At 39.7% G+C, this 63,654-nt stretch overlaps 1 protein-coding gene across 1 annotated transcript; it reads right to left on the bottom strand.

Moving 5' to 3' along the window:
• Positions 1 to 4,102: 4,102 nt before the first annotated feature.
• Positions 4,103 to 56,250, bottom strand: SCML2 (Scm polycomb group protein like 2; the record flags this gene model as incomplete). Its single annotated transcript, XM_082716533.1, has 7 exons — positions 56,159 to 56,250; positions 29,734 to 29,781; positions 23,639 to 23,709; positions 22,544 to 22,778; positions 17,898 to 17,986; positions 6,210 to 6,453; positions 4,103 to 4,125 (listed from the first exon to the last, which is right to left on the bottom strand). The coding sequence occupies exons 2-7, from the start codon at positions 29,774 to 29,776 to the stop codon at positions 4,103 to 4,105; spliced, it is 705 nt and encodes a 234-aa protein (XP_082572659.1). The 5' UTR covers positions 29,777 to 29,781; positions 56,159 to 56,250.
• Between the last annotated feature and the right edge of the window lie 7,404 nt (positions 56,251 to 63,654).

Here is a 63,654-nt window from a genome sequence, read left to right as displayed (position 1 = left end):
CATGACTGGAGCCGAAGGCAGAGGCTTAACCCACTGAGCCACCCAGGCGCCCCAGCATGTTAAAATTTTTAGAGTATTATAAGAACAGAAAATATAACGTATAACTTCCAAATAAAAAGAAGAGAAAATGGAATAGGAAAAAATAACTCAAAAAGGAAAATAAAACATAGAAAAGGCAGGACAAATAAAATCCTCAAAATAAGGTAGCATACTGAAAACCAAATATGTCTGTAATCACAATAAATATAAGTAGTTTAAAAGTTCCAGTTAAAAAACCAGACTGGCTGATTAGCCAAAATATCAAAATCCAAATATTTACAAGAAATGAATCTTTTTAGATAAGACTAGATAAATGTTGAACATTAGAAACAGAGAGACCAAGAACACCAACCAAACAAAAGCTGGTATAGCTACATTAATATAAGATAAAGCAGATTCTAAGGTTAAAAAAAAAAAGTCACCATAAAGAGGGTTACTACAGCAGGTTCAACTGACCAGGACACTACAGCAGTTCAAAATTTGTACATACCAGATAATGTAGACACAAAAATAGATAAAGCATAAAGTAAACACTAGAAGAACTAGTGCAAAAACAAACTTAAAATCATAATGGAATCTACAGAGGAAAAACAATTCGAGTAACACCAAACCTCTCAGCAGAAACCACGGAAACCAAAAGGAAGATACAGTACATTTTTCAAGGGCTTAAAGAAAAGAACTTTCAGCTTTTCCACTAAGGTCAGGAACACGGCAGGGATGTCCATTATCACCACTGATACTCAACATAGTACTAGAAGTCCTAGCCTCAGCAGTCAGACAACAAAAGGAAACTAAAGGCATCCAAATTGGCAAAGAAGTCAAACTATCACTTTTCGCAGATGATATGATACTATATGTGGAAAACCCAAAAGACTCCACTCCAAAACTGCTAGAACTTGTACAGGAATTCAGTAAAGTGTCAGGATATAAAATCAATGCACAGAAATCAGTTGCATTTGTATACACCAACAACAAGACAGAAGAAAGAGAAATTAAGGAGTCAATCCCATTTACAACTGCACCCAAAACTATAAGATACCTAGGAATAAACCTAACCAAAGAGGCTAAGAATCTATACTCAGAAAACTATAAAGTACTCATGAAAGAAATTGAGGAAGACACAAAGAAATGGAAAAATGTTCCATGCTCCTGGATTGGAAGAACAAATATTGTGAAAATGTCTATGCTACCTAAAGCAATCTACACATTTAATGCAATTCCTATCAAAATACCATCCATTTTTTTTTCAAAGAAATGGAACAAATAATCCTAAAATTTATATGGAACCAAAAAAGACCTTGAATAGCCAAAGGAATATTGAAAAAGAAAGCCAAAGTTCGTGGCATCACAATTCCGGACTTCAAGCTCTATTACAAAGCTGTCATCATCAAGACAGCATGGTACTGGCACAAAAACAGACACACAGATCAATGGAACAGAATAGAGAGCCCAGAAATAGACCCTCAACTCTATGGTCAACTAATCTTCGACAAAGCAGGAAAGAATGTCCAATGGAAAAAAGACAGCCTCTTCAATAAATGGTGTTGGGAAAACTGAACAGCCACATACAGAAAAATGAAACTGGACCATTTCCTTACACCACATATGAAAATAGATTCAAAATGGATGAAGGACCTCAATGTGAGAAAGGAATCCATCAAAATCCTTGAGGAAAACACAGGCAGCAACCTCTTCAACCTCAACTGCAGCAATGTCTTCCTAGGAACATCGCCAAAGGTAAGGGAAGCAAGGCAAAAATGAACTATTGGGATTTCATCAAGACCAAAAGCTTTTGCACAGCAAAGGAAACAGTTAATAAAACCAAAAGACAACTGACAGAATGGGAGAAGAGTTTTGCAAACAACATACCAGATAAAGGGCTAGTGTCCAAAATCTATAAAGAACTTAGCAAACTCAACACCCAAAGAACAAATAATCCAATCAAGAAATGGACAGAAGACATGAACAGACATTTCTGCAAAGAAGACATCCAGATGGCCAACAGACACATGAAAAAGTGCTCCACATCACTCGGCATCAGGGAAATACAAATCAAAACCACAATGAGATATCACCTCACACCAGTCAGAATGGCTAAAATTAACAAGTCAGGAAATGACAGATGCCAGCGAGGATATGGAGAAAGGGGAACCCTCCTACACTGTTGGTGAGAATGCAAGCTGGTGTAACCACTCTGGAAAACAGCATGGAGGTTCCTCAAAATGTTGAAAATAGAACAACCCTAGAACCCAGCAATTGCACTACAGGGTATTTACCCTAAAGATACAAACAGTGATCCGAAGGGGCACATGCACCCGAATGTTTATAGCAGCAATGTTTACAACAGCCAAACTATGGAAAGAACCTAGATGTCCATCAACAGATGAATGGATAAGGAAGAAGTGGTATATATACACAATGGAATACTATGCAGCCATCAAAAGAAATGAAATCTTGCCATTTGCGACGACGTGGATGGAACTAAAGGGTATCATGCTTAGCGAAATAAGTCAATCAGAGAAAGACAACTGTCATATGATCTCCCTGATATGAGGAAGTGGAGATGCAACATGGGGGGGTTAAGGGGACAGGAGAAGAATAAATGAAACAAAATGGGATTGGGAGGGAGACAAACCATAAGTGACTCTTAATCTCACAAAACAAACTGAGGGTTGCTGGGGGGAGGGGGTTTGGGAGAAGGGGAGTGGGGTTATGGACATTGGGGAGGGTATGTGCTTTGGTGAGTGCTGTGAAGTGTGTAAACCTGGTGATTCACAGACCTGTACCCCTGGGGATAAAAATACATTATATGTTTATAAAAAATAAATGGAAAAGAAAAGAACTTTCAACACAGAATTCTTCTATATCCAGCAACTATCCTTCAAGAATGAAGGGGAAATAAAGACATTCTTGGATGATGGAAAACTAAGAATTTGTTGCCAGATGACCTACCATAGAAGAATGACTAAAAGTTCTCTGAAACAGAAAGGAAATGATTTAAAAAAAAAAAAAAAAAAAAGGAATCTGAAAATCAGGAAGAAAGAACTGAAATGGCAAAAATGTGGGTAAATATACTACTTTACTTCTCCTGAATTTTCTAATTATGTTTAACAGTTGAACAAAAATTGTAACACTGTCTAATTAATTCATTCTCAATGAATGTAAATAAGAAAATTTTATTATGAATGAGGGAGGGTAAAGAGATATAAACGGAAGTAAAGTTTCTAAATTTCACTTTAACTAGTGAAATGCCTAGTGGGATAAAGGACAGAGGAGGCAGATCTCAGAAAGTATCCACGAAACCACATTTTTTAAAAAGTGCTCTGCATCTATTTACTCAGCTCTCTAAATCTGGCTTTTCAAAAGTAGTCTAGTAACCATGCTATTTTTTTTTTAACCATGCTATTATTTAAGGACACTAATGAGCTCTCCTCTCCTCTTGACGTTTATGCTGTACTTGACAGTGTTGAATACCTCTTAAAATCTCTCATCACCTGTTGTTAGGGAAACCAACCTATTAATCTCCTACATTTATGTATACTTTTTCTCAGTGTCCTGAATTGATTTCTATCTTCCTGTCATTCCTTATTTTTGTGTTTCTCAAAGTCTGGGCCTCAAACCATGTACAGAGGAAACACCCGAGCCCCACTCCAGACCCACTGATTCCTGGGTATGAGTTCCAGGGCATCAGCCTTTGAATAAGTTCCCTCTCCCACCCCACCAAAGTGATTCAAGTGTGAAAATTGTTTTAAATATTTACCCACAGGGTTCTGTCCTTGGTCCTTTTCTACTTCTGTTACACATGCACAATTAAAGCCACACCCAAAACCTCCCCCACTTACTGCTATCAGTTGAATGTGTAAGCTGTCTACCATGGGCCTCTGCCCCAGACAGCACCTATAATCCTACCTGACACAAAGCATATTTATTTGAATGAGCATGATGGCTCTCAAACCTGCTTTGTCAATTAAGACCTATCTCTTCTGGACTCCATACCTGTATGTGCAGCTATCCAACAGACATGTTCACCTGGTGTCCGACCCTGAATTTGTTAGGATTAAGTTCAGCCAACAGTAACAGAAAAACCTAAAAGAACAGTGGTTTACTCATAGAACACAGAAGTGTATTTCTCTCAATAACAGTCTGGAACAGGCCAGTATGAAAATTGTGCTCCACAAAAAGTCTCAGGGATTTTGGCTCCTTTCTGCTTTCCACTCCACTATGCCTAGAAGATGGTCCCCATTTCATGGTTCAGGATGGAACTCCACCCAAAACAAGCACATAACTAGCAGCAGGACAGATGCAGAAAGAAGGAAGACAGAAGGGTACATTCATCTCTAATATACTTCCTATAAGTAGAACATACTAGCTCTACTTTTATCCCATTGGCCAGGACTTGGTCTCGTGGCTATATATATATAACTGCTAGGGAGGCTGTAAAAGTAGTCTGCATGTTAGGCAGCTAAACTGTGTTATAAGAAAAAAGGGAGACCAGATAGTAGAAGACAACAGAATTCTCGGCCATGCATTCCAAAGTCACCATGTTCGAAACTGAACCACCTCATTTTCAGAGTAAACTGTGTGATTTTATACATTTGTGATGTGTCTGCCCTACCTGTATCTCTATTCTGCCTGGCAAACTCCTCCTTTCTTAATACTCATATCATGTGTCTTTCTGTTAAGAATTCCTTTACCCAACCACTTTTCCCTCCAGCCTAAAAAAACTGGATGTCTTTGGGCCCCTTTCGTATCTAGCACACATCTGTATTTTTGCATTGCTAGGTCTGCATATATACATATTTTTTAACGCCTATTCTTCCATTTATCCTTCTTTGACTAGAAGGTAAACTCCTTGAGGGCAGAGACTGCCTTAGTATCATACATACATAAGATCTGGAACACATTAAATTTTACAAAAATCATCCATTAATATCTACTTCCTAGAATTATGGCAGCAGGGAACTGGTAAAATAGGTCCCTGAAAAGGACAACATCGTATGTAGCATTGTAATATAATGGGATGTATTAAAGTCCCAAATCCAAAAAGATTCTAACCGCAGTTACAAGAATATGACTATATGCTTTTATCTAGCCATTGCTCTCGTGCTACGCACATTACTTACACATTTTCTACACTCACCTTTTTTTCTGGTGTAAATAAATTTTAGTTGGATAAATTTTAAGTATGTTTACATTTGATTCTACTAATAAGTTTATCTTTAACTTAAGCCAATGATTAGGTTCTATGCTTAGATCCCACTTAAATCTCAGCACTTATTCCATCTCAGAAGACCAGGTTAGGCATGTCTAAGCTTTTGGAAGAGTCCCTAAGGAACCTCAGTATTTGATGATTTTTTTTCGTAAAGAAAATACCTAGGTGATCATAGAATTCAATTTAGGAAGAAGCACAGCATTACAACTGATAAACAACTGACTATAACAACATGTTTATCTTCCATAGTCTAAAATTTTCAGTGACATAGGCACCTGGGTGGCTCAGTCGGTTAAATGTCCGACTCTTTACTTCAGCTCAGGTCATAATCTCAGGGTCATGAGCCGGAGTCTCATGCTGGGCTCGGTGCTCAGCGGAGAGCCTGCTTGAGAGTCTCTCCCTCTGCCCCTCCCCCAACTCACTCACACATTTTCTCTCTCTCTCTCTCAAATAATCTTTTTAAAAAATAAATAAATAAATAAAATTTTCATGTGCAGACAGGTAGATTTTACTTAAGACTATCAAAGTATCAGTTTAACGTGAAAAAACTGACCAAAATTGTGCAAAATATGTATATAACAGTTGTTATGCCTTACCCTTTAAAAACTACCATTGAGATATACACAATGGAATACGATATGTAATTTTAAACTGAATATCAACTATAAAGATAGCTAAGCACCCCAAAATGCTTACAGTAGCAAGGTTTCAATGGTCCATGTGTGACTTGTAGCTTGCCCATATTCTCCAATGTGGACTATTAATTCAGATTATGATGCTGAGGTGGCTCTCAAAAATTCTAATCATTTCCCATCTTCTACCTCCACTTCTCTAGCCTAAAGTGCCCTTCCTGTTCTGTCTGCTGCTCCAGCTGAGCAAAAGTCCTAACCTCAATGCCAAAAGCAGTTAGAACTAAATTTAATAAAATAAAAGAGTATATAGTCACTTATTATCTTACCATGAGTTCCTGGTGGTTGTAATACATCTCCTGTCAGGCGACACCACCCAACTGGGAAAATATCTCGACAATCGTACTTGCACCAATAATCAAAAGCTCCACTCCAGCCATCAAATGTGATATAAACTTCATCTCCTCTAACATCTCCAATAGTTGCAGGGCAGATCAGATAAGGATTCTTTTTGTCTATAGCTTCCAGTTTCATTCCCACTTTAAAATTATTTAGAGGTGGCTTTGGTGGTTCCTACCAAAACATTTAAAAAAAAGTTTTTTGTTAAGATGTTATAAGAAGCATTTGCTCAACTGTTATCTCACAACTTTTAGCAATCAAAAATTAAACTCCATGTTTATCAATTAAATACAGGAAGACAACTTTTCTCAGAGATCTCTCTGAAACTCTGCTCTACATGTCACTTACTCTGGAGCAGAGCCAAGAACCTGGAAGGAAACAAAACCAGACTGATAGTAATTTATTCAGTCATCTAAGAAATATGTGTTATATAGTTTATACCAGAAATTGAGGATTCATTAGTGAACAAAAAAATAACAAAGATCCCTGCTCTGGTGGAGCTTACCTTCTAGTGGTGGTGGTGGTAGTGGTTGGGGTGCGGATAGGGGAAAAAGAGACAAGCAATCAACAAGAAATGTAGAAAAAGGGACTCATACATACCTAATAAATGTATAAATTATAGTGTATGTTGAAAGCTGCTAAGTCCAAGGAGAATAAACAGCAAAAAAAAAAATCTTAAAAAAAAAAAAAAAAGAAAGAAAGAAACCACCTCCAAGTATAAAATGCAGACACAAGATCATGAAAATCATATAATCTGGGGTCACTTATGATATCCAATCCAGAAACCAATATTTAAAAAGCATACTTTAGTTATAAAAATTTAAAGCATGCAAATGCTAACCCAATTCTTAGAAAACCTAAGTGCTATGTTAAAAGCAACACCTTTTCTTTCAATTTGCTTTTTATTCTAGTAAATAGCACCATCATCGACCCAGTCATCCAAGCCAAAAGACTGGAAATAGTCCTAGACCAGGGGTTGTCAGTCCAACTAAACATCAAAATCACTTGGGGCCACACCCCCAGGATATTGACTGAATTGGTCTGGTGTGGGGCCCAGACATCAGCACATTTTAATTACCCAGGTAATCCTAATGTGCATCCAAGGCTGAGAACCACTGTGCTAGACACATCCTATTCCCTTAACACTCACATTCAAAGACCAAGACCTGCCAATTCTATCCCTTAGATCGCTAGGATAACGACATTAAAAGTCAACTTTCGATCATTTAGTATATGCCAGGCACTGTTCTAAATGCTTTTCATATATTTAATTCTCACAACAACCCTATAAAGTCAATGCAATTATTATCCCCATTTTATAGATGATAAAACTGATGCACAATTGCCTACGAATATACCAGAAGTATCAGAGCTAGATTTTAAACGAAGGCAGACAACTCTTTGGAACATCCTACCACATCAACTGCTTGGACAACTCCACTGATCCACTTCAAAGCCCAGGTCCTCTGGTCTCTTTAAGGCTTCCCTGGCCAGTTCCTGCCTACTTTTACAGCCCCTCAGTGGAGATGCTCTTGCCTTCAATTGCAAAACTACTCTTGAAATGTGTTTACTCCGCTGAGACTAAGGGATTCTCAAAAGAAGATATACCTTATTCATATTATTTCCAACAGAGTACTCAACAGCAAGATCTTTTCTCTAAGAAAAAATGAATTAACCAAGTAATCACCTGAAGAACAAGCTTTAAACTAATTCTTTCACTAAGATAAAATTTAATAATATATCTGGTAGGCTGATTCCCTTTTTAAATGTCCCCTTTAAACCCACTCATTGTCCTGTACTTTTCCAGTGATACCCCTTATACCCTTGAAGTCTTAAAGTTCCTTAATTATAAGTCTTCAAAGTCCTTTTAATTACATAATCTTGATTTGATTCTTAAAAAACACCCAAAAGTCAGCAGGGCAAAAGTCAGCTTGATCAAAGATCAAAGTTATTTGATAAATAAGTAGCTGGTAAGTAAGAAGCAGAATCACTGCCACTTCATGAAGGGTCTAAAGGTTAACTAACGGTTACTACATAAGGAAGGAAAAAAGGGAGGTGGATTTAACAAAAGATAACTTTGGCAGTTGATAAAATCGTGCTGCATGTGCACAGAATGGAAGAAATATCCAAGGCACACATAAGGTTCCTAGGGCCTTACACTATCATATAACCAAATAAGAATAAGACTTTCTGTGGCAAAATGAACTAAATTCAAATGGCAATATACATTTTCTGCTACAAGACAGAATTAAGACAGGAATGAGCAGGAAAGAGAATTTTAAGATTCAAGCTATAATCTAAAAAGAGAACCCAAATGCAACAGTAGGTCATCAATGCCACTATTAGCTAACAGGTTAAAAAAAAAAAAAAGATTATGGACAAAATGCAATTTATTCTCTAAGATTTTCATATTGTTTATTAATTCTTCTACATTTCATGAATATGCTATCAAAGCTACTTACATCAGTATAGCCATACAAACAAATATTAACAGAGCTCTGGAAGAAAACCAATATTGATTTTTAAAAAATCAAAGGAACTGCTCCTTTTTCATAAATAAATGAAAGGGTTTTATCTCAAAACAAGCTACCTCCAGATTTAGATAACTGGCAAAATGGTTCCCTCTGCTGTCCACGAAAGGTAATGATATAAAGTTGCTTTTAAACACGTTTTTCAAGAATATGGTTTGTCATCATCAGTTCTTGAATGACTTCCTAAACACAAAGATATAATTTGTAGGGGTGCCTTGCTTGCTCAGTCAGTAGAGAATGCAAATCCTGGTCTTGGGGTCCTGAGTTCAAGCCCAACGTTGAGCAGAGAGCTTACTTAAAAAAAAAATTGGGGTGGGGGCGCCTTGGTGGCTCAGTTGGTTAAGCAACTGCCTTACGCTCAGGTTATGATCCTGGAGTCCTGGGATGGAGTCCCACATCCATCCGGCTCCCTGCTCAGCAGAGAGTCTGCTTCTCCTGCTGACCTCTCTCCTCTCTTGTTCTCAGATAGATAGATAAACAAATAAATAAATAAACTTATATATATATACATATACATGTATATGTGTGTGTGTGTGTGTGTATATTTATATTTATATCTATATAATTTGCGAAAGCAAGAGCTTAAAAAAAACAAGGGCTCATTCTTTTCACTGTGAGAAAAAAATTATTCTCTTACAAGGTAGTATAGAAGATAGTAAAGAATGATCTTTTAACCCCTCTCCTTGCCTACCTACATACAATACGGCTCTCCTTAAAGGCTATTTCTTCTCATATCCCACAGATTCTGAAGCTAGTGTGAGCATCATCTGCATTACCCCTTTGCCGCCATATTCTTACCCCTGTAACCTCATGGTTCCTTCTCTCCCTTTCTTCAGATCTTCATTCCAATGGCATCTTCTCAGCAAGACCTTCCTGGCCACCTATCTAAAATGTCACCCTCCCTTTTCCTTAGCAGGTACAACCATCAAACATAATATAGACTTTATTTACTTTGCATGGTTTATTATGAATTTCCCCAGCTAGAAGGCAAGCTCCGTAAGGACAGGAGCTCTTTTACTGTTTTGTTTATGGCTGTATTCCCAGAGTCTACTTCTGACCACAGACTTCTATCCTTAACTTCTACTTCCTTACTTTTTTAATTGACTACTTCTTTGATCTCATCAAAAATTTTAGTCCCTTAAACTTCATTTATTTATTCACAAATATGTACAAAGTGCCTACTAATGCCAAACACTACTGAAGGCTCCTAATAAACATTAAGCAGAGAAACAGACAGAAATCTCCCCCTTTACATGCTAGTAAAGAGAAAGATGAGAAACACCATAACATAAGCATATTTATCTAAGTTAGAAATGACAAGTGCTATGCAAAAAAACAAAGTAAAGCAGAATAAGGGAGATCTAGAGAAAAATAAAACAGGGCGAGGCACCTGGATGGCGCAGTCGATTAAACCAGGTGAACTCTTGGTTTCAACTTAGACCGTGAGAGTAAGCCCTGTGATGGACTCCATGCTCAGTGCAGGTTCTGCTTAAGGCTCCCTTTGCCAGCCCTTCCCACCACACTCTACCCTCCGGCACATATTCTTTCTCTAATAAGATCTTTTAAAATAATAATAAATAAACAATTTTAAAAAGAAAGACCTTTTTTTTAGGATTTTATTTATTTATTTGAGAGAGAGAGAGGGTGGGGGAGCACATGAGTTGAGGGGAGGGTGGAGAGAGGGAGAAGCAGACTCGCTGTTCAGCAGGGAGCCTGATGAGAGGCTCCATCCCAGGAAGCCAGGATCATGACCTGAGCCAAAGGCAGATGCTTAACCGAAGGAGCCACCCAGGCACCCCACAAAGAAATACTTTAAATAGGGTAATCAGAACAAGCCTCAAATGGAAGATGACATGTGAGCAGAACCCTAAAGGTGATTATTAACCATGCAGTTACCTACAGGCAGAGAGAACAGCCAGCGCCAAGTCCCTAAAGCAGGAGATGTGTCCACATGTTCAAAGGACAAGGAAGTGAGTATGGCTACAATTTAGTATGCAAGTGGGAGAGCAGTAGGAAACAAAGTTAGAGAGATAATGAGGTGTCGTATGTAGAACCATGGAGGCCACTATAAGTACTCTGAGTTTTATTTTGAGTAAAATGGTGAGCCCCTGGACAATTTTGAGCAAAGAAGTGATATAATTTCATTTATATTTTTAAAGGAATATTCTGGTTACTGTATTGATTACAAACTGTAAGCTTACAAATAAAGAGGTCAATGAAGAAGCTACTGAAGTAATCTAGGTGAGAGATAAAGGCAACTTATACAAGCTGATAGCAAGGGAGATGTTAAAAAGTAGTTGGATTTTCAATATATTTTGAAGGTAAAGCCCAGAGGATTTCCTTATGGACTAGATGTAGTGTGTGCAAGAAATAATCACCAAGGTTTTTGTCCCCAGCAATTGGAGTAACAGTTGCCACTCTTCGAGATGGGAAAGGCTTCAGGCGGAAGTTTGAGATGTCTGTTGGACATCCAAATGGGGTTGTTGAGTGGATATTCAAGCCTGAGTTGGAAGCAAAGCCTGAACTGGAAATATGGATTTGAAAGTCACCTGCACATAAACTGTATTTAAAGCCAGAAATTAGGGGCGCCTGGGTGGCTCAGTGGGTTAAAGCCTCTGCCTTCGGCTCAGATCATGATCCCAGGGTCCTGGGATTGAGCCCCACATCGGCCTCTCTGCTCAGCGGGGAGCCTGCTTCCTCCTCTCTCTCTGCCTGTCTCTCTGCCTCCTTGTGATCTCTGTCTGTCAAATAAATAAATAAAATCTTAAAAAAAAAAGCCAGAAATTAGATGAGATCACCAAGAAATTAATACAGATCAGAGTTTTTCAACCTTGGCACTATTGCCATTTGGAGTTAGAACATTCTGTTGTGGCAGCTGCTCTGTGCATTGTTAGGATGGTTAGCAGTGTCCCTGCTCTCTACCCACTAGATGTAAGTAGCTCCCCACATACACTCAATTGTGATGAACAAAAATGTCCCCAGATATGCCAAACGTCTCATGGGGGGGGCAAATCACCCCCTTTCCAAGTTAAGAACCACTGATAGAGATAAAAAAGTGAAGGGGACCAAATACTCATTCTATAATACTTTTCCACATCCAGGTTACAGAACATCATGTCAACCCAAAATCAACTTATCCCACTGTCATTTTATTATCTCTAAACCTTAATTCAAGATCACCATGGGACGCCTGGGTGCCTCAGTCAGTTAAGTGTCTGACTCTTGATTTTGGTTCAGGTCATGATTTCAGAGTCATGAGATGAAGACCCGTAACAGGCTCCACACGGAGCATGGAGTCTGCTTGACATTCTCTCTCTCCCTCTGCCCCTCCCCCTGCTCATGCTCCAAGTAATTAAGTAAGTAAGTAAATAAATAAATAAATAAAATCTTTAAACAAAAAAAGATCGCCGACCACTTACCTATTTATACTTAGTTGCTTGACACTACTGGAGTAAAGTCCCACATGTTTATTACATGTAGTACCATATATTTAGTGTTCATCCTTAGCTGAACCCTCCAAAATATTATCATTTTTTACATTAGGCCATTCTTTTTCTCTAGGCCATTCCTTTTCCCATCTCATATAGCTGCTGTTCCATTTACCATTCACTTTAAAACAAATTTTATGTATCCTCATTATATATTTATTATTTTGTTAACTTTCTTCTCAACCAGAAAGTAAGTTCTCTACCGCAGTGCTGGAACACAGTAGACATTCAATCTATGTATGAATCCTTCCCTCCCAGCCTTCGTCAGTTTCCTATTTCACAAAGTAAACTGAGGCCATCAGGAATGAACACTATCGATGTTGTCGCCACAACTACAGATTTAACTCTACCTGAGGACACTTTTCACCTGGTCTTCAGTTCTTGCTAATGTAACCACACTTTCTATCCACCAAATAGTCAAGAATCAGCTTTCCTCTCAACTGACCTTTAGTAATTACCTCATATAGCTACTCATATATCATAAAGCTGAGTGGGTATTTCTCAAGGTTCTAACCTTGACACTCCCCTCTTCTCCTAGGTATACTCTCTGGACTAGCTTATTCATTCTCAAGGCTTCCATCGTTACCATTTAAACTAAAAAACTCCCATATCCACGTACACAAGCCAAACCTTGTTTTTAAGTTCTAAACACTTTACGTCCAACAGTCTGCTAATAGTCATCCCTCCTCAAATTTCCCAGAGGTACACTGACATATCCAAAACAAAACCCATTCTCTCCCTCTATATGTATTCATCTTCCTATATTCTCCATCTTTCTTCATTTATCAAACAAGTATGTACCAGGACCTATGACAGACACTGAGAATACAAAGACAGTTAACTGTTCCAAAAGGAACTCACAGTCTAGAAAGAGACAATGAAAATAATAATGTAATCCAATTCCTATAAAGATTGAAATATGCACAAGGTGCTAAAGAAGTATAAGAATACAAAGGGAGAATTAGGGAAGAGACACTGGAGGATTTAATGCCTAACTAGAATCTTAGCCCTAACCAGAGATAACCAGCTCTAAAAAGGAACATCGTTTTGACAGGCTATCAGAAGCAATTTAAAATATAAAGTATAAAGCAAGGAAGGAGTGGCCACCATAATCCAGATCATACAGAACCTTAAAGGTAACAAACTTACACTTCATTCTGAGTGCAACTGGTAACTTCAAGAGTTTTAAGCAAGAAATGATGTGGTTAAGGCTCCTATATTAGATATTTCTGGCAGCTGTGTGGAAGGGTGAAGGTTAGAGGCAGTTATAAGGCTAGCTGAACCGTTCAGGCAAAGCCTGCACAAGGGGCAGTGGTAGAAGAAAAAAATAATTAGGAAGCTAAGTGGGTGGGCCTTCCTAATTAAATGGCTTTTCAGAGGCCAGGGTCAAGAAAGAGTGGTGATTTAAGATGGCTCTTGGCAAAGTTTCAAACTTGGCTGAAAGGGCACCCACAAATCAATGAGTAAGAACAGAAATCCAACAGAAAAACAGGCAAAGGCTATAATCAAGTAATTCACAGAAAAATAAAAGGCCATTAAACACGTTTTAAAAGCTCAGTTTCACTGGTAATTGGTTCAGTGTAAATGAGAGCAAGGAGATACCATCCCCACCCACCCCAGTTCCCCCCAAAAAAGATACATAAAATTTTTAAAGATGAATGATACTCGATGCTAGTGAAGATGTGGGAATAGAAACATCTATACAATAATAGTGGAGCATAGCTTGAAACATCCTTTGGGGATGCAATTTAATAGTATATATATCAACACTTAAAGCACATATTCCCTTTGAACCAATAATTCTACTTCTAAAAATGTAGCCTTCACACTTACACAGAAAGCTCTATACTACAGATGACTTAAACAAGAATATGGACACAACCTAAACATCCATCCTTAGGGACAGAGTAAACCGATTATGGTAATCTATACCACAGAATAGTAAAATGCAACCTAAAACATATACAAAGCAAAATGGAAAGATTTCTAGAATATACATATTTTATGGGTAAGAATAAATCACAGAACAATATTCACAATATATTCAAGTTTATGTTTAAAAAAATAAAAGCCCATATGTGTTTGTGAGTGCACAGAAAAAAAGTCTGAGAGAACACAAAGAAAATTTCTATTTGGAGAAAAAAGGTTGGAAAGGAGGAAAAGATGGGATGAATAAAAAGATATGCATTCTTTAGTCTAGCTAAGTATGTATTTTGATATCCCCTCTCCAAACACGAATTACTTTCATAATTTTAAAAATGAAAGATATAATGTGTGGCATGTGGCATGTAACTAGCTAATAAAGCAATCTGATAATAAGTAAAATAAGTCTGATGGCTTTTCTAAAGTCACAGCCCAAACTAGTAGTGTTTAATAAAGACTACTACTAAACATCTCTCTTTTTTGTTACTTTTCTCACATATGCTTTACACACGGCCCAAAGGGCCTGTGTCCCTACTGGGAGGTGGTAGGGCTAACCCACTTTCAGGCACTCTTACTACTCGAAGCGGCACTCAAAGTATTTTTCTTCACAATGCAAGAATCATATTAACTGATGTTTTACATCCTTATGTCTTTAAGGTTCTCCAAAAACTTTTAAAACCTTAGCCAAAACAATCTTGAAAAAGAAGAACAAAGCTGGAAGTATCACAATCCCAGATTTCAAGATATACTACAAAATTGTAATAATCAAAATAGTATAGTATGGGCACAAAAATAGACACATAGACCAATGGAACAGAGTCCAGAAATAAACCCACACTTATATGGTCAAGCGATTTACAACAATGAGGAGAAGAGGGTCTCTTGAACAAATGGTGCTAGAAAACTTGCACAGCTACATGTGAAACAACAAAACTAGACCACTTTGTTAAACAAAAACAAACTTGAAATGGATTAAAAACCTAACTGTGGGGGTGCCTGGGTGGCTCAGTCGGTGAAGCATCTGCGGGAGTCCCAGGATCAAGCCCCACGTCTGGCTCCCTGCTTAGCGAGGAGTCTGCTTCTCCCCCTGCCCCTGCCCCTGTTCATGCTCTCTCTCACTCTCAAATAAATAAGTAAAATCTTAAAACAAAAACAAAAAACCTAAATGTAAGACCAGAAACCATAAAATTCTTAGAAGAAAACAAAGGCAGTAATTTCTTTGACACTGGCCATAGAAATTTTTTTCTATGTGTTTCTGTTTTTCCATCTTTCTACTTTTTTATATGCCTCCTCCGACAAGGGAAACAAAAGCAAAATTAAACTACTGGGACTATACCAAAATAAAAAGCTTTTGCACTGCAAAAGAAACCATCAACAAAACAAAAAGGCAACTTACTGAATGGGAGAAGATATCTGCAAATGATATATCTGATAAGGGGTTAATATTCAAAATATACAAAAAATTTAATAGAACTCGACAACAACAACAAAATAATAATAATAATCTGATTAAAAAATGGGCAGAGGACCTGAACAGACATTTTTCCAAAAAAGACATCCAGATGGCCAAAAGACACATGAAAACATGTTCAACGTCTTATCATCAGGGAAATGCAAATCAAAGCCACAGTGAGATACTACTTCACACCTGCCGGAATGGCTAAAGTCAAAAAGATAAAAAATAATAAAGGTTGGTGAGGATATGGAGAAAAAGGAACTCTGGTGCACTGTTGGTGGGAATGTAAACTGGTGCAGCCACTGCAGAAAACAGTACCGAGTTTCCTCAAGAAATTAAAAATAGAATTACCCTATGATCCAGTAATTCCACTACTGAGTATTTATGCAAAGGAAATGAAAACACTAATTTGATAAGATAAATGCACTTCTATGTTTACTGAAGTATTATATACAATAGCCAAGATATGCAAGCAATCTAAGTGTCCATCCATAAATGAATGGGTAAAGACGTGGTACATACACATATATATACAACGGAATATTAGCCATGAAAGAAAGAGATCTTGCCATTTGAAACAACATAGATGGAGCTAGAGTAAAATGCTAAGTGAAATAAGTCAGAGAAAGATAAATGCCATGTGACTTCACTCATGGTTAATTTAAGAAACAAAACAAAGAAAAAAGAGACCAAAAAACAGACTCTTAAATAGAGAACAAACTGGTAGTTGCCAGAGGGAGGTGAGCGGGGAGAGGGGTAAAATAGATAAAGGGGATTAAGAGTCCACTTACCTTGAGATAAGCACTGAGAAATGTACAGAATTGTTGAATCCTTTTTAAAGAAAAAACTACAATATTTACCATTCTTGACATGAATAACTGTAATAAAATTTAAGTGACTGAAAAAAGAATCAGGACAGAGGGTGAGAAAAATATTTTGACCCATAATTTAACTAGAACTTGGCTATTATTCACTGTTTCTTAACATAGTGTACTCTTTCAACATTTTCTCAAGAGCATAAACTATCTTTGGAATTTTCCCTCTTTGTTATATAACAAATATTTCCCTATAACAAATTCTTTCTGATGACTGTTTTTAACATTCTTTTACTTCTGAAACCAAATCTAAGTAACTTTCAAGTGGTTTTCTGGCCCATCATCATTTCTCCAATGTCGAAAGATGACTAATACAGCAAACAGCAAAGTGAGGGGAAGCTTCACTTCTGAAGGTAAAGAAAAAATAGCAATGAACATTTGCTTCCAGTAGAGCACTCGTTTCATATCTAAGGTGAAGAAAGTGGATACAAATTCATTTTGACTAGTGGGTGATTCTAATTGAGACTTTTTAATGACTTGCTGTTATGGGCTGAATTGTGTCCCTACCCCTGCCAAAATCATGTTTAAATCCTAACCCCAGTACCTCAGAATGTGATTTCAGTCGGAGACAGGGTCTTTAAAGAGTTAATTAAGTTAAGATGAGGTCACTAGGGTGGGCCCTAATCCAATGACTGGTATCCTCCTAAGAGGAGGAAAGGAGGACACAGACACACAGATCCTGTGAAGACAGGAAGAGAAGACAGCCATTTATTTACAAGTCAGGGAGAGAAGCCTCAAAAGAAACCAAGCCCGCTGATACCTTGATCTTGGACTTCTAGCATCCAGAGCTGTAAGAAAATAAATTTCTGTTGTTTAAGTCACTGTAATGAACTGAATGATGTCCTCCCAAATTCGTAAACTGAAGCCTAATCCCCAATGTCACTGTATTCAGAGACAGGGCCTTTAAAGAGGTAACAAAGGTTAATAAGTAAGGTCATGTGGGTGGAGCCCTAACCCAAAAGGACTGGTGTCCTTATAAGAGGAAGAGAAACCAGAGATACCTCTCCTTCCCCACAGGCACAGAGAAGAGGCCATGTGAGGACACAACGAAAAGGTGGTCATCTATAAGCTGAGGAAAGAGGCCTCACTAGAAACCAGTCCTGATGGCACTTTGATTTTGGACTTCTAGCTCCCAGAATTGTGAAAAAAAATAAATTTCTATTGTTTAAGCCACCCAGTCCATGGTACTTTGTTAGGGCAGCCCTAGCAGATTAACACACGTGTCAATCCAGTAATTTAAAAAGAATTTTTTTTCCCATATCCAAGAAGATGAAACATTTAAGTGCCCCCATTAAAATAATAAAGCTATAGCCCAAGTGATGGAAGATTTTTGTATCTTTCTTACCTTCTTAAAGATTGTTGCAGGTGCCATTTCAGATCCATTCAGTGTTCGTAAGAGGAACATTGGCCAAGATGACGCATTCATCTGATACCCTATTTTATAAAATAAGTCAGTATGAAAAAGTCTCTCCGTGATATTAGAGCAAATTGGTATTAAAAAAAAAAAAATAGGTTTTGTTTACCATTCTTCCCCAGAGAATGACTTTCTTATTGAGAAACTAAGGAAATAGCTAAGAGAAGCAGATGCACCCTCTGATCAGTTCCACTGTCCCCACTGCACTATTTGGCAACAATGCTACAGTTGGAGTAAAAACTCTCATTTGAGAGAAGCCACTAGCTAGAGTTCACCAACATACACATATGTACGTTAGGAATGGGCCCCAATACTAGGGGTGAACCAAGCTAAAACCCACAAGAGCTTCCAGTCCCCACCAACAGCCACACAAGCACAGCAAAGGCTGCAGACTTCCACCCCTTCTTTTTCCTTAGAATCCCTGCCTTATTTCTTTTCAGAAAGACAGTTTTCTGTGAAGCTCAGCAAACGTACACTTATGATGTATTTCACTATATAAAAACCTCACCTCAAAATTTAAAAAAAAAAATACACTGAACCCTAGTTAATGACATCCATGCTAAAGTATTTAGGAGAAATGTACTAACATCAATAACCTCCTCTGAAATACACGTAAAACTAAGATGAACTGATGAAACAATAGAAGAGCAGATAGGTAAGTGATAAAGCAAGCATGTAAAATAACAGTGGTAGAACCTAGGTAGTGGGTATGTGGATGTTCACTGTAAAATATTTTCACCTTTTCTGTATGTTTGAAATTTTTCATGTAATATTGGGAAAAAAGATAGGTCTTACTTTAGCAATCTTTACAGACACTAAACAAGATCTTCTCTTAGAATTTGTATCAGATGAAATCAAAATACACTCATCGGATGTCTTTTTTTTTCAAGATCTCATCAATTAATGGTGAATATCACAGCATCTGGCACATGCAACAGGGGGCAGAGGTCTGCTAGTTTTATTGCTTTCTGGGGGCAATCCGTTTCATACACCACTTGCCTGCCCTGATGCCAGAATTAAAGAGAACTTGGCATGCATCCCTGATGGATACATGCATTAAGATAGGGAGGCACAGGAATCACTGGCAATCACTGGCACTGGGTCCAGTAGGATTAAACATGCAAAAAAGTCCAGACAAAATGTCATCTTATAATAATCCTATACCATAATCCCCTTAATCTGAGAGAAAAAAAATGGGGGGAGAGGGGATTATATGCTCCCTTATATCAGTATTATCAATGATATCTAATAAATAATCAACCACAACATGGATTCACCACATTGTGGTTAGAATATTGCATAAAAATAATTCTCTGGTCCTTGTGCCTTTCTCTTAACCCCCATCTTATCCTATTACATCATGCAATCATCATCACTGCCATCATCATCATCTTAATTTGACATTTTTCTTAATTCTTTAGTTGCCTAAAGTAAAACAGGGATGAAAAGGCCAAAAACAGATGAAAGGGCATATAAAAATTCAAACACAGATAAAACTAATCTGTCATGTTAGGAAGTCTAGACAGTGGTACCTTTAGGAATGGGAGGTTTATGACTAGGAATCAGCAGGAGTGGGGCTTCTGGGGTGCTAATAATATTCTGTTTTGTGATGTGGGTTATGGTTATATGGATGTGTTAATTTATAACCTGTACACTCACAAATTACACATTTTTCTGTTTGCATGCCAAAACTTTAAAAAAAAGCTTCTAAATAATAACCTTTAATGTTTAAGTAACCTTTGAAAAAAGAAAACCAAGTAAGTGGTGTTATATTAAAATGGAAAATAAACTATTCAAAGCACCTAATGAGCAAATTGGCAAAAATTGTGCATTTTTAGTATGTATTGTCAAAATACGTATTAATCGGGGCGCCTGGGTGGCTCAGTGGTTAAGCCTCTGCCTTCCGCCCAGGTCATGATCTCAGGGTCCTGGGATCGAGTCCCGCATCTGGCTCTCTGCTCAGCGGGGAGCCTGCTTCCCCCTCTCTCTCTGCCTGCCTCTCTGACTACTTGTGATCGCTGTAAAATAAATAAATAAAATCTTAAAAAAAAAAACGTATTAATCATCATGCACTGCTAAGTATTTCATACTTTTAATTAAAAAACTCTAAAAGTAATTTGAAATAAGAATGATCATAAATCTGGCTATGTGTTTGAAATGTTGGCAATCACAACAGTTATACTTCCTTTAAACAAAATTCACAAACATATTATCATTTGTAAACAGAAATCAAATCCAAACAGGGAAACACTATGCCTCAGGTTTACACTTCTATCTCGTACAGAATTCTATATGATTTAAGAGCTATTTAAAATATAAATGATATGAAGAAAGAAAAGAAGGCAAAAGGCAGAAAATACACACACCCCAAACCACCTTCTTGGAATAACATATCTCTAATTAGTTACTTTTTAGTATGTTAAACCAAATTAGGAATAATTAACAATTAGAGCAAGAAAAGTATAAAAATACATTGCTGAAAGAGTGGTAATTATTAAAATCTTAAATTTGGGGATCTCAGGGTATTTTTAACTATAGTAGGAAAAAAAAAAGAAATCCATTCTCTCATTGTGCTTTACAACAGAGAATGTTCATTTTCAGCATTGTAAAGAAGAAACAAAAACTAATATATACCATTCACTCAAGACTACAGAAGTAATAGGGATGCTGGGTGGCTCAGTTCGTTAAGCATCTGCCTTTGGTTCCAGTCATGATCCCGATCCCAGAGTCCCAGAATCAAGCCCTGCATCGCATGGGGCTACCTGCTCAGCAGGGAGTCTGCTTCTCCTTCTGCCCCTCATCCTGCCCTCATGCTCTCTCCTTCTCTCTCAAACAAACAAATAAAATCTTTTTTAAAAAAAGACTGTAGAAGTAATAAAGGAAATAACTTATTTTCTACAGAATATCAGAGGACATCTAAATATTTGGGGAGACCAGGCTTTAAAAAAAAAAAAAGATTTTATTTATTTATTTGACAGAGAGAACACAAGCAAGGGGAGCAGCACGCTGAGGGAGAGGAAGAAGCAGGGAGAGGGAGAAACAGGCAGAGGGAGATGGGCAAGGAGCCTGATGCAGGGCTCAATCCAGGAACCACTCCCCCCCCAACCCCAACACAATCCTGGCAATCATGACCTGAGTCAAAGGCAGACGCTTAACAGACTGAACCATCCAGGTGCCCCCAGGCTTTTTTTTTTTTTTCAGACTTATTTATTTATTTATTTGGGGGTAGTGCATGTGAGTGCAGCGGGTAGGAGCAGAGGGAGAGGGAGAAAGAGTCTCAAGCAGACTCTGTGCTGGGAACAAAGCCCAACATAGGGCTCAGTCTCACAACCCTGAGATCATGACCTGAGCCAAAACCAGCAGTTGTATGTTTATCCAACTGTGCCACACAGGCACCCCTGGAGTACATCTAAATAAATATTAAGAGAGAACAGGGATGCCTGGATGGTACTGCTGGACTCTTGGTTTCCTCCCAGGTCGTGGTCTTGGGGATCGAGCCCTGCGTAAGGCTCTGCACTGAACACTGAGTCTGCTAAAGTTTTTCTCCCTCTCTATCCCACCCCACCTTGCACATGCACGCTTTTTCTTTCTTTAAAATAAATAAATCTTTAAAAAATAAGTAAATATTAAAAGAAAACAATTTTTCCAAAACTGGAGTCACATACTTTTTAGCTTTCAATAACTTGGTCAAAATTGAGAGCTTTGTCCTTAGAAACCTTTGTTATAACGTTCCATCAATCTCCTCCTTTTCAAAGATCTAAAGGTCCTGATCCCTCCTCCTCTTACTATGATTTCTTCTCATTGCAGTTATAATGAAACTGCCAGGTTTGAAACTGGGGTCTGGATGTGGAATCCTACCTCTCCCCTGTTCCCCCACCCATGATGAAAATGCTGAATGGGTCAAAAGACAATAATGAGGGAGGAAGTGACTCAGTAACAAATGCTATAAACTTCTCCCCCAGAAGGGTTTCTGAATCTGCATGTGTGACTTGGTAGAGCTGCTTTTGACATGTCACATTTGAAGATAGCATATGTCTTGCCCTGGAGTGGAGAACCTTTAGCACATATATACCAAATACGTATTTACATGAAACTCTGTAACATATGGTACTAAGCTGATCTCTCATACGTTCTCCACAATAACCATCTATTTGCAAAAATGCCTAGAAGAGATTTCTAAAAGGCTACTTCGGGACATCCAGCTGGCTTGGTCCATACAGCATACAAATTGATCCTGGGGTCTTGAGTTCGAGTCCCATGCTAGGTATAAAGATTACTTAAAAATCCAATCTGGGATGCCTGGGTGGCTCAGTTGGTTAAGCAGCTGACTCTTGATTTCGGCTCAGGTCCTGACCTTGGGTCATGAGATCAAGCCCCACATGGGGTTCGGTGTTCAGTGCAGAGCTCCCTCCCCCCCTGCCCTTCCCCCTGTTCATACACACTCTCTCTCTCTCTAATAAATAATAGAATCTTTAAAAAAATAAAATCTTCAAAATAAATGAAAGGCCACTTGAAACTTTTTCTACTGAATATTACATTAGTAAGAATATGTTATTTTAAAAACTGTTTATCCTTACCCAGTGGAGGCTGAAGTAAGTCCCCTTCCTTTTCACATGTCCCAATAGGCTGTATGTCTGGAGAATCGACAAGTCTCCAAAAATCATTTCTGTTGTCACTACCGTCCAATCTTAAACGTAGCCTGGCACCAGTAATTCCAACGACCGTGGCTATACATATTGAAGTCATATTGCGAGGGTCATGGGCTTCCAATTTCATACCAACTTTGAAGTCATTAGCTGGTGGAACCTTGGACTGTATATGTTACAGATATGTGTATGCGTGTGTGTACAGACATGCGCATGCACACACACACACACACACACACAAATATAGTTTTGTTAAAATGCATCAACTGTAAGAAAAACGAACAGTCAGTTATGTTACCAGAATACCTGTGAAATGTTTTAAGTAACAATCATAGCAGATGGTGGGCAAAAGAACTATAAAGGTCAAGGAAAAGATCTCCAAACCCTCTCTTTCTATGGGCATAAAAATACTGCCTGTTCTGATCTTATTCCTTTGCCCACTTCCAGGCAACCCAAATACAGCCTATAAAATGTACCCTGAGTAGCTTTCTAAAATAAGAACCTGATTAGGCCATTCCCCTTTGAATAGACCAACTGGTAGCTCACCACTGCCTAAGTCCAAGTCCTCAATACAGTTTAAGAGCCCCCACACCTTTAACCTTATGCCCACACTATCACCTCTACCCACTTTGTGCTCCATGCTATCCCTCAACACTCAGGTTCTTCTACACCTATGTGCCTTTGCTCTGGTTGTTCTCCCTGCCTGGAATATCCTTCCCCTCATTCCAGCCATCTCAGATGTCACCTCTTCTGTGAGCACTCCCAGTATAGAGTTATCATACTTTTCATAATTAATTATTTACATGTCTGTCTTTCCCTCCAGATGGACAATCACGAAGGCTAAGTATACCAGACATAGAGTAAATTCTTAATGAATGAATGCAAAGAAACCATCTGGCCCTTAAGTGGCACTACCACGATCCCATTATCTCCTCACACTGCTAGAACCTAACAATCACACAGACATCCCTCAACAAATTAACCGTTCACATTAATATATACAACATCTATAGAATTTTGGCATACCTGTCTGAAACACTCCGAAGGGGCACTCAAAGATCCAGTCTCTTTCAAGTAATTTTCCCAGTGGAAATCATCTGGAAAAAAAAAAGAACACATATACAAAATAGGTGTTTTTTTAGTATATATAATATGTATACTAACTTTCAGGGGTAAAATAGGGCTTTAGTTCCTTATCTCTTTTAAAAAAAGACTTCCTAGGGGCGCCTCGGTGGCACAGTCGGTTAAGCCTTTGCCTTCGGCTCAGGTCATGATCTCAGGGTCCTGGAATCGAGCCCCACATCGGGCTCTCTACTCAGTGGGGAGCCTGCTTCTCCCTCTCTGCCTGCCTCTCTGCCAGCCTCTCTGCCTACTTGTGATCTCTGTCTGTCAAATAAATAAATAAAATCTTTTTCAAATAAATAAATAAATAAATAAAGACAGACTTCCTAAAGAGCGAATTCAAATTTCTGATCTGCATTTAATTATCAGCATAGAAATAAAAAATAAGACAACTTTCTGATAATAATGGCTCTGATACAATTATACTCCAGATCTTCTCCCTGTAATAAGGAATTAGCACAATGATTCTAAAAATGCAGACTCTAAGAACAACTAAAGAAATTTTTATCAAGTAATAGCAAATTCTACTCATCTGTCTCTAATATAAATTTACTCAGTACATGTGTGGGGCGCCTGATGGTTCAGCCGTTAAGCATCTGCCTTCAGCTCAGGTCATGATCCCAGGGTCCTGGGATAGAGCCCTGCATCGGGCTCCCTGCTCAGCGGGAAGCCTGCTTCTTCCTCTGACATTCCCCCTGCTTATGTTCCCTCTCTCGTGGTCTCTCAAATAAATAAATAAAATCTTAAAAAAAAAAAACTGTATATACTCAAGACCATTTTATCCCATTAATATAAAGACACTTCTTTCTTTTTTCATGGAGAACTAAAGGTGTTTAGGTATGGGGTCTAACAAAATCTTACCTCTGTAATGCTTTATGGAAAGAAAAAAATCTGGGAACCAGAGTTGCCTCTCAATTGACTTTTAGATCTCCATACATGGTATCAAGAATATGGTGGCAGAACAAAGCAGTAAACCAATCCAGTACAGTCACTGATATGAATTATTTTAATGATCTATATTTTCTACCAACATTTGCTGTCCCTTCTCTCACTCAGTCTTCATGATGTATTACAATGGTATTGAAGGTCATAAAGCAGTGTACTTTGCCTGGCTTGCACTCTTCAATTGTTGTTCCAGTCAGACTGCTAAGACACTAAGAAAAATACTTGATAGCAGTATCAAAAGTACCATTAATTCAGACAAAGCTTTTTTGGTTTATTTTTTAAAGATTTATTTATTTATTTTAGAGAGGTAGAAAATGTGTGTGCGCATGCATGCAGGTTTGTGTGCAAGGAGAGGCAGAGGGGAGACAGAAGCAGACTCCCGGCTGAGTGGGGAGCCCACTTGGGGCTCGATCCCAAGACCCCAAGATCATGACCTGAGCCAAAATCAAGAGTCAGATGCTTAACCAACTGAGCCACACAGGCACCCCACAATTCATATGGAGTTGAATTCTCATCAACCACCTATGCTCTTGATTAATTTCCTTACTATAAAAATATTGGGTTTGACAGTTTCCCTTCCTAGGGGAATCTGCATAACCAGGATCTTATACACCCTTCAAAGGGTAGAATACTTATGCACACATACACATACACACAAATGGAGTGCTATTAAATGTTTAACAGTCAGCTTTCCAGAATATACAAATAAAAAGCCTGACTGGTAGTGTTTACAATAGTATACAGTGTATATATAGTATAAATACTACCACCATGGCTAATCAGAAGGTAACAAAGTAAAGTTGACAACTACAAAGCTGGGAAGAGATGTGCACAAGTGACTCTCCCGAGCTGGTGTGAGCCGGCTTCAGCAAACCACTGTTATGTGTGTTTATGCATTTATATGTATATGTACACACATTATACATGGTATTAAGCATGTCATACATAATACTATATACCCTGCTTTTTTAACAATAAATCTAATAGATTGTTCCATTTGGGTTTTTTTTTTTAGATTTTATTTATTTATTTATTTGACAGAGATCACAAGTAGGCAGAGAGACAGGCAGAGAAAGAGAGGGGGAAGCAGGCTCCCTGCTGAGCAGAGAGCGCGATGCAGGGCTGGATCCCAGGACCCTGGGATCATGACTGGAGCAGAAGGCAGAGGCTTTAACCCACTGAGCCACCCAGGTGCCCCAAGACTGTTCCATTTTTTAAAAAATCCTGGGTTTAATTCTGCTTGTAGATGATAAGAAGTGCTGAATGGCATGCAGAAGAATGTCAAGAATATGGGCTCTGAGGTTGAACCTGCCTTTTTCCAGTCTGGCTCTTCTTCTTACAAGCCATGTGACCTAAGAAAGTCATTTCAGTTTCTCAGCCTCAGTTCCTTCATCTACAAAATGCAGAAAAGTAATACACACAGTACAAGGTATTCTGAGAATTAAGTGATGTAGCATACATATGTCCCTGAGTAAAAGGCAAGCATTATTATTCTAAAACTAAATGTCATAGTTTTGCCTAAATTTATTAATACTGGATAGTTTTGTCAAAAGTGAAAATTGGGGTGCCTGGGTGGCTTAGTCGGTTAAGTGTCTGCCTTCATCTCAGGACATGATCTCAAATCAGGGGTCCCTGATCAGTGAGAGATCTGCTTCTCCCTCTCGCTCTGCCCCTCTCCCCCGGCTTGTGCTCTCTCTCTCACCCGCTCACTCTCTCTCAAATAAATAAATAAAATCATATTTTATTTATATAAAATATGATTTTATTTATATATATAAACAAAATATGGTTTTATTTATATATATAAATAAAATATGGTTTTATATATATATATAGTTTTTTTTTTTAAGGGAAAAATGTAGGGCACCTTGGTGGCTCAGATGGTTAAGCATCTGCCTTTGGCTCAGGTCATAATCCCAGTCCTGGGACTGAGCTCTACATCAGGCTTCCTGCTCAACAGGGAGTCTGCTTCTTTTGCTCCCTCTCCCTCTGTGTGTGCTCGCTTTCGCTCTCTCTCTAGCTCTCACCCTCTCTCAAATAAATAAATAAAATATTTAAAATAAATAAAATAAAATAGTGAAAATGGGAGATCCATGGTTCCAAAATTAACTAACCAGAATATTTCAGTGACCTCCTAAGCATTAACCTGACAATCAGGAAACCCAAGGTTCTAACTAAAGCTCTACTATCATATGACCTTGGAAAGTATTAAAGAAAGAACAAAACAGGGGCACCTGGATGGCTCAGTTGGGTATGCATCGGACTCTTGGTTTCAGCTCAGGTTATGACCTCGCGGTCATGGAATCAAGCCCTGCGTTGGGCTCCATGCTGAGCACGGAGTCTTGCTTGGAATTCTCTCCCTCTCTCTCTGCCCCTATCCCTGCTCACACTCTCTTTCTCAAACAAAATATATAAATATTTTTTTTAAAACAGGGGTGCCTGGGTGGCTCAGTCAGTTAAGCTCCTGACTCTGGATTTCAGCCCAGGTCATGATTGGAGTTGTGGGATCAAGCCCCACATTGGGCTCCACACTTAGTGGGGAGTCTGCTTAAGGATTCTCTCTCTCCCTCTCCTTCTGCCCCTCCCCCTGCTCATCTCTCTCTCTCTCAAATAAAGAAAAAACACACACACAAATGGAGGAGGAAATCTGACTATGATATCATTAAAGAGCCAACATTCCAGGAAGAAAGGAGTGTAAGGTAAAGATAATGACAGGGAAACTATAATTATTTCACAATAATACCTCAAATAAACCAGCTGCATTTGTAAAATTTCTCAACGACACTGGAAAAAAATTCATTTAACACAATTTCCTAAATATTTTATCACTAATTGTGTCTGAATGGGCTACAGTTTGAGCTAGCAAATCCTTTATACGAGTATTCTGCAATATGATCATTTTCTATCACATTGCTAGCTAATGATCCTATGTAGCATTTAACTGTTGGAGCCTTAACTTTTTTCTTTATTCTTGAGGCAGTATTTTCAGTCCCCAAAACTGCTCAGTTTGGCTGCCCACATGCCAAGACCCTACCAATAACACAGGGGAAACACACATAGCAAAAGGCTTTATTTAGGTTTAGATTCACTGAAATTTAGATGGACATATCTTCAATAATACCACAGCTGGAATTCTTGACCCAGAGCCAAAATCGTCAGAAAGTCTTACCCAAACCTGAGGACCCAGTTTGCCTCTGCATCTTATCCTAATGGACAGACTGGATCAGAGGAACTTTATTCTCCCTCAGAAAAGAGGCCTGGCAAATGACAGGTTTGTTCATGAGACAGGTGTACACATGTACACTTCCAACTGTCACTGATCTGTAAGATGAGATGTTAGGGTCAGGGCCCTGAGAAATATCCACAGGTATCTGTCAATTTGATTAAGTAATCTCATTTTTTTTCCAATCAAGTTTGAGAATTTTGAAAAGTTACTAGTTTTAATCTTTAAGAATATATTTTTTAAACTTTATTTTTATGAAAGGTCCAGAATAGCAAATCTATAGATAGAAAGCAGGTAAGTGGTTGCCTAGAGCTAAGAGAAGGAAAAGGTATTGGGGAAAAACAGGGAATGACTACTAACTGGGCACAGGATTTCTTTTTAGGATGATGAAAATGTTGTCAAACTGATTGTGGTGATAACTGCACAAGTCTGTGAAGATACCAAGAACCAATGAATTATATACTTTAAATGGGTGAATTCTATGGTATGTGAATTATAGCTCAGTAAAATGATTTAAAAAAACAGATGGAGAATCTCTAGGGATAAGGAAGAACATTTTACCTTAATGGCCTCCATTTCCTTGGAGGGTTTTGGGGGTTGGAGGGAATTGCTGAAGAACAAATAAGGTCAATGGAAAGGGGGAGCTAAGGAAGCACTGGGGGTCCAGCCACAGGGAGAAAGAGTGATTCTATGCAGATTACCTCTCCAGGCAACCTTCCTGTAGGAACAGGTGAACTACCCCAAGAGTGGGGTTGGCAGGACAGATACAACAGAAAAACAAGGGGCAAAGGTTTGCCTGGAAAACTCCAATAAACACAGTAAATTTGTTATTTTTGTTATTCAGATTTTTGTGTGCATATGACTAATTTTTTTGTTTTCCTTAAGAGCGGGTACAGTGGGATGCCTGGGTGGCTCAGTCGTTAAGCATCTGCCTTCACCTCGGGTCATGATCCCAGAGTCCTGGGACTGAGCCCCAAGTTGGGCTCCCTGCTCAGCAGGAAGCCTGCTTCTCCCTCTACCACTCCCCCTGTATTCCTTCTCTTGCTGTCTCTTTCTTTGTCAAATAAATAAATAAAATCTTTAAAAAAAAAAAAAAAAGAGCAGGTACAATGGGTCAGATCCTACCTTCTGAGTCTCTGATGCAGTGCTATACACTTGCTGTACATGATATGAAATTTAAAACATGAATTAATAACTCAAGGTTAATAAGCATTTACTGAAAATTTACTGTATGCCAGGCATTATATTAGGTGCTTTACATTCATTTTCTTTATTTAATTCCAACAGTCCCATGAAGTAAGTAGTATCATCCCTGTGCTACAGAAAAGGAAAAAGAGACTAAAAACATTGAGTAATTTGCCCAAGGTCAAAAGGCCAGTAAAAAATGAAGTCAGGATTCTAGAACAGGTCTCTCAGACCTGCCAATGCCTCAGCTTTTATCCAATGAACTACCTTTTGACCATCAAAAAAAGGATTTTCACATTGATTCTAATACTAGAAGAAGAGTTTCTATTAATAATCAAAGTATCATTTTTAATTGTTAATAAATGGTAATTACTAGCTAGGTATCTTTAATTTGGCAAAAATTATACTGAAAAGTATGATTTTTTTTACTTTAATTCCATACCAATTTATGTCTAAAATAAAGCCAAAGTAAAATTTTCAAAATAAAATCTTTTACCTTTCCTATTGCTCAGATTTTATATTTACAGGAGTTTACCATACATAGACTATACCGAAAGCAAGATGAGTTCATATTAACACTGAGTGAAAAGAAAAATATATTATACTGAACTACTTTAAAACCTACCATTTTGCACAGAAGAAGTACCTGAGTGAGGAGGTTTCTCTTGATTTTCCTTCTTGACATCCATTGAATCTAAAAAATGAAAGAAATTAGTGATCAACATTGGAAGGCCATAGCAAAAGTCTAAAAGAGCTCTTAGGAAACCTATAAATTAGGGTGCCTCAGTCGGGTGAGTGTCATACTCTTGGTTTTGGCTCAGGTCATGATCTCACGGGTCATGGAGTCGAGCCCTGCATCAGGCTCTGTGCTCAGCAGGGAGTCTGCTTGAGATTCTTTCCCTCTGTCCTATAAAACATATAAACTAAAACTATTTTCTAACAGGACCCAGATTTAATTTTATAATTAATATCCTCATTTTCTGCATAGGATTTCACTTTCTAACATACTGTGTATCCTACAATTTGATCATTTATTTTGTTTATTGTATGTCTCATTCGACTCAAATGTAAGCTCCAAAAGGGAGCATAACCTCCTCTACCTCATCTCTAAAATTTAAAAAAAAAAAAAGAACATACCCTAGAAATAAACTGCATGCTTTTAAGAGTTTAAAACATAAGAGGGAAACTTCAATATGATGTAATTCAATAGACTAGGCAGAGATTTTTCTCTGTCCCAAGCTGAGGAACTCCAACAGCACTAGACCTTGTGACTTTACAAATCTTAAAGGACTCATTTTTTAAAATTAATCATAATACTATTATACTAAAAAAAATTAACCATAATTCCTTAATAACATCAAATAAGCAGTCAGTGTTCATATTTCCTCAAATGTCTTATTTTAAGTATGTCTCTTTGAATCAGGACCCACATAAAGTCCATATATAGAACTGGCTAATAAATGTCAAGTTTCTTTTGATACTTATAGGCTCCTCCTCCCCCTCTTTTTTCCCCCCTCTTCCTCTGGGAATTTTTTTTGCTCATGGTATCAGTTTAGTTTTACAGTCTGGATTGTGCTGACTAGCTCCTGTGGTGCAGGTTCTTCTGGTCCTTATCTTTTCTCTAAATATAATGTATTAGTGGGGCACTTGGGTGGCTCAGTCAGTTAAGCGTCTACCTTCAGCTCAGGTCATGATCCCAGGCTCCTGGGATTGAGTCCCACATTGGGCTCCTTGCTCCGCAGGGAGCCTGCTTCTCCCCCTACCTCTGCCTACTACTCCCCCTGCTTGTGCTCTCTCTATCTGACAAATAAATAAAATCTTAAATAGAAAACTAGCTAGATAGACAGTACTAGTATTTTGATTCAGAAAAGCTTAATCAGATTCAGGTTTGGCTGTCGGGAGGCAGGCCCCTGGCCAGGGCGGCCTCCGCCATTAAAAGATGGCGCCTGGCTAGTTGCCAGGTTAGGATTGCCTCGTGAGACTAAGCGGAATGCCCAAAGAGGAAGTAAACAGCATTGGTTGCTAGCGAAGTTGTTCGTTTAGGTGCACAGCCTGATTCGTTCCCTCCTGTACCCTGCTCGCTGATTGGTCATGTAAGCGTATATAAGTGTGTAGACTTGCGGAAATAAGGAGAGAGAAGATGCATCTGAACTGGGGCTTCTTGTCGTCCTTGCGGGTCAAGGGTGATAAATGGCGCCGGCACCCGGGAACTAAATAAAGGAATCTTGCAAGGTAATCCGCAGGAAAGCGGGGAGTAAAGGTCCGCAGGTAAGTGGGGACATTAACCACGTTCAAAAGTGGGAATTCTGCGGTAAAGCGGGGAGTAAAGGCCACGTTCAAAAGTGGGAATTCCGCGGTAAAGCAGGGAGTAAAAATAGAAAAACCTTTCAAGGGAGAAGTCCGCAGGTAAGCAGGGTAAAACCACGACAAAGGTGGTGGGAAACTTGTACAAGACCGCAACAAGAAGCGGGGCGGCCATAGAGCCAGGATTTTCTTATCGAAACCGCAGGTAAGCGGGGAAGGGACCACGATCAAAGTGGTGGGAATCTTGTACAAGTCCGCAATAAGAAGCGGGGCGGCCTTAGAGCCGGGATTTAGCAGCGAGTATACGCGGAACAGCCATTAGGTTGGGATTCTAATTATGGGATCTGGACTGTCAAAGTCGAGGTTAGAGGGTTCCCTAAAGGACCTTCTAAAGGCCAATGGCACGCCGTTAAAAACGAAAACTGCTAGGATAAAAACGGTCAAGCAGCAGCTGAAAGACATTCAGCCCGGATGGATTCTTCCCCCAAGCCCTTAGTTCTTTGGAGGACACTGCCCTCCATAATGCAGCGGCTGGAAATCCTCAGTGGGACCTAGAAATGTTAATGGGAATAGGACCGTATATGGGAAAGTAGGCCCAAATACAATACAACCCTGCGGTGTATCTGCAAATAGCCGCGGCGGCCACTAAAGCATGGAAGACATTTCAAGGCAGTGGGGATTTACAGGGTCAGCTGTCTAAGGTAATACAAGGACCAAATGAAGCATATGCTGATTTTGTAGCGAGGCTGATGCAAACAGCTGGTCGAATATTTGGGAGGTAGAGACAGCCATGCCATTGATAAAACAGCTGGCTTATGAGCAGGCTAATAATGGTGTAAAGAAGCCATCAGACCTTGGAAAAGCAAAGACTTGAGTACATATATTAAAGTTTGCAGGGATATCAACGACAGTGTTATTCAAGGGCAGGTTATGGCTGCAGCTATCACTCAAGGTTTACAAGGATTACAGGGAGCTCAACAATAGAAACATAGGGGTACTCCTGGAGTTTGCTATTACTGTAAGAAGCCAGGACACCTGTAGAAGCTATAGTTACCAAAGAGAGTTGGACCTTCCTATTTCAAAGCTCCTCTCCCCAAGAAACCAAGCTGTTCACAGTGATAAAAGCATTTCAAATGTTTCATCAAGAACCCTTCAACCTTTTATCAGATAGTAGATATGTGGTGCAAGCTGTCTCTATCATTGAAAATGTGGGTTCTATTAATGCCAGGTCTACTATCTCTAAGGCATTACAAGAAATCCAAACATTAGTTTGGGTAAGGAAGGTTCCATTTTATATTGGCCACATACGAGCTCATATAACCTTACCAGGCCCCCTGACAAAAGGTAATCGGTTAGCAGACTCCTTAACCAAAGGAGAATTTGTCTTTGCCATTGAGGACCCGGTGCAACAGGCGAGACATTATCACAAGCTGTTCCATGTGAATGCTTTAACTCTTCGCCTCAAATTTAACATAACAAAAGCACAGGCAGGGGACATAGTAGTCTCCTGCAGAAATTGCGAGATCTTACTACCTGCACCGTCCTTGGGGGTTAATCCTAAGGGTTTGTTACCTAATCATATATGGCATATGGATGTCACACATGTTTCAGAATTTGGAAAGTTAAGATATGTTCATGTCTCTGTAGATACCTGCTCTGGAATAATTTTCGCCTCAGTGCATAGGGGGGGGGAATCCAGAGATGTTATCGCCCATTGCCTACAGGTTTTTGCGGCATGGGAAAAGCCACGCCAATTAAAGACAGATAATGGTCCAGGCTACACCTCACAACCCTTTAAAGCCTTCCTGCAACAACTTGACATTCACTTGATACATGGAATACCCTATAACCCACAAGGACAGGGTGTTGTGGTGCATGCGCATCTTACAATAAAAAATGCGCTTTAGGGGCGCCTGGGTGGCTCAGAGGGTTAAAGCCTCTGCCTTCGGCTCGGGTCATGGTCCCGGGGTCCTGGGATGGAGCCCCGCATTGGGCTCTCTGCTCAGTAGGGAGCCTGCTTCTCCTTCTCTCTGCCTGCTGCTCTGCCTATTTGTGATCTATCTCTCTGTCAAATAAATAAATAAATTATTTTTTTAAAAAAATAAATACATTTTTTTTAAAAAAATGCGCTTTATAAACAAAAAGGGGGAATAGGGGATACCTTCAGGTCCCCTAAAGATAAGCTCAACACCATTCTCTGTATTTTGAATTTTTTAACGTTGGACAAAACGGGTAAATCAGCTGCAGACAGACATGCAAGTGATGCTGCTGCTCCCCCTAAGCCTTTAGTACTTTGGAAGGACATCCTCACAGGAAAGTGGAATGGACCAGATCCAGTGTTAGTATGGAGTAGGGGGTCTGTATGTGTTTTTCCACAGGAAAAGGAGGCTCCAATTTGGATCCCAGAGCAGCTGGTGCGTGCAGCCTTGTCTCCAAACACCAGTCATGATGCTGAAGATGCTGATGATAACTCTGGGGATGCTACACCTCCTGCGGCAGACTCAAGCCAGAGAGCTGTGAGCAGTGGTTAAAGCATGACCATATCCTTTACCAGTGACTAATTCTTCTCTCATATTCCCTCCTCTCCCTTTGATGCATGGCAGGTCTGTAACTTGCTAGGAGCATGTACTGATATCTCAGCAGTGTCCATGTTAAATGGTGGCAAATTCCTCAACTGTTCTTATAAACAAAATGACTCTAGTACCTTTGAGACAACAGTCAATGTGTCTTGTCCCAATAATATTACTTATCAGCCCACTCCCATATGGGTCTCTCTACCATTCCTTTTCCTCGTAACAAATGCTAGCAAGCTGAATGATACGTTGAATTGCACTAAGAATTGCTGTCTTTCCCAGTGCTGGAATGTTACGGCCTTCAAGCTGGCTGTGATTATGCGTATCCCTACCCATGTTCCTATCCCAGTTTCCATTCCAGAGGACAAGTTACCGGTGGTGCTATCCAGAAAGGAGAGATTTTGGTATCACAGCCGCCATTGTGACAGCATTGGCTATATCTACAGCAGCTGCCACAGCAGCAGCAGTCTCGCTTGCTGCAACTATACCCACTGAGGAAGCTGTGAACACCTTGCAGAAGGAACGGCAGCTGCCCTTCAAACATAGACTCAGATCAATGCACATCTGCAAGCAGGAATCCTGATAGTCAACCAGAGAGTGGATTTGGTTCAAGAACAAGTGGATATATGGGGGGCCCTATTGGGACTGAGATGTATAGTACCCTTCCCGGCAATTTATGTAACTCCCATAGCCTATACTAATATGAGTGACTTACAGAATGTCTCCCGACAGCTCTCCCAATACTTGCGGGGGAATTAGTCCATAGAATTCCAAAACTATACTCAGCACCTGCTACTAGGCATAACAAGGATAAATAACACCAGAGTTGAGCTTGCAACCCTCCCAGAGATAATCAAAACATTGCAAGATGTGTTAACCTTTGCGAAACAATGGGCTAGCGTAATTGGTCTGATGACAATCCTCGTAGTGGGCTTGATTCTGCTAGTAAGGAAACTGCAAATTTGGAGGCGACAGCAACCTAGGCAACAGCAAGCCATGGTGCAGGCCTTGTTAGCCATCGAAGCTGGAACATCCCCCCAAGTGTGGCTAAGTATGCTGGATCGGTAGTCAATGACGGGTAAGACTGGTGGGGGAAATATACCAACCTAAGACAGGATGCAGATCATTGATATCTGCCATCTGATGACGGGTAAGGATATTCCCCGCCATTGACAACCTAAGACAGGCACGATCCCTGCCATAAAACAAAAAAGGGGGAGATGTCGGAGGCAGGCCCCTGGCCAGGGCGGCCTCCGCCATTAAAAGATGGCGCCTGGCTAGTTGCCAGGTTAGGATTGCCTCATGAGACTAAGCGGAATGCTCAAAGAGGAAGTAAAGAGCATTGGTTGCTAGCGAAGTTGTTCGTTTAGGTGCACAGCCTGATTCGTTCCCTCCTGTACCCTGCTTGCTGATTGGTCATGTAAGCGTATATAAGTGTGTAGACTTGCGGAAATAAGGAGAGAGAAGATGCATCCGAACTGGGGCTTCTTGTCGTCCTTGCGGGTCGAGGGCGATATTTGGCTTTATTACGGAGAGGAGAGAAGAAGGTGACTTCACAGGTGGTGTTGGGTACTTCTCACAAGAAGCTCCTAATATCTAGCTCTCTTTCTTTTTGTGATCTAAACAGCCACAGATGGCTACTGCCTAGATCCATTAGTTCATTAATGGTTACAAAATGGAGATATTCTAATTTTATCATCCTGTCTTTATTAGTCAGTAAACTTAAACAGAAAGAAACCTCTCCTCTTTAAATATTCAATTACCTGAGGTACATATCACATAGGAAAGTCACAAGCAACACTTCTTTTCTTTCCTTTACTTTCTAATTTTCAAAATAATTAGCTGGATCCCAAGCATTCTCCACAGATGACCAGTGGGTTTTGTTTTGCTCAAACATGAGCTCATGAATTTAACCACACTTAATGTGTTGCCAATCTATCACTGTTTTCTCTTACTGATGCCCAAATTGTCAAACGACAAGCTTCTCAAAGAAGGATCTATGAATGATACCAGGTATACAATTTAAGGTAACAGATCTACTTTCTGGTTATGACTCAGTGCGCTTCTTCAAGATGTATGAACATTTAAGACGGATATATAAGGTGCTTTCTATTTAAACGATTTGAATGTACAAAGTTTAAATGTATAAAATTAATGTACAAAAATTAAATGTACAAAGAAAGTACAGAGTTGTATTTACTAAATAATTCTACAGCAAGACTTTCTAATAGGAGAGAAAGTTAAACCGTAAAGGCATGGTTCCTGCTCTAGAGAAGCTGAGAATCTAGTTAAGACTACACTAAACACCTGACAAAACTGAGAATAGCAGAGGACAACATTTAGCAGTCAGCCACAGAAAAGCTGATAAGAGACACAGGACTTGAACTGGGTCTTGAAGGAAGAACAGGATTTAGGATGGCAAAGGTGTGCAGGATGTATTATACAAAAGAAAATACAGCTGACCCTTGAGTAACATGGAAGTTAGGGGTACCTATTACCTATAGTCGAAAATCCACAAATAACTTTTGACTCCCTAAAATCTTAACTACTAATAATCTAGAAATGGTTCATTTAGGAGTTTTTTCAAAATGCCACAAACCTCCAAAAAGTTTCCTAACATATTTATAAGAAAAAAACCCCACATATTAAGTGGATCTATGCAATTCAAACTCATGTTGTTCAAAGGCCAACTACACGACACAAAAGAGAGAGTGAAAATGAGTGTGGTATATCCAAGGCAAGGTGAGCAGACTTCTCACTAAAGCAAGACAAGATGAAGCATTTTTTAAAAATTTATTTGTTTGTTTGTTTATTGGGGAGGCACAAAGGCAGAGGGAGAGAGTGAATCTTAAGCAGGTTCCATGCCCGGCATGGAACCCAAGATGGGGCTCAATCTCATGACCCTGAGATTGTGCCCTGAGCCAAAATCAAGAGTCAGTCGCTTGGGGCACCTGGGTGGCTCAGATAGTTGAGCATCTACCTTTGGCTCAGTTCATGATCTCCAGGTCCTGGGATCGAGCCCCACATCAGGCTCCCTGCTCAGCAAAGAGTCTGCTTCTCCCTCTCTCTCTGACCCTTCCCCAGCTTTTGTTCTCTCTGTCTCTCTCTCTAAAAAAAAAAAAAGCTCAGTCGCTTAAGCAGCTAAGCCACCCAGGCACCTCAGGATTAAGCATTTTTTAACCAATCGTATTAGAGTTAGAATATATGGATTCTGGTTTTGACTCTATCACAGACTGTTGTATGACCTGTTCACTTAAAATCCCTGAGTGTCAGTTTTCTCACTTATAAAACCGGGAAGAAGGGGCACTTGGGTGGCTCAGTTGGTTAAGCATCTGCATCCGAATTGGGCTCCCTGCTCAGTGGGGAGCCTGCTTCTCCCTCTCCCTCTGCTGTTCCCCCTGCTGTTCTCTCTCTGTGTGTCTCTGTCTCTGTCTCTCTCTCTCTCTCTCCCCGCCAAATGAATAAATAAAATCTTATTTAAAAAAACTAGGAAGGAAAAACAAAATTATCTTTAATAGCTACTCAGTTCTGAAATCCCAATTGTAAGCACCTAACATCTCTTATAACTTTATTTCTTTTTTTTTCCAAGATTTTAATTATTTATTTGACAGAGAGAAATCACAAGTAGGCAGAGAGGCAGGCGGGGCGGGGGGGGGGGGCAGGCTCCCTGCTGAGCATAGAGCCTGATGGGGGGCTTGATCCCAGGACCCTGGGATCATGACCTGAGTGGCAGGCAGAGGCCTTAACCTACTGAGCCACCCAGGCGCCTCCTATAACTTTATTTCTAAAAGGACTTCTTGGGGCGCCTGGGTGGCTCAGAGGGTTAAGCCAATGCCTTTGGCTCAGGTCATGATCTCAGGGTCCTGGGATCGAGCCCCGCATCAGGCTCTCTACTCAGTGGGGAGTCTGCTTCTCCTTCTCTCTCTGCCTGCCTCTCTGCCTACTTGTGATCTCTCTCTCTGTCAAATAAATAAATAAAATCTTAAAAAGAAAAAAAAAACTTAAAAAAATATATAAAAAATAAAAGGACTTCTTTTTCAAAAGTTTAGTCTAGCAGAAGGTACTCATCCCAAATGAATAACTAAAAATATCATCATGTTTAGAAAGTAAATCTTAACCTTCGTTCACTGTTTGCCCCATGATATTGTTTTCTGGTACTCTCCTATAAGGAGAAAGATCAATTAATGCCTCCTTTTAGCTTATTTCTGAAAGGCATTATTATTAGAAATCGGTGAGATCATTTTAATTTATTTCTCTTGAATAAAAATTAGTTCAACAGATCTGTAGTTGGCAGGGGCTGGGAAAAGAGGGACTAGGGGAGTGACTACTAATGGCTATGGGTTAGGGGGTCTCTTTTTTGTGGTGATGAAAATATTTTGGAATTAAATAGTGGTAATAGTTATACAACCTTGTGAAAACACTAAAAACAAATGAATTATAACACTTCAAAAGGGTGAATTTTATGGTTAAATGAATTAAAAAGAGGAGATGGTAAATTGATAGAGTTAGGATTTAATCTGAGGCCTATCCCAAAACCCACTTAATAAGCCCATATTATGGAGAGGTGGAAGAATCATGACTGTGTTGATAAAACTTTTAAGAACTATAAGAGTCAAGTCTTCTAACAAGATAATTACTTGTTCAAAGACCTATGTATTGTGAGCCATTAATTCATTCATTAATTCAGACTTTTCCTGCATGTCCTCAATATGCCTGGCAATCTACAGCAAAGACAAATAATACACTGTCCTTGCCCTCCAAACGCTCCATCCGTTCAGAAATAGGCTTATGAATAAAACACAATATGAAAGCTATAGAAGAGGTAGTACACAGAAATATTTAATATAGCAATAAGATATCCATCTCCCATTACTCTGTGTGCCTGTGGTCAGAACATGATAATGTGTATAATGGAAGATAATTTGTTATTTAAAGAAGCCCATGAAGAATACATTCATTAAGCTACCCAGAACACCTTCTGTATCTGACTCTAAAGACTTAAAAACTCAAGCATCATCTCCTCAAAATATGCTCCTTTTGACATTTTTGTTTCTTCTACCAACACACTACTCTTCCAGGTGCTTGGGATTTAAAACCTCAGGTATGACTGAATGTGTGAGGCTCTTTTCTTTCACTCACACATTCAATCAGTAGCCAACATGCACTCTCTTGTATCTCTTCCCCCTGGCACTAACTAGTTTATATGCTCATTAGCTCCTGCCTGGTCTAATACCATAGTAACCTAACTTCTTTTCCCATAAGGGTCTTTCCCCACCAGGACCTACCCAATACATGTCAGATATGGACTAAGCTGCTTTCTGCCCAAATCATCTACCTGCTTCAGTGATTTCACTGCGTACTGAATTGAACAAAAAATCTTCTGCTGGGCCTATTTAAGGTCCCTCACAATTGCAAAGCCACCTGATCATCTACCACCTACAGGTATCCTGTGGCCTAGCTCAAAACTCATCATGTTGTTCTATCTGCATGGAATACCCTTTCTTCTGCTGCTTCTTGAAACCCTATCCATCCTTTAAGACCAAACATAAATCCCACCTCTTAAAAGACTTTCTTGGTGCTTTCTATATCACCACCATCTGTTTCCAGGTGTGATACAGTCATTTAACAAATATTTAAAGAATTCCTATAAGCTTGGTACTATGTAGACAGAAGAAACACAATCTACTACAAATGACCTTGGAAATCTAGTGAGAGAGACATATTAACAAGTAATTATTGAACAAAGAATAAAATACAAGCTCTATTAATAGAGGTAAAATTGGTGCTCTGTGCGAAAACAAAAACACAATTAACTGGGAATATAAAAGCCTTTTCAAAAGAAGTGGCACTTGAACTGGTCCTTTAAAGATGAGTATTTCAATGAGCAGAGAAGACAAAGAGAGGAATTTCAGGCTGAAGACACTATGAGTGGACACTAATGAGTGGACACTAAAGAGGATCCTGCCTCCTTTACTTGATTATGAAATGCTAGAGTTGCTCAGTTTTCTACTGAGCTCTTATTTCCCTCTACAGTCTCTCATGGTCCATGCCCTCAGAAGCCACCTGTACAGAGATGATCCACAAACCCCTTCTGAGACATCAGCCCTGAAAGTCAGACTCCAATAATCAAATGAATTAAATATTCAATACTACTGTGAGTGAGGATGTTTTCAATTAAAGACCATAGTGGAGTGGCTAAAGAAAAAGACAAAGTGAGGGCGCCAGTGTAGCTCAGATGGTTAAGCCTCTGCCTTTGGCTCAGGTCATGGTCCCAGGGTCCTGGGATCAAGCCTACATTGGGATCCCTGCTCAGCATCCCTTTCCCTCTGCCCCCTACCCCACTCGTGCTCTCTCCCTCTTACTCACTCTATCTCAAATAAACAAACAAAAAAAAAATCTTAAAAACAAAATTTGAAAACAAGAAACAAAGCCAAAGGGGAAAAAAAAAAAGATAAAGGGGGGAAAAAAAAAAAACAGAAAAAGAAGACAAAGTGAAAATCCTGCTTGGATTCAGGGTGCTGAATCCAAGCAGAAAGTAAAGGGCAATGAGCTATAATCCAGGTAGGGAGTCAGAGAGTAAAAAGTTGTGAATTACATTAAAATAAGTTCTACTACTATACGTAGGGGCTCAGTTGAAAAACTGAGGGATGCGTCACACACAGAGGGTACATCCAGGTTCCTATGCCCTTCTCTCAAATCTCTAAACCATTAACTGAATTCTTCGGGTGGTTTTTTTTTTTAAGATTTTATTTATTTATTTGACAGAGAGAGACAAAGCAAGAGAGGGAACACAAACAGGGGGAGTGGGAGAGGGAGAAGCAGGCCTCCCACTGAGCAGGAAGCCTGATGCAGGGCTCCATTCCAGAACACTGGGATCAATGACCTGAGCCGAAGGCAGACAGTTCACAACTGAGCCACCCAGGCACCCCCCATAACTGAATTCTTGATCTCAACTGTTATCCCTTGCTCCCATTAGTTGAGTAAGTAATCCTACAATCCTTGAAGGTGAAGATACATGTATAGAAATGATTAAAAGTAAATCTTTGAAGACTTAGATAAATAAATCGACCTACCATGCACATAAGTTGGAAGATTTCTTAAGTAGGCATAAAACTGCACTAACCATAAAAGAAAATAATAAACTGTACTTAATAATGTATCCAAAGGCAATATTTAATCAAAACAGTGGTATTAGCATAAGGATTGACATATAGACCAATGGAACAGAATAAAATCCCCAAAGATGCACATATATATGGTGAATAGATTTTTAACACAAGTGCCAAGGTAATTTAATGGAGAAAGGATACGTTTGGGTTTTTTTTCTTTTTTCAACAAATAGTACTGAAACATTTCCATGTACCAAAAAAAAAAAAAAAAGAAAGAAAGAAAGAAAAGAAAAACAACTCTTATCTTAGAAGTGAATACATAAAAATTACCTCAGAAAAGATAACAAATTTAATGTAAAGCCCACAACTATAAAATTTCTAGAAAAAAACAGAGACCTTGTGACTCTAAGTTAAGCTATGACTTCTTAAATATGACACAAAGAAGCACAACACATCAGAGGAAAAATTGATACACTGGTCTTTATCAAAACTAACAACTGCTCTTCAAATGATACTGTTAAGAAAAGGATAGGCCACAAAATAGGAGAAAATACCTGCAAAATATGTATCTGATATATTATATATATCTGCATCCAGAATATATATTATATATATATATATATATTATATATTCTGCATCCAGAATATATAAAGAACTCTTACAATTCAATTTTTAAAAGGCAAACAGCCCAATAAAAACATAATTGGCAAAAGATTTGGGCGATCACTTTGCTAAAGAAGATACACAAATGGCCTGTGAAGCACGTGAAAGATGGTCAACATCATTACTATTTGGGGAAGCACAAATTAAAATCACAGTGAGGTACAACTCATAAAATGGCTAAAATTAAAAAGACTGACAATACCAAACATTGATGAGGATGTGGAACAACTAGAACTCTCATACACTGCTGGTGGGTATAAAATAACTTTTTTAAAGATTTTACTTATTTATTTGAGAGACAGTGAGAGAGAGAGCATGACTGGGGAGGGGCCGAGGGAGAGGGAGAAGCAAGCTCCACGCTGAGTGCAGAGTCAACATGGGGCTCAATCCCAGGACTCCAGGATCATGACCTGAGCCACCCAGGTGCCCATAAAATAAGTATTTTTTAATAAACTTTTTAAAAAGATGTTATTTATTTATTTGACAGAGACAGAGACAGCCGAGAGAGGGAATACAAGCAAGAGAGAGTGGGAGCCAGATGCCGGCCTTGATCCCAGGACCCTGGGACCATGACTCGAGCCTAAGACAGATGCTTTAACAACTGAGCCACCCAGGTGCCCCCAAAATAAGTACTTCTATAAAAACAGAACTTTCTTGGGAGTTAAATGCAATGCAAATATTCTTAACTTTAAAACCAATGCTCTGGAATCCAAACCACTTATTTTAAAGGTAGAACCACAGACCAAGGAATAAAATAAACACTACTTATCCCCAGATAAAGACTGGAAGAATTCCAGATCCCTTTAGTTTGAGATTAGCCATATTAGATAAGATCAACTCTTTCAGAGTTTGGAACTTTTCCTTTTCAGTTATCGTAGTCACTCAGTACCTGTGAGCAGATATATCTCTTTTAAAGTCCAAAGTCATGCCAAATAAAGCCTTCAATACACAAAAAGAACTCAAACTGTTTATGAGTACATGCGTCAGGGACTCAGTAAGCTTTCCCTTTCAGTCCTCATGGTGTTAAAGTGCAGGGAGTTGTTTGAAGACACCATTTAGAATCTTAGCTATAGAGAATAAATTTAAGGTCATCAGAGGAGAGGTGTGTAGGGGGATGGGTGAAATAGGTGAAGGGGATTAAGGAGTGCACTTGTCATGATGAGCACTGGGTGATGTATGGAACTGTTGAGTCACTCTAAAATATTTTTCTTTTTTTTTTTAATTTTATTTATTTATTTGATGGGCAGAGATCACAAGTAGGCAGAGAGGCAGGCAGAGAGAGAGAGGAGGAAGCAGACTCCCTACGGAGCAGAGAGCCCGATGCAGGGCTTGATCCCAGGACCCTGGGATCATGACCTGAGCTGAAGGCAGAGGCTTTAACCCTCTGAGCCACCCAGGCGCCCCAAAATATTTCTTTTCAAATATTCTGAAATTCATATATTTCCTTGATTCACTTTTCCTTCCCAACTCTCCCCAATATTTCTACTATCAAAGGTTTATATTTGGCAATGCAAATGTATATATTCTTTTTTCTTTTTCTTTTTAAGAGAGAGAAGGGTGCCTGTGTGGCTCAGTCAATTAAGTATCTGCCTCTGGCTCAGGTCATGATCCCAGAGGGAGCCCTGTGTGTGTGTGTGTGTTGGGGTTGGGGGGGGGGGTCCCCTGCTCAGCAGGGAGTCTGCTTCTCCTCACCCTCTGCCCCTCTCCACTACCTGTGCTCTTTCTTTCTCTCTCTCTCTCTCTCCCCTGTGTTCTCAAATAAATAAAATCTTCAAAAGAAAAAAAAAAAGAGAGTGCACTGTGTGGGGCTGGGGGGGAACGCAGGGGGCAGTGGTAAGGAAGGAACAGAGGAAGAGGGAGAGAGAGAATCTTAAGCAGGCTCCACCCCCAGTGCAGATGCCCAATGCGGACTCAATCTGAGCACCCTCTGAAATCAAAGAGTAGGATGCTCAACTGACTGAGCTACCCAGGCACCACGCAAATGTGTAAATTCTCATTCAATCTAGGCACTAGATGTAAAAGCAAATGAATGATTAACCTTCCTTCATTTTTAATTTTTTTTTCTAATTATAAGATGGGGCACCTGGGTGGCGCAGTCACTAAGCGTCTGCCTTGAGCTCTGGTCATGATCCCAAGGTCCTGGTTTGGAGTCCTGCATTGGGCTCCCTGCTCAGCAGGAAGCCTGCTTCTCCCACTCCCCTGCTTGTGATCCCTCTCTTCCTGTGTGTTTCTCTGTCAAATAAAATCTTTAAAAAATAATAATAAATTAAAATAAAATAAAATTGTAAGATAAGAAAAGGAGAAAAAAAATCACCTATAACCTTACCATAAAACAGTAACTGCTGTTAACCATCTGGTGTATATCCCTTCAACTGTTAAAAATCACATATGTAAATCCATACATAATATACATTTGAACCACTTTTTTTTTTAAGATTTATTTATTTGTCAGAGAGAGAAAGAGAGAGAGCACACAAGCAGAGGGAAAAGCAGACAGAAGGAGAAGGCTCCCTGCAGAGCAAGGAGCCCAGTGTGGGAATGGATCCCAGGACCCTGGGATCATGACTTGAGCTGAAGGCAGATGCTTAACCAACTAAGCCACCCACGCATCCCTGAACCACTTTTAAATATATACTTTCCAAATTCCATATATCAACAATCTAATAAAATTCTGCCCATATTATAATTCATAAAGCCAATATTTTTAGAAAAAAAAACTGGACAATAATGCCTTTTAAAAGTTCATGCCTTGGGGTCCCTGGGGGGCTCAGTGAGTTAAGCATCTGCCTTTAGCTCAGGTCATGATCTCACAGCCCTGGGATCCAGCCCTGCATCTGCTCCCTGCTCAGCAGGGAGTCTGCTTCTCTTTCCCTCCCCACTCATGCTCTCTCTCTCTGTCTCTCTCAAATAAATAAATAAAATCTTCAAAATAAAAAAAAAAAATTTCATGCCTTAAGGAAAAACTCCACTATTCTCAAGATTACACTCAAAACAGGAGAAAAATTAGTGCTTATTTTGTAATCTAAAAAGTGACAAACACTGGGGCACCTGGGTGGCTCAGTACATTAAGCTTCCAACTCTGAATTTCAGCTTAGGTCATGATCCCTGGGTCATGAGATTAAGCCCTGTAACAGGTTCTGCACTGGGAGTGGAGCCTGCCGAAGTTTCTCTCTCCTTCTCCCTCTGCCCTGCCCCTTAAAAAAAAAAAAGTGATAAACACCAAGTTACATGGTGTTATATTTACTAGGGCATTGGGTTAATTTTTAAGTTTATGACATATTTATTATTTTTAATATTGTTTGATCACCAAAACCTTTCACCATTTCTATACAATTGTTATGTCCTATACCATGCTATTTTTTTTAAGATCTTATTTATTTACTTGACACAGAGAGAGAGCACATGCAGGGGGAGTAGCAAGCAGAGGGAGAGGGAGAAGGAGGCTCCCTGTGGGGCTTGATCCCAGGACATGGGGATCAGGACCTGAGCCAAAGGCAGCCGCTCAACAGAATGAGCCACCCAGGGATCCCTATACCATGCTGTTTTTTAAAAAGGATTAGTGGTTCTAACATAATAACATACTTAGAGAAAGATGGGGTTTTTATTATTAAAAAGAGAAAATAGGGGCGCCTGGGTAGCTCAGTTGGTTAAGTGACCAACTCTTGATTTGGGCTCAGGTCATGATCTCAGGGTCATGAGATCCAGCCCTGTGTTGGGCTCTGTGCTGGGCATAGGGCCTGCTTGGGATTCTTTCTCTCTCTACCCCTCCCCACCCCTTTAAAAAAAAAAATCAAATAAAAAGATACTAGTTGGAAAAAAATCAGTACTTAACCTGAATGGTTAATTTCTCTCTGGTCTATATAAGTTTTACTACAAGATAAAATTACAAATTCAATGAGAAAGATAAACCTTTTCCTAGGATTGAGTACTAGAAGGAATATGTAGAGATCTTGAGGTAAAGGAATGCTGGTTAATTTAATAGAAACTATTTTTGAGTGTAATTTAAGAAAACATGAAAGTTCTATTATCCCTCTTAAAATGCCCCAGCACTTCACTGTAATTCAACTATGTTTTTTGTCACAATACAAAGGTAGAGATTATAGATAGAAGCCAAAGGAATAGACTGGTCTACTGGTAAATACTGCTAGCATCAACTCAGAGTTGAATCCCCAGTGCCACAAATAAAGATATGCCATGAAGCTAACAACATATCTATATGACTTACATACCACATATGCAGATAGCACAGCTGCTGTCTTTCTGGAAAAAATTAAGAGCCTAACATTCTTTTAGAAATACAAACGCGTCTCACAAAGTCATCGTCTGCACAGGAAACAACAGAAAAGCTTAATTTTGTTCTCAGTATACTTTGAACTGCTTCAGCACTTTTAAGAAAGACTCAAGACTCCCAAAGTAGTTCTCCATGTTATATGAAAGAGAAAATTTGGGCAAGAAAAAAAAATTAAAAGCTTTGTTTTGTTTTTGCCAGCATACAGAGAAGTTGCTTCACTGAATGCATATAAGAAGCAACTCCACTGTGTGAAAAAAATAATTTTTTTTAAATATAAATCAGCCAAAAGAAAAGTATTGGGTAAGCATTATTTTTTTTTCTAAGATTTCATTTATTCATTCGAGAGAGACCACAATCATGAGCCAGGGAAAGGGGCAGAGGGAGAAACAGACACCTTGCTGAGCCACTGCAGGACTCCAACCCAGGACCCTGGAATCATGCCCTGAGCAGAAGGCAGACGCTTAACTCACTGAGCCACCCAGGCGCCCCTGGTTAGCACTATTTTATAGTAAGTGTCTGACACTGACATCTCCTTTACCAACATACCACAGTTACACTAAATCTAGTTGCTGTATCTAAGCAAACTTTGAACAAGCATTGATATTCTGGGATCTTTTATAAAACCATTTGTTCTGAAGAATGTATCTTATAGAATTAAGAGCTGATAAGAGATCAACAAATGCTTTGAAAATTCCTGCATTGTCTTCGGCCATTTTCTCAGTACGATTAAACAATGAATAATAGTGGAATTAATTGATTAATTATTTGTTTTTAACTTGACAGAGAGAAAGAGAGAGAGCACACACAAGCAGGCAGAGCAGCAGGCAGAGGGAGAGTGAAAAGCAGGTTCCCCACTGAGCAGGGAGCCCAACAAGGGGCTCCATCCCAGGACCCTGGGATCATGACCTGAGAAGGCAGACACAACCAAGTGAGCCACCCAGGCGCCCCAACAGTAGAATTATTAAATCTAAAATTCCCATTGATCTTATATGATTCTGGAGGAAGTTCTAGGTGGTTATTTTTCTCTCTTCGAGAAAGAACTATTTAGCACATTTAGCAAGTTAATAGGTCTATAATTTTACCATTACAGAGCCTTTCCACTACTTGTTTGTTTCAGATTGTTTTTCTTTTCTTTTCTTTTCTTTTTGTTTTGTTTCATTTTGAAGATAAGGTAATACACCTTGAGTCTCTAATTAGAGACCACTATGTGAAGAGTCAATAAGGATAAATATTTTGACCCGGACAGGAACTTAACAAGTCTGACAAGGAAAAAATCTCCCAGGGCCCTTTTCAACTTTAAGCCATTGGTCAGATGTTATAAAATGGATGGAATTTATATGGAATTTCAACCTGAGAAGGTATAAAAACAAACAAAATACAGTTGAAGAAGAAAGTTTGTTCCTCTACCAACAGCAAAATTTGCTGCATAGTTCCCAGACAGAAGTCCCATAGGTGGGAATACATAATGTCCAAACTTAAGCATTTATTATTAGACTTGTTCACTGAACCTCCCATCTGGCAGATATTAAAATCCACATTTTCTGAAAGAGCAAAGTTAGCTTAAATTGAGACAACATCAAATTTTTATCAGTGTAAAAAAGATTGTCTACTTACTACATTATACATTTACCAGAATAACCGTCTCCTGATAACTAAGATTTTGGTAATAAATATAACAACACTCAAAATACAAAGATTTGCTGGGATACTTTACTTTTTGCAATCTGGCCACTACCCTCCTTCTTTTCCCACAACTGCTTTCCAAAACCCTATTTACCTCCCAAGCATCAGACCCCATTTCAGTGTTTCAGTCCTTATTCTCTTGACACTTCAAGAGCGATAGGTCAGCCCTCATTCCAGACACCTCTCATCTCTGAGCCCCAGGTTCTCTGGTTGTCCTGCCTCTATTATCCCTCTATGTCTACTTCCTCCTCCTGCCTTAGCCACTGATCTTCTCTAGTCAGTATCTTCTTCTAGATGCTAGTAATTTTAGAGTCTAGACTCTCATTCTATTCCACGGGGATGCACCATCCCTATGTGGATGACTCCTACATCAGCATCTCTCTCTTTTTTTTTTTTTTTTTGAATTCTCAAACATTTGATTTTATTATTACTTCTTTAAAGAAAGGCTCAGAAACAAATGTATATCAGCAACTCTAATCTCAAACTCTCTCCAAAATTTCTAGTCTGGCCAACTGAACATCAGTCTAAATGCCTCACAGCCACTTCAAACATTACATATTTAAGAAATCAAACTCTTTTGCCTTTCAAAATAAGTGACTCTTCCTCTGCTTCCTTTTTTAATAAGCATTACTAATACCCAATCCTTCTGAATTAGAAGTCATCTTTGATTTTCTTCTTCCTTTGTCCAGTATCTTGGCAATTACCAAGTTCTGCTGATCCTTAAAGATCAGAAAGCTGAAAGTGAAAGAAAAATGATTCAAACCTAATTCTGTTAAGACCCCCAAAAGACAGGGTTTCCATACACTGTCCATGCTTTGAAAGGGAGAAAGAAACATACCATGCACTTTGGATAGAATGGATCCATGAGGCACAAGAAAATAAAAATTATGGTCCCTAGGGTCTAATGATGGTAGTGATGAAAATGGTAAAAATAAATACTATGAGCTGGCACTTACTGAACTCTTGCTAAGTGTCTGGTACCCTACTAGGGCCTTTATATACGTTTGTCTTATCTAAAGCCTGTAGGGTTGTTACTGTTATTAATGTCCACTTGAAAGTTAAGATTATCAAGGCTCAAAGATCTACAAGATCACCCAGTTAGATTGGACATAAGTCCCTGAATACCTAACCATTTTTGCTAAAATTTCTTCTGCTGCATTTGTGTACATGCTTTATCTCCCCTGGTAGAAACAAGCTTTTAGGGGCAGTATTATGTCTGGTTCATCTTTGTATTCTCCATTGTCTATCTACAGTATCTTTCACATGTAGGGCCCCCTAAATATTTGTTAAATAGGTAAATATAATCTGCTGTGCTACTGGCTACTTACACCTAAACCATACAGTCCCAGGACATTGTGGTTTTAAAAAAATTGCAGGGGGGTGGGACGGGGGCGGTGCTGGCTGTCGTTCTCTGTTGCTTCCTGCAGTGTTTAATCTACTATGGTCTAATTTACACAAGTCTAGGTCAACGGGCCAAGGAGAAAATTCTGTGAGATCTAAGATAGTCCCCTATTCCTCACATCATCTTCCCTCCCCACATCTGATAAACCTTTAATTTTTTACTCTGAATTTGATTTCTAGGATATTTGAGTTCTCAAAAAGTCAGTACTTAGTGTAAATTGGTCACTACTATAAGTGGTTTTTTAGGGAGAAGAACAGCTAGGAATATATGCTGTACCAGAATTCAGTTTCTAAATTCCAATTACATTACAGTCAGAACTAAACTACATCGTTTAAACCAATATTCACACATACAAAAAGGAAAAGAGACTGTCCCTACACAAAAAATAACTTGGTTGCATAAATATTTCATTATATTCCCTTGAGTATATCAATAGTATAAGAAGTTTCAAGGCCAGGAAAGGGTCACAAATATGCTTGCTGGTATTTTTTTTAATATTTTATTTATTTATTTGACAGAGAGAGACACAGCAAAAGAGAGAACACAAGCAGGGGGAGTGGGAGAGGGAGAAGCAGGCTTCACGCTGAACAGGGAGCCTGATGTGGGGCTCGATCCCAGGACCTTGGGATCATGACCTGAGCCAAAGGCAGACACTTAATGACTGAGCCACCCAGGTGCCCTCCCTTTTTTTTTAAAGATTTTATTTATTTATTTGACAGAGGCTTGCTGGTAGTTTTAATGAAAATGTTGGAATAAATGATAAAGTTACACACACACATAATTCACCAGAAAATACTAATGAAATAGCATAAGTAGAACTTTTTTTTCTTTCTTAATCTATCTTGTTATAAAGACACTGTTTTCAAAATTGAATAACAAACAAAAGAGCTCTTTTTTGCTGCCCAGTCAATATATAAGAGAATGATAGGGAAGTCTGAGTTAACTGCATTAAGATAGCACCTTTAAGTTTTTCATTTTGACTTGAAAATAGTTTATTACTTTGGTTGCAAAAAGTACTTCACATTTCTACCTAAATGCAAAAACTCAGACTGATTAAAGTGAAATACATTAGAGTTGTATATTTTTCTTTTACAAAGAGCAGCTGGCTCTTCACTTTTTTTTTGTTTCTGGTAAGAGTTATTATCCTAATAGAGGATAGGAAAAAAATTATATATCCATTATATAGCCATATATAACTTGTTGGAATTGGACATGATTCATTACTTAAGGATTTCACAAACACCCACTCAATTCACTCAAGTAAATAATCAAATTTCCCATTCTCTGATATATCTATAAAAGTAATCAGGAAAAAAACCTCTCAATTCTAATGGTGTAATTACCTTTAACAATAAAATTCCATCTCTGAATTGTGAATAACCAATATTAAGAATGAACATTTTTGGTAGTGAGGATTCATCAAATCTAGCCTCCTAGAGGAAATTAGGGTTTCTAGAGGAGCAATTTCAATTATGCTTTAGTAAAGAGCACCCCAAAAATTAGAAATTAATCTTTTTCTGTTACAAAACAAACCCAAGAAAATAACTATTTTTAAGAATGTTTAATTTATCTCAAAAATTATAGCTTACAATTGAAATAATTACTTGCAATTTTAAAACAATTTATCTGAAAGTTATGCATTTACTTAAGTATGTTATGTCAGAAAACAGATAAATGAAAGACAAGTCAAGGGTTGCCCAAATCCCAGTTTATAGTTGTAAATTCCTAAGGTTTTAAAGCACAGCCACAGGCTAATGTCCCAAAGACCTGCTGCCCACCAACATGTGCAGAGGACTGAAGTTAATAGCAGGGCATGTCAATTTACTACAGGCAGCTCTCAGTGCGACACTTTGACAAAAGAACTGGGTCAGGTTACAGCCTGTTCCTATTATCACAGCAGTCTAGATTTATGGTTTCTAACACCAGCCCTACAAGAAATAATGGAAATGATGACAACAACAATCCCTGCTAGACAACAGACTACAGAAAAGCATGCAATAAACCACAGTCTGAAGTGACCAGAAAACTAAACATCCCTGACAATACTTAAAACGTGAGGCAGGTGTCAGTAAATTGTTCATTTAAGTATTTCTAGAACCTCTCAAAATCTCAACCCAAAAAAATCTCAAAACAGATTCTAATCTAAAACAAAACAATATGTAAAGGTACTTACCAGTATCAAGTAGTGCATTTTAATGCCTTTAATAACTACCAAAGATATTGTGTTTCATTTGAATAGATTTATGAAACTCTACCAAGTCAATAAAAAATAAAGATAATATTGATCATTATTTTTCAAATAACATTAAAGTATATTGAGAATTACTCCAAATAATACTTTAAACCTTTCAAATGGAAGAAAAAAGACAACAGTTTCACAGCAAAAACCTCATGTTTACAACTGTACAGAGAAGCAAGACAACAGAAAAAACACATGATTCAATCACAGTCAACTTAGAACTAAAAATATAAACACAATCTTAAACTAGCTAAGAATGATGAAAGGTGAGAAAATTGACCAAATGATAAAGAAAATAAGAACTCTCTCACTACAAATAATGAATTTAAAAGACTACATCAAGGTTACAAGGTACATACCAAGCAAATGAAGCTCTTTATGACTAGAATTCTGCACCCGTTAATTCTTATGAGAAACGGAGGCTGAGAAAAATCAAATATGTATTCTGAAGACAAAAAACAAAGACAGCCACCAACTTTTCCCTGAGAAAAGAAAGTATCCTAAAGGTATGCCCTAGAATTGCAATATATCCCTGTCCCTTCTGAAGTTTACAATGGTGCATTATCACAAAAGGTGGGCACTCTCTTTCCGCTCTTACAACAATTTGCTCCTATAAACTTAGGAAGGGGCAGAACCACAGCCATAAACACAGGTCACAAGTAGTAGGTAGTCAAATGTTATCTTCAAATGTTTCTCAGCTCTTTACTCATAATAAAAGCTTATTCTTTTTTTTTTTCTCCTTGGTTAAATAAGGACTTCATCCAGCTTAAGGAAATGAGTACAAAATTAAATTGAACAGCACCACCATATAAACTGCTTAAAGGATTCTCAAATCTTTCACTTCTCAGGCAACAAGATATCCCTCATTTTTTGTCAAAACCTTTCCACCACATGCCCAAAAAATGAAAGTAGGGGAAGGTTAAGGGATCTATGTCTAGTAGAAACCATTTAGCATAAAAATCACTTGCATTATTATTTCCAAGGTAGCCAAGGTTTACTTAAATCAGACAACATATAGACAAAATAAGCAAAAATGCCTTACTCACAAAAAATAAAGACTATATATATGCACATTGTAAATCTCAGATGGTTTTTAATATTTTTTTCAAGTTATCTGGCTTTAAGAACCATCACTTCTGCTATCTTTTTAAAAATGAGGTGTTATCACTGTAATAAAGGCATTTCTCTCCTTAGAGTAACCAAAGCCCAAACTAGTTAAAGTCTTAGAACACTTACCACTAAATTATACCAACCCATTCTAATATAAGATAAACAGCAGTGGTTTCTTTCAACTATTTCCCGAAGAAAAAAGGATCACAAATATTAAAACCCTAAGCCAGGGAAGGGTGAACTTTTTCTTTTAAAATCATCAACATCAGCCATTTCCAAAATTTCCAGGATTTTGGTTCCTGAAATTAACTATCTATCCCTTCAAATCCTAAGATATTATGCAGTAATTTTCAGACATCAATAATGTTCTTAAAATTCTTAGGGGTACTTGATTCACTCACTCCAAGTTACAAATGCCAGACCTATATTCACAACCACAGCCTCACAGCTCTAACACTGATGGCTGGCAGAGCTCACGTTGTTCTATCTTGTGTATCCTATAAACCAGGAATATGACTATGGGGAGACAAAGAAACTTCCAGAAAGAGAGAACTAAAAGAGAAAAATGACCTCAGATTTCCATTCACAGCTGGAATCAGACTAGAGCTGGCATAAAGGGGAAAAGGGGAGCGGACAGGGTAACCTGGCAAAAAAAAAAAAAAAGACTAGAGACGACTAATAACTCAAATAGCAGAGGATCCCTTGCATCCTCCAGTGTTCCAGTTACTAAAGTTACACAAGCATTCCATTTAACCCAAAAGAGAAGGGCAATAAAATACTCAAGTGAAATGCCCCCACCAAGAGCTCAAACTAAAATTGGGATTTGGATTTTCCTTAAATGCAACAAGAGGCTACGTCATTTTCATTCAAAAGACTTGGTATTTACTCAGCCCTTTCAAGGCACTTTATTATCATCAATTATTTCTCAGGGAGGCAGCGCAGGATTACCCTGATCATTTCACTGATGCGGAAACAGATACCAACAGCAAAGGGAATGGGGGGGGGCAGGAAGAGGGGAGATAGGAAGCATCTGGGGGGAACAGTCAGGCAGCTAAAAAGGAACAAACCCAAAATAAAATGAAAGTCACATCTGGTTTATAGCTGGCCATCTTAACCCTTGTTACTTTTTAGCTCAGAGATTTTTGAAACATTTTGAAAAAAGAAAATGCTCTAAATTATGAGTCAGTTAATATTTAGTTATAAACTAAACTACTTACTTGGTCATAGAAGTGAAGTTGTTTAGCATTAAAAAAAAAAAAAAAAAACTCAATCCCCAGAGCACACAGATTTCAATTTATACCAATAATTCATTTTTCTTCCCAAGCCTAAACATTATGTTTGACCTAGAAAATAATCTCACGAAAATATATAGCTTTATTTAATCATAAAGACACACAAAGTTAATATCAACCCAAGTAAGAAATAATTCACAGTTACACCCAGAATTTTATTTGGAGAATTATATCCAAAATACCGATTCCCTGAATTTGCCCTTGAAACAAAGTAACTACTTGTTTTACATTCATATTCATTTTCTTAGCTACAACTTTGAAATTTTCAGGAATAAACTGCTGATAGGTAGCCTTAAACACCCAGAAGCCAACATTCACAGCCTCTGAATAAATGCACCTTGAACTAAACTCCATACTACAGACAACACAGGCACTTCAAAAAGATGAATTGATTGAAACAAAAAGACTGACCAGTTGCCTCATGAGAAAAACTGATACCACCTCTTTAAGACTGACTCCAATGATTTCTGTACATATTATGACATCATTAGCTTTAAAGCAACCTCACATAATGTAGTTCAGTTACATTAATCTTTTTTTCCAATTTCAAAACAAATCAGGTTCTCTAAAGGAAACAGGCACACATCCTTAAGTTTATAAGGTTGTGTGATACATGTGATATTCATTTAAAAGTTTCAGAGCTGTTTTAAATATGTTTACGTTTTTAAAAAGATCTTTCAGACTGTTTTGAAGACTGTGGATAAAACTATAGCCAAACAAATACAAAGCATCAGGTGAGTGCTCATAAAGTCACTCCTTTCTCAAAATCCCAACTGGACTTTTTTCCAAAAGCTTATTTTTGCATTCCTTCCATTAAATATACAAAACCAAAGACTGACCAAAAAAAATTTCATCCCTGGAAATACGTTATTTAATGAGTAATTTTAAAAAAGAACGGCAAGAAAGGCAAAATTGTGATTACTGAAGAACATCCCAAGCCCTGCTTTTGAAAAGAATTAGATGAATCTATGAACTATTATTATAATACAACTGCTTGTCATAGAAAGTTTTATTCCATAAATGATATACATCATATAATACTGTTTCCCCAAAGCAGAAATATGAATAGCTCTGGGAGCATTAAAAATGCAGCAGCATGTGCAGTTGTTTTGGTAAAGGAAACTATCCCTGAAAATTTTGTAAATCATATGATCATAAGTATCCACTTTCCCTGCCTTACCTTCCCCCTACTCACAGATCCATTCACTTTCCAGAGATATCCTAAAGTCACCTTAACACATCATTCATAAAAGCTAATCTAATTCTTCAAGATAAAGGCTAAATTCAAATTATAATCACACCTTGTAAAGAATAACAAATGCTTTACAATCTTTAAAAACATCAATAGTCTTAAATGGGGATGCGTAAATACCGGTGCGGGCCAAACACTGGGGCTCGGGGGAGGGGGCAAATTACAGACCTCAAAGCTCTGTATAACCTCAAGGCGTAAAATCTATTAAATTCGCCTTCTCGCTCTTCCTCTAGCGATTTGGCGATTTACACCAGGATGCAGCACAACCACTAGTCAGGTGGAAAAAGCAAGAACGCTGCGCCTTAAAAGCACCAATGGTCCCTAGACCAGGTCATGCCGCGAGAGCACAGCGCTGCCCTGTAGCTCCTCCGAAGAGCTGGAGCCCCCCCTTTCTGCCCCACCTCCCCCTCACACACACAAGCAAGGAGGGCCGTCCCCCCCCCACCCCAATTCTCCCCCAGGGCGAGCCATAGGCGCCGCCACCCACCCCCCACCCAAGCCTCAGCCGCCCAGAGCCCCGGGGCGCGAGTCCGACGGGCACCTGGCACCGGGACCGAGCCCGCGCTCCGCCACAGGCGCATCCTTCCGGGCTAACGTTTCCCTCCCAAACTCCAAAAGTTATCTCACAACTCCTCAGAAGGCAATCGGCGGGCTTCAGCCCAGACCACGCAAAGTCATCGCTGCTCCTCAGCCCCACCGCCCACCCGCGCTGCCCCGAGGCCCCAGGTCGGCCCCCCAGCCCAGCTTCTCCAACAGCAAGAAGATGCTCAGGATCGTGCAGTCCGCGCTTCGGGGCAGGGGGCGGCTAGAGAGCAACACGGCAACCAAACGCGGCGCAAGGGATGGGCCCGCGACTGGCGACGGGGCCCCGGGGGAATGCGAGGGGCTGCGCAAAAGCAGCTGTGGGGCATCGTGGAGAGCGCTAGGTGGGGCAGGGGAGCCCTGGCCTCTGGGGTGAGGCTGCCAAAGGTGGGCAACTGGGGTGCGGGGCCGAGCTAAGGCCGGACCCCGCGGGGCGGTAAGGGGGCGTTACTCGCGCGGGACGCGCCGCGGAGGGCGCCCGGCCACCCGCCCGCCCTCGGACAACGACCAGAGACCGGATGCCACGGCTCCGCCTCTCTGCTCCTCACGGGGCCCGGAGTCGCCACGCACCTCGGGTCTCGCCAGCGAAAGGAGCCAAATTGTCACACTGGTCCCGCGAGCCGGTACCGGTCTTCACACCGCCGCCGCCATGTTTGAGAAGCCGCGCGCGGAGCCGCGCATGCCCCGCAACCGCCACCACCGCCCCGCCCCCGCCCCGGCTGGCCCGCGTGCCCTGCGGTTGCCGCAAACACGCCCTATGACCGCTGCCGCGTGCGGGGCCCGAGCTGGGGGCTTCGCCGGAAGGCAGCGTGAGCGGCAGCTGGCGACGGGGACGCTGCAAACCCAGGAAAGCCCTGGGTAGTTTTCCTGTATCCTCCCCCCACCATCTGCCCTCCCGCCAAAAAGAAGCCCGTGGCTTGCACCCAAGACTATGATGGGCCCCCAGCTGAGACCCCGGGGTCCGCGTCAAGTTCCATCGCAGGAACTCGCTCCCCTTGGCTATCGCCTTTGACTCTTCGGTCACCACCCACACTGGCCACGCACCGAAAAGCCAGGCTCTTCCCTAGGAACTGAACCAAGTTCGATGAACAAGGAAAATGCAACTTTAGAGCAGCTTGAGCAAAGCCACTCCTCCGCGGGCTGCCGCATATTCCTTGAAACAGTCTTTCCCCCCATGGGCTTTTGCCACGCATTCCCCTCCAGCTCCACAGTCTGAATTTAGTTGTTCCTCTAAACCCATGCTTGAGCTAACGGGACTAGGTTAACCCGGAGGGGGAAGTAATTTGCTCGCTGGTTTGAGAGTGCTTGGGAGCGCCCTCGAGAATGCCTTCTGGGGTCTCCTCTGCGTTATCTTCCTTGCCCAGAGGAGAGCGGTTGTGCAGGTGGTGGAGGTCGCACGGAGGGGAAGGGGCGGTCGTAAAAATAACCCCGAAACAGCCCACGACTCTCCCCGTACAGAATGTAGCAAACAAAACGAGAAAAACATCCCTCGTTGTGAGGTTGGATATAAGCAGATTTAAAACTTTTGTTTGAAAAATAATACAATGTGCTGTGTTAGCAAAAGGTAACCCATTGGCAGGCCTTCTCTCTCCAACTCTGAAAAGCTGGCTGTGGGCTTTTCATTTGTGAGCGCCTTAACTTAGTATATAGGGCATACTGTATTTTTAAAGTCATAATTAGGAAACTGAAGCCTAAAACTTTAAAAAAAAAAAAAAGCAAAACATATTCATTTTTCCACCACACAGAAATTATTTTCATATAGGGCTTTTGCCATATTAAAGACCAAATTAAAGGATTTTTTTTTAAAGATTTTATTTATTTGACAGAGATCACAAGTAGAAAGAAGCGGGGTGGGGACGGAGGGGGCGTGCAGGCTCCCTGCTTAGCAGAGAGCCCAACATGGGGCTCGATCCCAGGACCCTGGGATCATGACCTGAGCTGAAGGCAGAGGCTTTAACCCATTGAGCCACCCAGGCGCCCCAAGGATTTTTTAATTGTATCTAAGGATGGACGACTGGCACAAAATCAAACAGCCGAAATAAATGTTAGTGCAAATTTCATAGAAACTTTAAAGTGAAACAGAAAACCTACGCCACTGTTATGCAAATATTAAAAAAAGATTTGGCCTCAGCGATTGTGTAATATATACCATATAGAGGGGAATGTTGAAATGGTCCAAGATGAAGGTTCAAAAATGTTTTTAAAAGCCAGAAAGGTATCTTTAAGTGAAAAAAAATTAAAACAGGTTAAATCTAAGCAGACCCTTAGTATGGACTAGAGCAGGGCTTGGAGGGATGAGGGGACTTAAATTTTTAACTACTGGCCATTGTCTTTCTAATCCTGATGCAATGGAAATATTTGAAATTCATCTCTACATTCTATATTAGAAAGACTTGGGTCATCACTTATGCATTTTTTACATCTATGGACTCTATCAAGTTGTAGAAATACTACTCTGTGTTCAATCGCTTATCTGACAGGCACCTCATCTATTTCCCATATTCCTGTTTTTAATAAGAAATTACTAAAGCCCTTTCTCTAAAAACGTATTTCACATTGTATCAGAACATCTTATCAGTAACTATGTTCATCAAAGCATGTATAGAAGTGTAACTCTGTTACATTAACTATGAGTTATTGATCATGATGACAGCTACCATGTGCTGAGAATTCTGCTAGCCTCTTTACATACATAATTGTCAATTCTCATCATATTCTTTCACAATGGTCTTGAGGAAGGTACCCTTATTCTCATTTTATAGATGAGGAAATTGAGTATTAAAAGACAAATAAGCGGCAGAATCAGCTTCTGAACATACACATACCTAAACCTTTCCTATCCCTTTTACCCTGTCCTGAATCATATATTTTCATCATAGACTATGTGTATAAGCATTTAATAATAATTCTTTTATGTACTTATACTCTGCCTTTCCTTTTCCCACTTTGCCAAAATAAACTTTAGACTGCTTTTTAATGCTGTTAGCATGGGTCAGACTATCACTGTTTCTTTTACATTATACGGCAGCACCTTGAACATAACAGCAATTTGGTAAATATTTGTTAAATGACTGAATGGATGAAGAATACTTACTATTAGGACATTCAATTAATTTTGCCATGAAAATATGAGAAGGAGAGTACCTGAACGAAAGAATAAGAATTAAGGCAGATAAAATCCAAATTTTCATGATTAGTTTTCAAGTCTCAGATTTGTTTCTGCCCATTTGCTCCTATAGTTCTGACTCAGCCCAAAACGTGTGACAACCTTTAAAGAGGTCATCCTCACCCTGCCCAAACCCAAAGCAAAATACCCCTGTATTGAAAGTGCGTTTGATTACTTCCTTTTGTACATTTCTTTAGAATTTAATAGTAGTCCATCAGAATAAAAAGATGGTCTTCTTTCCTAGATAAGCAAAATTGAATCTAGATTTCCGTCAGCACACCTGTTTATACTGAAATGATATTGCATAGGTAAAGTTAACGTGTCAGGATGATTAGTGAAGGCTCCCTCTAGTTTTCCCACTTCACGCACTGCTTTCTCCTCAAAACACAGAAACCTAACTAAACCTGGCAGAGGCGAGAGATCTGAGTTATTCCTGGTAAACTCACCAGTCGTACTTTCACTTTAGTGAAAAAAATCCATATAGTAGGTACTAAATAACAAATTAGCATAGTAATTGAGTTGACAAACATCTTCAGATCCTTGTTTCTAATAAATTGCCCTTTTTTCCCTATTAAACCAATAACACTTTTCAGTAAGATATAAGTTGTTTCTAGTGTTATTGTTGATCATTACATTAAACCTCTTTTCCTAACTTCAAAATAGTAACTTCCTTGGAAAAATATTGAAGTCCATGATGTGAAGAAAGACTCTAGTCTAACAAGACGGTCTTGCCGAAGGATAAAGCTGTATCAGGAGATCTGAACGCTTGTCTTGAATCTTAAGTTTATCATCCACTAATTAGATTTCCTTAGAATCTTTCCATGCCTCAGCTTTTTTTTTTTTTTTTTTCATTTTAAAACTAAAGATAATAGAGTCTGCCACACTTACTTCACGGATGAGAAAGTGCTATTCAAATCCATCAGAAAAAAAACAAATGAACATTGTCTTTCCTTAATGGATCCCACATTTTTTTTTAAGATTTTATTTATTTATTTGACAGAGCAAGAGAGAAAGAGAGCACAAGTAGGGGGAGCTGCAGAAGGAGAGGGAGAAGCAGGCTCTCCACTGAGCAAGAACCCCACTGTGGGACTCGATCCCAGGACCTTGTATTCATGACCTGAGCTGAAGGCAGACACTTAACCAAATGAGCCATCCAGGCATCCCGATCCCACACTTTTTTAAAAAAACATAAATTAGCCTTTTACCAATTAAATATATGAAATATATAAAAATATATGAAGCTGACTTTGGCTAAGTCAAGTATTTTATATGCCCTGAAAACTGGCATAAACTCAATGAACATTATACACTACACTTGGCCATTATTACATTCACTCAGTCCTTCATTCAAACATGAAACATTTATTGAATGCTTGTTGTATCCAGCTCTGCTACAGGTGAGGATACCAAAATGTCTAAGACAAATTCAACACTCCAGGATCTTAACACTCAGTCCAAAGAGGAGAGAGAGAGAGAGAGAGAAAGTGCTCACAGAGATTTTAAGATGTTCAAAAGTACGGTCTCTTATCACACCCTTCATTATATCAAACATTTTCTTAAAGATTTATTTATTTGAGAGGGAGAGAGAGTGCAGCGGAGGGGCAGAGAGAGGGAGAGATTCAGATTCTCCACTGAGCCGGACCCCACCACCCTGAGATCATGACCTGAGCCAAAGCCAAGAGTTGGACACTTAACCAACCGAGCTGCCTCATAGCAAACATTTTTAGATGTCCCATGTAATATTGTATAACTAGATGAATGAAATTGCAGCTGGTCAGTTGACAGTCCTTTGCACATTTAATTAAAACATTTATTACTTCTGATTTTATACTTTCTGTGCTGGTTATTCTGCATTGGAGCCGTCCTCCACCCCCATCAATTTCCACCCTTCTTTGCCTTATTCTGTGCACCAGGGGACTTAACCTTCAGTAGTGTATCACACTCCACAGCTGGTTTGGCCAATGGCATGTATTATCAGGAGTAACTGAAGTCACGTATTGGGGAGGGGGGGCATAGAGTTCTTTCCCAAGCACTTCCTGCCTAGGACCTCAGTCTAGCAGTCAGCAGTGGCTCCGTGACAGCTCTGAGCAAAGGCTCCCCTTTCTGGGGTTGTCCTCACTGGGTCTTCAGGAAGTGGGAGGAACAGGAACAGTTTTTCCCAATCCCTGAGCAACTTCAGCATCCCTTGCTAGATCCTTAAACCTTCCCACACGTCTGTAAATAATTCATTCAATTCTCTTCAAAATCGCATGTGACTGTACTTCCTGTTCCTGCTGGGACCATTATTGAAATGCTTCTTTTCATATATCGAGCCAACCGACTGAGATGACACGGTAGGGTCTGCAAATATTTCTGTAAGGCCTTTGAGAATTTATATTCAAGGCACTTGTGTGGGGGGCCTGGGTGGCTCAGTCGCTTAAGCAACTGCCTTTGGCCCGGGTCATGATCCCAGGGTCCTGCTCCACAGGGAGCCTGCTTCTCTCTCTTCCCCTCCTCCCACTTGTTCTCTCGATCCCTCTCTCTCAGATAAAAAATAAATACAATCTTTTTTTTAAGGCGCTGTGTATGGCAACTACAGGTTTCACAGCCCGTTATATGGAATCAAGTCGCTACAATACTGTGAAATGAGAGTGATAAAATGAACTGGAGAAACTGTCTTAGAGTGAAGGTGAGAGAAGGAAATGTATGAAAAGCACCTAAAAGCCGCCTGTTGATTCACCCCACAATTATTAGTTCCCTACGTGCCTCTTTCTTAAGAGGGTAAAAGGTGACATTTGTACTGAAAAGGGGAAAATGAAAAGTGTGCCAAAGAGATGTGGAAGGTCACAGGGGACAGCATGTGTGCAAAGTAATGAAGTTCTTGCCTGGTGTTTGAACAGTAAAAAGTTCATTGTGCCAAACAAAATAAGGAGTTTCGAGAGGACGCTGAGGGTCAGGCTAACGTGTTTGAACCTTATTCAGTGAATGACAGGGCACCTTTAAGAAAAGTGGTAGAGGAGGCGCCTGGGTGGCTCAGTGGGTTAAGCCTCTGCCTTCAGCTCAGGTCACGATCTCAGGGTCCTGGGATCGAGCCCCGCATCAGGCTCTCTGCTCAGCGGGGAGCCTGCTTCCCCCTTTCACTCTGTCTGCTGCTCTGCCTACTTGTGATCTCTCTCTCTCTGTCAAATGAATAAATAAAATATTTTTTTAAGAAAAGAAAAGTGGTAGAGGGTTGCACATCCTTGCAACTAACTCCGCCAGCTGCTGCGGCAACGTGGGAACGTTCTGCTCGCCTCTCCCAACCGAAGTCACACTTCTGCAGCCTGAGATCAGCCTGACATGAGGCAAGTGGTAGCGGGCCACCAGTCGTCGTCGACCTGGAGAGCCTGGGCTGCAGTGGGCAGAGGCTGGGAACAGTCAGAGCAGTTAGGGTTTGATGGTCACAGGGAGGCGGATGAGGACCAGAGCAAGCCCTTGAGCCAGCTGGACTGACAACCTCCTAAGGGCACTCCAACCAATCCACTAGCAGGGCACCTGGGGGGCTCAGTCAGTTAAGCATCTGCCTTTGGCTCCCATCATGATCCCAGGACCCTGGTATCCAGCCCCATGTTCTGCTCCCTGCTTGGCGGGGAGTCTGCTTCTCCCTTTCCCTCTGCCCCTACCCCCACCGCGCCCCCTGCTCATGCTCTCTCGCATGCACATGCACGCTCTCTCTCTCTCTCTAATAAATAAAATCTTTTTAAAAAAATTTTTAATTAAAAACAAAAACAAGTATGGTATTGTCCTGGACTTTTTTTTTAACTGAACTTTAACCTACGTGCAATAAAGTACACAAATCATAAATGTACAGCTCAATTAAGTTGTACACATTTACACACTAATGTACTCACACTGACATCAAGGTATAATTTTCAGCACCCCAGAAAATCTTATGACTCCTCCCAGTCAAGAACAACCCCTGTTCCCCCCACCCCCCCACCCCCGCCCCTGCCAACCAAGTAACCATTATTCTGGCTTATGTCATTATATATTAGTTTTGCCTGTTCTTGGCTATCTTGTCAATGGACTTACACGGTACACGGTACATCCTCTTTGGTGTCTAGCTTCTTTCACTTCAAGGCATGTCTCCAAGATTCGGCCCTGATGTTGAAGCACCACCCTCATACTTACCAAGTCTTGCAGACAATCTCGCTGTCCCCTCTTTTCCACAAGCTGTTCTTTTTTTTTTTTAAGATTTTATTTATTTATTTGTCAGAGAGAGGGAGAGTGGGAAAGCGAGCACAGGCAGGCAGAGGCAGAGGGAGAAGCAGGCTCCCTGCTGAGCAAGGAGCCCGATGTGGGACTCCATCCCAGGATGTTGGGATCATGACCTGAGCCAAAGGCAGCTGCTTAACCAACTGAGCTACCCAAGCGTCCCCAAGCTGTTCTTTATTAAAGCTACTGTAATTTGTCTTACAATTATTTTCTCTTTCTTCTTATGATGAGTTCTCTTTAAGGCAGTAATTTGGCCTCCAATTATGTTAAACCTTATTATTCTGACAGTGAAAGCTTTGCTTTGTTCGAAGCCAAGGGCAGGTTTCGCCTCATACCTGTGCCAGGTACTGTCTAGGTAAACTACTGACCCTTCTCTTTTGGGTCCGCTGTCTAAATACAGATTTGTTAAAAACAAAACAAAAACATGGTAGTTGGGAGACCTCTTTGCACTCCATATATCCCACAGATTTGGGCTTTTGTTTGTTGCTTGCCCTTGCCTTGCCAAAAACACGCAAGTGAAAACTAAAGCAAACAACCAAGCGAAATTGACTGGAAAAGTTGAAAGGCAAACTAACATAGGTAATAATGGATATAGGAGGCCACAGTATCCGACAAAAAGAAGAGTACGATTGGGGGAGTATGAATTGAAGAGCACTGGAAAAATGAT

This window comes from Mustela nivalis (genome assembly GCF_964662115.1).
Source record: "Mustela nivalis genome assembly, chromosome: X".
Classification (NCBI taxonomy): Eukaryota; Metazoa; Chordata; class Mammalia; order Carnivora; family Mustelidae; genus Mustela; species Mustela nivalis.
Note: the sequence above shows the minus strand (reverse complement) of the source record. Positions and strands in the feature narration are given on the sequence as shown.